At 46.2% G+C, this 69,469-nt stretch overlaps 6 protein-coding genes across 12 annotated transcripts; 1 reads left to right on the top strand and 5 right to left on the bottom strand.

The window, feature by feature from the left end:
* Positions 1-35,074: 35,074 nt before the first annotated feature.
* LOC131102001 (uncharacterized) lies at positions 35,075-36,274 on the bottom strand. Of its 2 annotated transcripts, none has more exons than XM_058047457.1 (5): positions 35,964-36,274; positions 35,700-35,825; positions 35,511-35,632; positions 35,340-35,414; positions 35,075-35,282 (listed from the first exon to the last, which is right to left on the bottom strand). In XM_058047457.1, the coding sequence occupies exons 2-5, from the start codon at positions 35,806-35,808 to the stop codon at positions 35,154-35,156; spliced, it is 435 nt and encodes a 144-aa protein (XP_057903440.1). In that variant the 5' UTR covers positions 35,809-35,825; positions 35,964-36,274; the 3' UTR covers positions 35,075-35,153. The 2 variants fall into 2 exon arrangements, with proteins under 2 accessions (XP_057903440.1, XP_057903441.1); XM_058047458.1 differs by having other exon boundaries at positions 35,700-35,822.
* A 289-nt stretch (positions 36,275-36,563) lies between these two features.
* LOC131101981 (cyclic AMP-dependent transcription factor ATF-6 beta-like) lies at positions 36,564-41,147 on the bottom strand. Its single transcript, XM_058047416.1, has 16 exons — positions 40,922-41,147; positions 39,794-39,870; positions 39,569-39,698; positions 39,430-39,509; positions 39,200-39,365; positions 38,957-39,127; positions 38,760-38,884; positions 38,507-38,686; positions 38,355-38,437; positions 38,087-38,272; positions 37,914-38,021; positions 37,728-37,818; positions 37,571-37,638; positions 37,411-37,510; positions 37,257-37,341; positions 36,564-37,189 (listed from the first exon to the last, which is right to left on the bottom strand). The coding sequence occupies exons 1-16, from the start codon at positions 41,022-41,024 to the stop codon at positions 36,921-36,923; spliced, it is 2,022 nt and encodes a 673-aa protein (XP_057903399.1). The 5' UTR covers positions 41,025-41,147; the 3' UTR covers positions 36,564-36,920.
* Positions 41,148-45,012: 3,865 nt separating this feature from the next.
* LOC131101987 (zinc finger protein 32-like) lies at positions 45,013-47,231 on the bottom strand. Of its 2 annotated transcripts, none has more exons than XM_058047424.1 (2): positions 46,862-47,231; positions 45,013-46,655 (listed from the first exon to the last, which is right to left on the bottom strand). In XM_058047424.1, the coding sequence occupies exons 1-2, from the start codon at positions 47,229-47,231 to the stop codon at positions 45,778-45,780; spliced, it is 1,248 nt and encodes a 415-aa protein (XP_057903407.1). In that variant the 3' UTR covers positions 45,013-45,777. The 2 variants fall into 2 exon arrangements, with proteins under 2 accessions (XP_057903407.1, XP_057903408.1); XM_058047425.1 differs by having other exon boundaries at positions 46,904-47,231.
* Positions 47,232-47,465: 234 nt separating this feature from the next.
* Positions 47,466-49,564, bottom strand: LOC131102004 (CBY1-interacting BAR domain-containing protein 1-like). Its single transcript, XM_058047459.1, is given in 8 exon segments — positions 47,466-47,703; positions 47,773-47,892; positions 47,968-48,081; positions 48,166-48,342; positions 48,517-48,618; positions 48,689-48,757; positions 48,812-49,046; positions 49,530-49,564. Coding segments are annotated over 8 exon segments (942 nt in total). The 5' UTR covers positions 49,559-49,564; the 3' UTR covers positions 47,466-47,607.
* A 4,271-nt stretch (positions 49,565-53,835) lies between these two features.
* On the top strand, positions 53,836-61,191 carry LOC131101975 (integrator complex subunit 3). The gene is made up of 29 exons (XM_058047409.1): positions 53,836-54,015; positions 54,216-54,299; positions 54,423-54,506; positions 54,594-54,707; positions 54,797-54,881; positions 54,945-55,011; positions 55,254-55,395; positions 55,481-55,610; positions 56,092-56,189; positions 56,259-56,450; positions 56,519-56,606; positions 56,682-56,761; positions 56,864-56,955; positions 57,180-57,286; positions 57,378-57,482; positions 57,541-57,670; positions 57,742-57,796; positions 57,885-57,988; positions 58,089-58,253; positions 58,337-58,490; positions 58,554-58,622; positions 58,686-58,761; positions 58,844-58,957; positions 59,049-59,097; positions 59,183-59,350; positions 60,081-60,181; positions 60,244-60,316; positions 60,383-60,539; positions 60,616-61,191. Exons 1-29 carry the CDS (start codon positions 53,932-53,934, stop codon positions 60,691-60,693), a joined length of 3,045 nt encoding a protein of 1,014 aa, XP_057903392.1. The 5' UTR covers positions 53,836-53,931; the 3' UTR covers positions 60,694-61,191.
* A 353-nt stretch (positions 61,192-61,544) lies between these two features.
* On the bottom strand, positions 61,545-68,967 carry LOC131101971 (GON-4-like protein). 5 transcript variants are annotated; one of them, XM_058047398.1, is made up of 22 exons: positions 68,837-68,967; positions 68,393-68,530; positions 68,133-68,323; positions 67,993-68,067; positions 67,875-67,925; positions 67,728-67,781; positions 67,564-67,659; positions 67,404-67,499; positions 67,181-67,342; positions 65,290-65,497; positions 65,127-65,228; positions 64,833-64,873; positions 64,266-64,556; positions 64,106-64,192; positions 63,864-64,041; positions 63,130-63,280; positions 62,900-63,047; positions 62,711-62,827; positions 62,238-62,615; positions 61,996-62,180; positions 61,829-61,931; positions 61,545-61,763 (listed from the first exon to the last, which is right to left on the bottom strand). In XM_058047398.1, exons 2-22 carry the CDS (start codon positions 68,505-68,507, stop codon positions 61,653-61,655), a joined length of 2,940 nt encoding a protein of 979 aa, XP_057903381.1. In that variant the 5' UTR covers positions 68,508-68,530; positions 68,837-68,967; the 3' UTR covers positions 61,545-61,652. The 5 variants fall into 5 exon arrangements, with proteins under 5 accessions (XP_057903381.1, XP_057903383.1, XP_057903382.1 ...); XM_058047400.1 differs by having other exon boundaries at positions 68,393-68,579; positions 68,837-68,920; XM_058047399.1 differs by having other exon boundaries at positions 68,769-68,887.
* Between the last annotated feature and the right edge of the window lie 502 nt (positions 68,968-69,469).

Raw genomic sequence — 69,469 nt, 5'->3', positions numbered from 1 at the left:
TGCTAGCATGTTAGCCGTTAGCATGTTAGCATTTAAGCTAATTTACTCATGTCTAAAGGCAAATACACACATGGCATGATGTAGGGAGGTTATAGGACAACCTTGGCACTTTCTAAACTTGAGGCTCTCTTGCTAGGTGCTAGCATGATAACTGTTAGCATGTTAGCCTTTAAGCTAATTTACTCACGTTTAAAGGCAAATACACACATGGCATGATATAGGGAGGTTATAGGACAACCTTGGCACTTTCTAAACTTGAAACCCTCTTGCTAGGTGCTAACATGGTAGCCGTTAGCATGTTAGCATTTAAGCTAATTTACTCATGTCTAAAGGCAAATACACACATGGCATGATGTAGGGATGTTATAGGACAACCTTGGCACTTTCTAAACTTGGGACTCTCTTGCTAGGTGCTAGCATGATGACTGTTAGCATGTTAGCATTTAAGCTAATTTGGTCATGTTTAAAGGCAAATACACACATGCATGACGCAGGGACGTTATAGGATATCCTTGGCACTTTCTAAACTTGAGGCTCTCTTGCTAGCTGCTAGCATAATGACTGTTAGCGTGTTAGCATATAAGCTAATTTACTCACGTTTAAAGGCAAATACACACATGGCATGATGTGGGGAGGTTATAGGACAACCTTGGCAGTTTCTAAACTTAAGGCCCTCTTGCTAGGTGCTAGCATGGTAGCCGTTAGCATGTTAGCATTTAAGCTAATTTACTCATGTCTACAGGCAAATGCACACATGGCATGATGTAGGGAGGTTATAGGACAACCTTGGCAGTTTCTGAACTTGAGGCCCTCTTGCTAGGTGCTAGCATGATATTTGTTAGCATGCTAGCATGTAAGCTAATTTACTCACATTTAAAGGCAAATACACACATGGCATGATGTAGGGAGGTTATTGGACAACCTTGGCACTTTCTAAACTTGAGGCTCTCTTGCTAGGTGCTAGCATGATGACTGTTAGCATGTTAGCATTTAAGCTAATTTACTCACGTTTAAAGGCAAATACACACATGGCATGATATAGGGAGGTTATAGGACAACCTTGGCACTTTCTAAACTTGAAACCCTCTTGCTAGGTGCTAACATGGTAGCCGTTAGCATGTTAGCATTTAAGCTAATTTACTCATGTCTAAAGGCAAATACACACATGGCATGATGTAGGGAGGTTATAGGACAACCTTGGCACTTTCTCAACTTGATGCTCTCTTGCTAGGTGCTAGCATGGTAGCCGTTAGCATGTTAGCATTTAAGCTAATTTACTCATGTCTTCAGGCAAATACACATATGGCATGGTATAGGGAGGTTATAGGACAACCTTGGCACTTTCTAAACTTGAGGCTCTCTTGCTAGGTGCTAGCATAATGATTGTTAGCATGTTAGCATTTAAGCTAATTTACTCACGTTTAAAGGCAAATACACACATGACATGATGTGGGGAGGCTATAGGACAACCTTGGTAGTTTCTAAACTTGAGGCTGTCTTGCTAGGTGCTAGCATGTTAGCCGTTAGCATGTTAGCATTTAAGCTAATTTACTCATGTCTAAAGGCAAATACACACATGGCATGATGTAGGGAGGTTACAGGACAACCTTGGCACTTTCTAAACTTGGGACTCTCTTGCTAGGTGCTAGCATGATGACTGTTAGCATGTTAGCATTTAAGCTAATTTGCTCATGTTTAAAGGCAAATTTACACATGCATGATGCAGGGACGTTATAGGACATCCTTGGCAGTTTCTAAACTTGAGGCTGTCTTGCTAGGTGCTAGTATGTTAGCCGTTAGCATGTTAGCATTTAAGCTAATTTACTCATGTCTAAAGCATGATGTAGGGAGGTTATAGGACAACCTTGGCACTTTCTAAACTTGAGGGTCTCTTGCTAGGTGCTAGCATGATAACTGTTAGCATGTTAGCATTGAAGCTAATTTACTCACGTTTAAAGGCAAATACACACATGGCATGATATAGGGAGGTTGAAGGACAACCTTGGCACTTTGTAAACTTGAAACTCTCTTGCTAGGTGCTAGCATGGTAGCCGTTAGCATGTTAGCATTTAAGCTAATTTACTCATGTCTTCAGGCAAATACACATATGGCATGGTGTAGGGAGGTTATAGGACAACCTTGGCACTTTCTAAACTTGGGACTCTCTTGCTAGGTGCTAGCATGATGACTGTTAGCATGTTAGCATTTAAGCTAATTTGCTCATGTTTAAAGGCAAATACACATATGCATGATGCAGGGACGTTATAGGACATCCTTGGCAGTTTCTAAACTTGAGGCTGTCTTGCTAGGTGCTAGCATGTTAGCCGTTAGCATGTTAGCATTTAAGCTAATTTACTCATGTCTAAAGGCAAATACACACATGGCATGATGTAGGGAGGTTATAGGACAACCTTGGCACTTTCTAAACTTGAGGGTCTCTTGCTAGGTGCTAGCATGATAACTGTTAGCATGTTAGCATTTAAGCTAATTTACTCATGTTTAAAGGCATATACACACATGGCATGATATAGGGAGGTTGAAGGACAACCTTGGCACTTTGTAAACTTGAAACTCTCTTGCTAGGTGATAGCATGTTAGCCGTTAGCATGTTAGCATTTAAGCTAATTTACTCATGTCTAAAGGCAAATACACACATGGCATGATGTAGGGAGGTTATAGGACACCCTTGGCACTTTCTAAACTTGGGACTCTCTTGCTAGGTGCTAGCATGATGACTGTTAGCATGTTAGCATTTAAGCTAATTTGCTCATGTTTAAAGGCAAATACACACATGCATGATGCAGGGACGTTATAGGACATCCTTGGCACTTTCTAAACTTGAGGCTCTCTTGCTAGGTGCTAGCATAATGACTGTTAGCGTGTTAGCATATAAGCTAATTTACTCACGTTTAAGGGCAAATACACACATGGCATGATGTGGGGAGGTTATAGGACAACCTTGGCAGTTTCTAAACTTAAGGCCCTCTTGCTAGGTGCTAGCATGGTAGCCGTTAGAATGTTAGCATTTAAGCTACTTTACTCATGTCTACAGGCAAATGCACACATGACATGATGTAGGGAGGTTATAGGACAACCTTGGCACTTTCTAAACTTGAGGCCCTCTTGCTAGGTGCTAGCATGGTAGCCGTTAGCACGTTAGCATTTAAGCTAATTTAATAATGTCTAAAGGCAAATACACACATGGCATGATGTAGGGAGGTTATAGGACAACCTTGGCACTTTCTAAACTTGAGGCTCTCTTGCTAGGTGCTAGCATAATGATTGTTAGCATGTTAGCATTTAAGCTAATTTATTCACATTTAAAGGCAAATACACACATGCATGATGCAGGGACGTCATAGGACATCCTTGGCAGTTTCTAAACTTAAGGCTGTCTTGCTAGGTGCTAGCATGTTAGCAATTAAGCTAATTTACTCATGTCTAAAGGCAAATACACAAATGGCATGATGTAGGGAGGTTATAGGACAACCTTGGCACTTTCTAAACTTGAGGCTCTCTTGCTAGGTGCTAGCATGATAACTGTTAGCATGTTAGCATTTAAGCTAATTTACTCATGTTTAAAGGCAAATACACACATGGCATGATGTAGGGAGGTTATAGGACAACCTTGGCACTTTCTAAACTTGAGGCTCTCTTGCTAGGTGCTAGCATAATGATTGTTAGCATGTTAGCATTTAAGCTAATTTACTCAAGTTTAAAGGCAATTACACACTTGGCATGATGTGGGGACAGTATGGGACTGCATCAACTTTTTCCGTACTTGAGGCTTTCTTGCTAGGTGCTACCGCGGTAGCCGTTGGCGCACCGGGCCCGAGGTTCACAGCACAGGTGGCCAGTCCATCAAAATTTCCGCGGGAATTTTCTAGTTATGGACTGGCCCAGTAGCCAGCCCATAGACTGCTACTGCAAGTAGCAGTCTATGGGCTGGCTACTGAGCCAGCCCATATTGTTATTCCTTGTGCGTTTAGTTATGGACTGGCTCAGTAGCCAGCCCATAGACTGCTACTTGCAGTAGCAGTCTATGGGCTGGCTACTGAGCCAGCCCATATTGTTATTGCTGTTTAGTTATTATTCCGTATATCTTAATCTTCCACTTTTTGCGCGCGTAATGCGGCCAAAACCGCAAGAAGGACCCCCACACATGTTACACCGCCGGAAACGTGGCGCTCGGGACTACAGCGGTATTTAATTTTTGGAAAGTTTTGTGTAACCATGGCGACGCTATTAACGAAAACGTTAAAAAATGGGCCACTTGATTAGGGAATCGCTGTTCTATTTTTAGAACAGCACATAGAAAACGAGAATTTACAGACTTTTCACAGCCTTTTAGCTCAGCCATACGGCCACGTAGAAACGTGATTGATGGCTCATTTTTGAGATAAACGTCTGAACTCTCTCTGTGGCTAAATGCTAATTGCTAGCATGTTAGCATGTTAGCATTTAAGCTAATTTACTCATGTCTAAAGGCAAATACACACATGGCATGATGTAGGGAGGTCATAGGACAACCTTGGCAGTTTCTAAACTTGAGGCTCTCTTGCTAGGTGCTAGCATGATAACTGTTAGCATGTTAGCCTTTAAGCTAATTTACTCACGTTTAAAGGCAAATACACACATGGCATGATATAGGGAGGTTATAGGACAACCTTGGCACTTTCTAAACTTGAAACCCTCTTGCTAGGTGCTAACATGGTAGCCGTTAGCATGTTAGCATTTAAGCTAATTTACTCATGTCTTCAGGCAAATACACATATGGCATGGTGTAGGGAGGTTATAGGACAACCTTGGCACTTTCTAAACTTGAGGCTGTCTTGCTAGGTGCTAGCATAATGATTGTTAGCATGTTAGCATTTAAGCTAATTTACTCACGTTTAAAGGCAAATATACACATGACATGATTTGGGGAGGTTATAGGACAACCTTGGTAGTTTCTAAACTTGAGGCTGTCTTGCTAGGTGCTAGCATGTTAGCCGTTAACATGTTAGCATTTAAGCTAATTTACTAATGTCTAAAGGCAAATACACACATGGCATGATGTAGGGATGTTATAGGACAACCTTGGCACTTTCTAAACTTGGGACTCTCTTGCTAGGTGCTAGCATGATGACTGTTAGCATGTTAGCATTTAAGCTAATTTGCTCATGTTTAAAGGCAAATACACATATGCATGATGCAGGGACATTATAGGACATCCTTGGCAGTTTCTAAACTTGAGGCTCTCTTGCTAGGTGCTAGCATGTTAGCCGTTAGCATGTTAACATTTAAGCTAATTTACTCTTGTCTAAAGGCAAATACACACATGGCATGATGTAGGGAGGTTATAGGACAACCTTGGCACTTTCTAAACTTGAGGGTCTGTTGCTAGGTGCTAGCATGATAACTGTTAGCATGTTAGCATTTAAGCTAATTTACTCACGTTTAAAGGCATATACACACATGGCATGATATAGGGAGGTTGAAGGACAACCTTGGCACTTTGTAAACTTGAAACTCTCTTGCTAGGTGCTAGCATGTTAGCCGTTAGCATGTTAGCATTTAAGCTAATTTACTCATGTCTAAAGGCAAATACACACATGGCATGATGTAGGGAGGTTATAGGACACCCTTGGCACTTTCTAAACTTGGGACTCTCTTGCTAGGTGCTAGCATGATGACTGTTAGCATGTTTGCATTTAAGCTAATTTGCTCATGTTTAAAGGCAAATACACACATGCATGATGCAGGGACGTTATAGGACATCCTTGGCACTTTCTAAACTTGAGGCCCTCTTGCTAGGTGCTAGCATGGTAGCCGTTAGCACGTTAGCATTTAAGCTAATTTACTCATGTCTAAAGGCAAATACACACATGGCATGATGTGGGGAGGTTATAGGACAACCTTGGCGCTTTCTAAACTTGAGGCTCTCTTGCTAGGTGCTAGCATAATGATTGTTAGCATGTTAGCATTTAAGCTAATTTATTCACGTTTAAAGGCAAATACACACATGCATGATACAGGGACGTCATAGGACATCCTTGGCAGTTTCTAAACTTAAGGCTGTCTTGCTAGGTGCTAGCATGTTAGCAATTAAGCTAATTTACTCATGTCTAAAGGCAAATACACAAATGGCATGATGTAGGGAGGTTATAGGACAACCTTGGCACTTTCTAAACTTGAGGCTCTCTTGCTAGGTGCTAGCATAATGATTGTTAGCATGTTAGCATTTAAGCTAATTTACTCATGTCTTCAGGCAAATACACATATGGCACGGTGTAGGGAGGTTATAGGACAACCTTGGCAATTTCTAAACTTGAGGCTGTCTTGCTAGGTGCTAGCATAATGATTGTTAGCATATTAGCATTTAAGCTAATTTACTCACATTTAAAGGCAAATATACACATGACATGATGTGGGGAGGTTATAGGACAACCTTGGTAGTTTCTAAACTTGAGGCTGTCTTGCTAGGTGCTAGCATGTTAGCCGTTAGCATGTTAGCATTTAAGCTAATTTACTCATGTCTAAAGGCAAATACACACATGGCATGATGTCGGGAGGTTATCGGACAACCTTGGCACTTTCTAAACTTGAGGGTCTCTTGCTAGGTGCTAGCATGATAACTGTTAGCATGTTAGGATTCAAGCTAATTTAATAACATTTAAAGGCAAATACACACATGGCATGATGTAGGGAGGTTATAGGACAACTTTGGCACTTTCTAAACTTGATGCTCTCTTGCTAGTTGCTAGCATGATGACTGTTAGCATGTTAGCATTTTACCTAATTTACTCATGTCTAAAGGAAAATACACACAGCATGATGTGGGGACACTGTAGGACTGCCCCAAACTTTTCAGGACCTGAGGCGTTTTTGCTACGTGTTAACACGGTAGCCGTTATCATGTTAGCATGTTAGCATTTTAGCTAATTTACTCACGTTTCAAGGCAAATACACACTTGGCATGATGTGGGGACACTATGGGACTGCATCAACCTTTTCCGTACTTGAGGCTTTCTTGCTAGGTGCTACCGCGGTAGCCGTTGGCACAATGGGCCCGAGGTTCACAGCACAGGTGGCCAGTCCATCAAAATTTCCGCGGGAATTTTCTAGTTATGGACTGGCCCAGTAGCCAGCCCATAGACTGCTACTTGCAGTAGCAGTCTATGGGCTGGCTACTGAGCCAGCCCATATTGTTATTGCTGTTTAGTTATTATTATTCCGTATATCTTAATCTTCCACTTTTTGCGCGCGTAATGCGGCCAAAACCGCAAGAAGGACCCCCACACATGTTACACCGCCGGAAACGTGGCGCTCGGGACTACAGCGGTATTTAATTTTTGGAAAGTTTTGTGTAACCATGGCGACGCTATTAACGAAAACGTTAAAAAATGGGCCACTTGATTAGGGAATCGCTGTTCTATTTTTAGAACAGCACATAGAAAACGAGAATTTACAGACTTTTCACAGCCTTGTAGCTCAGCCATACGGCCACGTAGAAACGTGATTGATGGCTCATTTTTGAGATAAACGTCTGAACTCTCTCTGTGGCTAAATGCTAATTGCTAGCATGTTAGCATGTTAGCATTTAAGCTAATTTACTCATGTCTAAAGGCAAATACACACATGGCATGATGTAGGGAGGTCATAGGACAACCTTGGCAGTTTCTAAACTTGAGGCTCTCTTGCTAGGTGCTAGCATGGACCCGTTAGCATGTTAGCATTTAAGCTAATTTTCTCACGTTTAAAGGCAATTGCACACATGGCATGATGTAGGGAGGTTATAGGACAACCTTAGCAGTTTCTAAACTTGAGGCTCTCTTGCTAGGTGCTAGCATGGTAGCCGTTAGCATGTTAGCATTTAAGCTAATTTACTCATGTCTAAAGGCAAATACACATATGGCATGGTGTAGGGAGGTTATAGGACAACCTTGGCACTTTCTAAACTTGAGGCTCTCTTGCTAGGTGCTAGCATAATGATTGTTAGCATGTTAGCATTTAAGCTAATTTACTTACGTTTAAAGGCAAATACACACATGACATGATGTGGGGAGGTTATAGGACAACCTTGGTAGTTTCTAAACTTGAGGCTGTCTTGCTAGGTGCTAGCATGTTAGCCGTTAGCATGTTAGCATTTAAGCTAATTGACTCATGTCTAAAGGCAAATACACACATGGCATGATGTAGGGAGGTTATAGGACAACCTTGGCACTTTCTAAACTTGAGGCTCTCTTGCTAGGTGCTAGCATGACGACTGTTAGCATGTTAACATTTTAGCTAATTTACTCACATTTAAAGGCAAATACACACATGGCATGATGTAGGGAGGTTATAGGACAACCTTGGCACTTTCTAAACTTGGGACTCTCTTGCTAGGTGCTAGCATGATGACTGTTAGCATGTTAGCATTTAAGCTAATTTGCTTATGTTTAAAGGCAAATACACACATGCATGATGCGGGGACGTTATAGGACAACCTTGGCAGTTTCTAAACTTGAGGCTGTCTTGCTAGGTGCTAGCATGTTAGCCGTTAGCATGTTAGCATTTAAGCTAATTTGCTCATGTCTAAAGGCAAATACACAGATGGCATGATGTAGGGAGGTTATAGGACAACCTTGGCACTTTCTAAAGTTGGGACACTCTTGCTAGGTGCTAGCATGATGACTGTTAGCATGTTAGCATTTAAGCTAATTTGCTCATGTTTAAAGGCAAATACACACATGCATGATGCAGGGACGTTATTGGACATCCTTTGCAGTTTCTAAACTTGAGGCTGTCTTGCTATGTGGTAGCATGTTAGCCGTTAGCATGTTAGCATTTAAGCTAATTTGCTCATGTCTAAAGGCAAATACACAGATGGCATGATGTAGGGAGTTTATAGGACAACCTTGGCACTTTCTAAAGTTGGGACTCTCTTGCTAGGTGCTAGCATAATGATTGTTAGCATGTTAGCATTTAAGCTAATTTACTCACGTTTAAAGGCAAATACACACATGGCATGATGTGGGGAGGTTATAGGACAACCTTGGCACTTTCTAAACTTGGGACTCTCTTGCTAGGTGCTAGCATGATGACTGTTAGCATGTTAGCATTTAAGCTAATTTGCTTATGTTTAAAGGCGAATACACACATGCATGATGCAGGGACGTTATAGGACAACCTTGGCAGTTTCTAAACTTGAGGCTGTCTTGCTAGGTGCTAGCATGTTAGCCGTTAGCATGTTAGCATTTAAGCTAATTTGCTCATGTCTAAAGGCAAATACACAGATGGCATGATGTAGGGAGGTTATAGGACAACCTTGGCACTTTCTAAAGTTGGGACTCTCTTGCTAGGTGCTAGCATGATGACTGTTAGCATGTTAGCATTTAAGCTAATTTGCTCATGTTTAAAGGCAAATACACACATGCATGATGCAGGGACGTTATTGGACATCCTTTGCAGTTTCTAAACTTGAGGCTGTCTTGCTATGTGGTAGCATGTTAGCCGTTAGCATGTTAGCATTTAAGCTAATTTGCTCATGTCTAAAGGCAAATACACACATGGCATGATATAGGGAGGTTATAGGACAACCTTGGCACTTTCTAAACTTAAGACTCTCTTGCTAGGTGCTAGCATGATGGCTGTTAGCATGTTAGCATTTAAGCTAATTTGCTAATGTTTAAAGGCAAATACACACATGCATGATGCAGGGACGTTATAGGACATCCTTGGCAGTTTCTAAACTTGAGGCTGTCTTGCTAGGTGCTAGCATGTTAGCCGTTAGCATGCTAGCATTTAAGCTAATTTACTCATGTCTAAAGTAAAATACACACATGGCATGATGTAGGGAGTTTATAGGACAACCTTGGCACTTTCTAAACTTGAGGCCCTCTTGCTAGTTGCTAGCATCGTAGCCGTTAGCATGTTAGCATTTAAGCTAATTTACTTATGTCTACAGGCAAATTCACACATGGCATGATGTAGGGAGGTTATAGGACAACCTTGGCACTTTCTAAACTTGAGGCCCTCTTGGTAGTTGCTAGCATGTTAGCCGTTAGCATGTTAGCATTTAAGCTAATTTACTCATGTCTAAAGGCAAATACACACATGGCATGATGTAGGGAGGTTATAGGACAACCTTGGCACTTTCTAAACTTGAGGCTCTCTTGCTAGGTGCTAGCATGATGACTGTTAGCATGTTAGCATTTAAGCTACTTTGCTCATGTTTAAAGGCAAATTAACACATGCATGATGCAGGGACGTTATAGGACATCCTTGGCAGTTTCTAAACTTAAGGCTGTCTTGCTAGGTGCTAGCATGTTAGCATTTAAGCTAATTTACTCATGTCTAAAGGCAAATACACACATGGCATGATGTAGGGAGGTTATAGGGCAACCTTGGCACTTTCTAAACTTGAGGCTCTCTTGCTAGGTGCTAGCATGATAACTGTTAGCATGTTAGCATTTAAGCTAATTTACTCACGTTTAAAGGCAAATACACACATGGCATGATATAGGGAGGTTATAGGACAACCTTGGCACTTTGTAAACTTGAAACCCTCTTGCTAGGTGCTAGCATGGTAGCCGTTAGCATGTTTGCATTTAAGCTAATTTACTCATGTCTAAAGGCAAATACACACATGGCATGATGTAGGGAGGTTATAGGACAACCTTGGCACTTTCTAAACTTGAGGCTCTCTTGCTAGGTGCTAGCATGGTAGCCGTTAGCATGTTAGCATTTAAGCTAATTTACTCACGTTTAAAGGCAAATACACACATGGCATGATATAGGGAGGTTATAGGACAACCTTGGCACTTTGTAAACTTGAAACCCTCTTGCTAGGTGCTAGCATGGTAGCCGTTAGCATGTTAGCATTTAAGCTAATTTACTCATGTATACAGGCAAATACACACATGGCATGGTGTAGGGATGTTACAGGACAACCTTGGCACTTTCTAAAGTTGAGGTTCTCTTGCTAGGTGCTAGCATGATAACTGTTAGCATGTTAGCATTTAAGCTAATTTACTCATGATTAAAGGCTACTAAGCACATGTCATGATGTGGGGAGGTTATAGGACAACCTTGGTACTTTCTAAACTTGAGGCTCTCTTGCTAGGTGCTAGCATGGTAGCCGTTAGCATGTTAGCATTTAAGCTAATTTACTCATGTCTACAGGCAAATAGACACATGGCATGATGTAGGGAGGTTATAGGACAACCTTGGCAGTTTCTAAACTTGAGGCCCTCTTGCTAGGTGCTAACATGGTAGCCGTTAGCATGTTAGCATTTAAGCTAACTTACTCATGTCTACAGGCAAATAGACTCATGGCATGATGTAGGGAGGTTATAGGACAACCTTGGCACTTTCTAAACTTGAGGGCCTCTTGCTAGTTGCTAGCATGGTAGCCGTTAGCATGTTAGCATTTAAGCTAATTTACTTATGTCTACAGGCAAATTCACACATGGCATGATGTAGGGAGGTTATAGGACAACCTTGGCACTTTCTAAACTTGAGGCTCTCTTGCTAGGTGCTAGCCTGATGACTGTTAGCATGTTAGCATTTAAGCTACTTTGCTCATGTTTAAAGGCAAATACACACATGCATGATGCGGGGACGTTATAGGACATCCTTGGCACTTTCTAAACTTGAGGCTCTCTTGCTAGGTGGTAGCATAATGACTGTTAGCATGTTAGCATTTAAGCTAATTTACTCACGTTTAAAGGCAAATACACACATGGCACGATGTAGGGAGGTTATAGGACAACCTTTGCAGTTTCTAAACTTGAAACTAGCTAGCATGGTAGCCGTTAGCATGTTAGCATTTAAGCTAATTTACTCATGTCTTCAGGCAAATACACATATGGCATGGTGTAGGGAGGTTATAGGACAACCTTGGCACTTTCTAAACTTGAGGCTCTCTTGCTAGGTGCTAGCATAATGATTGTTAGCATGTTAGCATTTAAGCTAACTTACTCACGTTTAAAGGCAAATACACACATGACATGATGTGGGGAGGCTATACGACAACCTTGGTAGTTTCTAAACTTGAGGCTGTCTTGCTAGGTGCTAGCATGTTAGCCGTTAGCATGTTAGCATTTAAGCTAATTTACTCATGTCTAAAGGCAAATACACACATGGCATGATGTAGGGAGGTTATAGGACAACCTTGGCACTTTCTAAACTTGGGACTCTCTTGCTAGGTGCTAGCATGATGACTGTTAGCATGTTAGCATTTAAGCTAATTTGCTCATGTTTGAAGGCAAATTAACACATGCATGATGCAGGGACGTTATAGGACATCCTTGGCAGTTTCTAAACTTGAGGCTGTCTTGCTAGGTGCTAGCATGTTAGCCGTTAGCATGTTAGCATTTAAGCTAATTTACTCATGTCTAAAGGCAAATACACACATGGCATGATGTAGGGAGGTTATAGGACAAGCTTGGCACTTTCTAAACTTGAGGGTCTGTTGCTATGTGCTAACATGATAACTGTTAGCATGTTAGCATTTAAGCTAATTTACTCACATTTAAAGGCAAATACACACATGGCATGATATAGGGAGGTTGAAGGACAACCTTGGCACTTTGTAAACTTGAAACTCTCTTGCTAGGTGCTAGCATGTTAGCCGTTAGCATGTTAGCATTTAAGCTAATTTACTCATGTCTAAAGGCAAATACACACATGCATGATGCAGGGACGTTATAGGACAACCTTGCCAGTTTCTAAAATAAGGCCCTCTTGCTAGGTGCTAGCATGGTAGCCGTTAGCATGTTAGCATTTAAGCTAATTTACTCATGTCTACAGGCAAATGCACACATGACATGATGTAGGGAGGTTATAGGACAACCTTGGCACTTTCTAAACTTGAGGCCCTCTTGCTAGGTGCTAGCATGGTAGCCGTTAGCACGTTAGCATTTAAGCTAATTTACTCATGTCTAAAGGCAAATACACACATGGCATGATGTAGGGAGGTTATAGGACAACCTTGGAACTTTCTAAACTTGAGGCTCTCTTGCTAGGTGCTAGCATGACGACTGTTAGCATGTTAGCATTTAAGCTAATTTACTCACATTTAAAGGCAAATACACACATGGCATGATGTAGGGAGGTTATCGGACAACCTTGGCACTTTCTAAACTTGAGGCTCTCTTGCAAGGTGCTAGCATAATGATTGTTAGCATGTTAGCATTTTAGCTAATTTACTCAAGTTTAAAGGCAAATACACACTTGGCATGATGTGGGGACACTATGGGACTGCATCAACCTTTTCCGCACTTGAGGCTTTCTTGCTAGGTGCTACCGCGGTAGCCGTTGGCACACCGGGCCCGAGGTTCACAGCACAGGTGGCCAGTCCATCAAAATTTCCGCGGGAATTTTCTAGTTATTATTATATCTTAATCTTCCCTTTTTTGCGCGCGTAATGCGGCCAAAACCGCAAGAAGGACCCCCACACATGTTACACCGTCGGAATCGTGATGCTCGGGACTACAGCGGTATTTATTTTTTGGAACGTTTTGTGTAACCATGGCGACGCTATTAACCGAAACGTTCAAAAATGGGCCAGTTGATTAGGTACAGAATTCTATTTTTAGAACAGCCGCATTCCAGAGAAAACGAGAATTTACAGACATTTCACAGCCTTGTAGCTCAGCCATACGGCCACGTAGAAACGTGGTTGATGGCTCATTTTTTAGATAAACTTCTGAACTCTCTCTGTGGCTAAATGCTAATTGTTAGCATGTTAGCATGTTAGCATTTAAGCTAATTTACTCATGTTTAAAGGCAAATACACCCATGGCATGATGCAGGGAGGTTCTAGGACAACCTTGGCAGTTTCTAAACTTGAGGCTCTCTTGCTAGGTGCTAGCATGGACCCGTTAGCATGTTAGCATTTAAGCTAATTTTCGCACGTTTAAAGGCAATTGCACACATGGCATGATGTAGGGAGGTTATAGGACAACCTTAGCAGTTTCTAAACTTGAGGCTCTCTTGGTAGGTGCTAGCATGGTAGCCGTTAGCATGTTAGCATTTAAGCTAATTTACTCATGTCTAAAGGCAAATACACATATGAAATGGTGTAGGGAGGTTATAGGACAACCTTGGCACTTTCTAAACTTGAGGCTCTCTTGCTAGGTGCTAGCATAATGATTGTTAGCATGTTAGCATTTAAGCTAATTTACTCACGTTTAAAGGCAAATACACACATGACATGATGTGGGGAGGTTATAGGACAACCTTGGTAGTTTCTAAACTTGAGGCTGTCTTGCTAGGTGCTAGCATGTTAGCCGTTAGCATGTTAGCATTTAAGCTAATTTACTCATGTCTAAAGGCAAATACACACATGGCATGATGTAGGGAGGTTATAGGACAACCTTGGCACTTTCTAAACTTGAGGGTCTCTTGCTAGGTGCTAGCATGATAACTGTTAGCATGTTAACATTTAAGCTAATTTACTCACGTTTAAAGGCAAATACACACATGGCATGATATAGGGAGGTTGAAGGACAACCTTGGCACTTTGTAAACCTGAAACTCTCTTGCTAGGTGCTAGCATGTTAGCCGTTAGCGTGTTAGCATTTAAGCTAATTTACTCATGTCTAAAGGCAAATACACACATGGCATGATGTCGGGAGGTTATAGGACAACCTTGGCACTTTCTAAACTTGAGGGTCTCTTGCTAGGTGCTAGCATGATGACTTTTAGCATGTTAGCATTTAAGCTAATTTGCTCATGTTTAAAGGCAAATACACACATGCATGATGCAGGGAAGTTATAGGACATCCTTGGCACTTTCTAAACTTGAGGCTCTCTTGCTAGGTGCTAGCATAATGACTGTTAGCGTGTTAGCATATAAGCTAATTTACTCACGTTTAAAGGCAAATACACAAATGGCATGATGTGGGGAGGTTATAGGACAACCTTGGCAGTTTCTAAACTTAAGGCCCTCTTGCTAGGTGCTAGCATGGTAGCCGTTAGCATGTTAGCATTTAAGCTAATTTACTCATGTCTACAGGCAAATGCACACATGACATGATGTAGGGAGGTTATAGGACAACCTTGGCACTTTCTAAACTTGAGGCTCTCTTGCTAGGTGCTAGCATAATGACTGTTAGCGTGTTAGCATTTATGCTAATTTACTCATGTCTAAAGGCAAATACACACATGGCATGATGTAGGGAGGTTATAGGACAACCTTGGCACTTTCTAAACTTGAGGCTCTCTTGCTAGGTGCTAGCATGACGACTGTTAGCATGTTAGCATTTAAGCTAGTTTACTCACATTTGAAGGCAAATACACACATGGCATGATATAGGGAGGTTATAGGACAACCTTGGCACTTTCTAAACTTGAGGCTCTCTTGCTAGGTGCTAGCATGATGACTGTTAGCATGTTAGCATTTAAGCTAATTTACTCACATTTAAAGGCAAATACACACATGGCATGATGTCGGGAGGTTATAGGACAACCTTGGCACTTTCTAAACTTGAGGCTCTCTTGCTAGGTGCTAGCATGATAACTGTTAGCATGTTAACATTTAAGCTAATTTACTCACGTTTAAAGGCAAATACACACATGGCATGATATAGAGAGGTTATAGGACAACCTTTGTAGTTTCTAAACTTGAGGCCATCTTGCTAGGTGCTAGCAGGGTAGCCGTTAGCATGTTAGCATTTAAGCTAATTTACTCAAGTTTAAAGGCAAATACACATATGGCATGATGTAGGGAGGTTATAGGACAACCTTGGCACTTTCTAAAGTTGAGGCCCTCTTGCTAGGTGCTAGCATGACGACTGTTAGCATGTTAGCATTTAAGCTAATTTACTCACATTTAAAGGCAAATACAAACATGGCATGATGTGGGGAGGTTATAGGACAACCTTGGCAGTTTCTAAACTTGAGGCCCTCTTGCTAGGTGCTAGCATGGTAGCCGTTAGCATGTTAGCATTTAGGCTAATTAACTCATATCTACAGGCAAATACACACATGGCATGGTGTAGGGATGTTACAGGACAACCTTGGCACTTTCTAAACTTGAGGCCCTCTTGCTAGGTGCTAGCATGGTAGCCGTTAGCACGTTAGCATTTAAGCTAATTTACTCATGTCTAAAGGCAAATACACACATGGCATGATGTAGGGAGGTTATAGGACAACCTTGGCACTTTTTAAACTTGAGGGTCTCTTGCTAGGTGCTAGCATGATAACTGTTAGCATGTTAGCATTTAAGCTAATTTACCCACGTTTAAAGGCAAATACACACATGGCATGATATAGGGAGGTTGAAGGACAACCTTGGCACTTTGTAAACTTGAAACTCTCTTGCTAGGTGCTAGCATGTTAGCCGTTAGCATGTTAGCATTTAAGCTAATTTACTCATGTTTAAAGGCAAATACACACATGCATGATGCAGGGACGTTATAGGACATCCTTGGCACTTTCTAAACTTGAGGCTCTCTTGCTAGGTGCTAGCATAATGACAGTTAGCGTGTTAGCATATAAGCTAATTTACTCACGTTTAAAGGCAAATACACACATGGCATGATGTGGGGAGGTTATAGGACAACCTTGGCAGTTTCTAAACTTCAGGCCCTCTTGCTAGGTGCTAGCATGGTAGCCGTTAGCATGTTAGCATTTAAGCTAATTTACTCAAATTTAAAGGCAAATACAAACATGGCATGATTTAGGGAGGTTATAGGACAACCTTGGCACTTTCTAAACTTAAGGGTCTCTTGCTAGGTGCTAGCATGGTAGCCGTTAGCATGTTAGCATTTAAGTTAATTTACTCATGTCTAAAGGCAAATACACACATGGCATGATGTCGGGAGGTTATAGGACAACCTTGGCACTTTCTAAACTTGAGGCTCTCTTGCTAGGTGCTAGCATAATGATTGTTAGCATGTTAGCATTTAAGCTAATTTACTCAAGTTTAAAGGCAATTACACACTTGGCATGATGTGGGGACACTATGGGACTGCATCAACTTTTTCCGTACTTGAGGCTTTCTTGCTAGGTGCTACCGCGGTAGCCGTTGGTGCACCGGGCCCGAGGTTCACAGCACAGGTGGCCAGTCCATCAAAATTTCCGCGGGAATTTTCTAGTTATGGACTGGCTCAGTAGCCAGCCCATAGACTGCTACTTGCAGTAGCAGTCTATGGGCTGGCTACTGAGCCAGCCCATATTGTTATTGCTGTTTAGTTATTATTATTCCGTATATCTTAATCTTCCACTTTTTGCGCGCGTAATGCGGCCAAAACCGCAAGAAGGACCCCCACACATGTTACACCGCCGGAAACGTGGCGCTCGGGACTACAGCGGTATTTAATTTTTGGAAAGTTTTGTGTAACCATGGCGACGCTATTAACGAAAACGTTAAAAAATGGGCCACTTGATTAGGGAATCGCTGTTCTATTTTTAGAACAGCTCATGCCAGTGAAAGAAACGAGAATTTACAGACTTTTCACAGCCTTGTAGCTCAGCCATACGGCCACATAGAAACGTGATTGATGGCTCATTTTTGAGATAAATGTCTGAACTCTCTCTGTGGCTAAATGCTAATTGCTAGCATGTTAGCATGTTAGCATTTAAGCTAATTTACTCATCTCTAAAGGCAAATACACACATGGCATGATGTAGGGAGGTTATAGGACAACCTTGGCAGTTTCTAAACTTGAGGCTCTCTTGCTAGGTGCTAGCATGTTAGCCGTTAGCATGTTAGCATTTAAGCTAATTTACTCATGTCTAAAGGCAAATACACACATGGCATGATGTAGGGAGGTTATAGGACAACCTTGGCACTTTCTAAACTTGAGGCTCTCTTGCTAGGTGCTAGCATGATAACTGTTAGCATGTTAGCCTTTAAGCTAATTTACTCACGTTTAAAGGCAAATACACACATGACATGATGTGGGGAGGCTATAGGACAACCTTGGTAGTTTCTAAACTTGAGGCTGTCTTGCTAGGTGCTAGCATGTTAGCCGTTAGCATGTTAGCATTGAAGCTAATTTACTCATGTCTAAAGGCAAATACACACATGGCATGATGTAGGGAGGTCATAGGACAACCTTGGCAGTTTCTAAACTTGAGGCTCTCTTGCTAGGTGCTAGCATGGTAGCCGTTAGCATGTTAGCATTTAAGCTAATTTACTCACGTTTAAAGGCAATTGCACACATGGCATGATGTAGGGAGGTTATAGGACAACCTTAGCAGTTTCTAAACTTGAGGCTCTCTTGCTAGGTGCTAGCATGGTAGCCGTTAGCATGTTAACATTTAAGCTAATTTACTCATGTCTAAAGGAGAATACACATATGGCATGGTGTAGGGAGGTTATAGGACAACCTTGGCACTTTCTAAACTTGAGGCTCTCTTGCTAGGTGCTAGCATAATGATTATTAGCATGTTAGCATTTAAGCTAATTTACTCACGTTTAAAGGCAAATACACACATGACATGATGTGGAAAGGTTATAGGACAACCTTGGTAGTCTCTAAACTTGAGGCTGTCTTGCTAGGTGCTAGCATGTTAGCCGTTAGCATGTTAGCATTTAAGCTAATTTACTCATGTCTAAAGGCAAATACACACATGGCATGATGTAGGGAGGTTATAGGACAACCTTGGCACTTTCTAAACTTGAGGCTCTCTTGCTAGGTGCTAGCATGACAACTGTTAGCATGTTAACATTTAAGCTAATTTACTCACATTTAAAGGCAAATACAAACATGGCATGATGTAGGGAGGTTATAGGACAACCTTGGCACTTTCTAAACTTGGGACTCTCTTGCTAGGTGCTAGCATGATGACTGTTAGCATGTTAGCATTTAAGCTAATTTGCTTATGTTTAAAGGCAAATACACACGTGCATGATGCAGGGACGTTATAGGACATCCTTGGCAGTTTCTAAACTTGAGGCTGTCTTGCTAAGTGCTAGCATGTTAGCCGTTAGCATGTTAGCATTTAAGCTAATTTACTCATGTCTAAAGGCAAATACACACATGGCATGATGTAGGGAGGTTATAGGACAACCTTGGCACTTTCTAAACTTGAGGCTCTCTTGCTAGGTGCTAGCATGACGACTGTTAGCATGTTAACATTTAAGCTAATTTACTCACATTTAAAGGCAAATACACACATGGCATGATGTAGGGAGGTTATAGGACAACCTTGGCACTTTCTAAACTTGAGGCTCTCTTGCTAGGTGCTAGCAAAATGATTGTTAGCATGTTAGCATTTAAGCTAATTTACTCAAGTTTAAAGGCAATTACACACTTGGCATGATGTGGGGACACTATGGGACTGCATCAACTTTTTCCGTACTTGAGGCTTTCTTGCTAGGTCTTACCGCGGTAGCCGTTGGCGCACCGGGCCCGAGGTTCACAGCACAGGTGGCCAGTCCATCAAAATTTCCGCGGGAATTTTCTAGTTATTTTTCTTCTTATTATATCTTAATCTTCCCATTTTTGCGCGCGTAATGCGGCCAAAACCGCAAGAAGGACCCCCACACATGTTACACCGTCGGAATCGTGACGCTCGGGACTACAGCGGTATTTATTTTTTGGAACGTTTCGTGTAACCATGGCGACGCTATTCGCGATAGAACAAAAAATCGGCCACTAGATTAGGTACACCATTCTATTTTTAGAACAGCCGCATTCCAGAGAAAACGAGAATTTACAGACTTTTCACAGCCTTGTAGCTCAGCCATACGGCAACGTAGAAACGTGATTGATGGCTCATTTTTTAGATAAACTTCTGAACTCTCTCTGTGGCTAAATGCTAATTGCTAGCATGTTAGCATGTTAGCATTTAAGCTAATTTACTCACGTTTAAAGGCAAATACACACATGGCATGATATAGGGAGGTTATAGGACAACCTTGGCACTTTCTAAACTTGAGGCTCTCTTGCTAGGTGCTAGCATGATAACTGTTAGCATGTTAGCATTTAAGCTAATTTACTCACGTTTAAAGGCAAATACACACATGCATGATATAGGGAGGTTATAGGACAACCTTGGAACTTTCTAAACTTGAAACCCCCTTGCTAGGTGCTAGCATGGTAGCCGTTAGCATGTTAGCATTTAAGCTAATTTACTCATGTCTAAAGGCAAATACACATATGGCATGGTGTAGGGAGGTTATAGGACAACCTTGGCACTTTCTAAACTTGAGGCTCTCTTGCTAGGTGCTAGCATGACGACTGTTAGCATGTTAGCATTTAAGCTAATTTACTCACATTTAAAGGCAAATACACACATGGCATGATGTAGGGAGGTTATAGGACAACCTTGGCACTTTCTAAACTTGAGGGTCTCTTGCTAGGTGCTAGCATGGTAGCCGTTAGCATGTTAGAATTTAAGCTAATTTACTCATGTCTAAAGGCAAATACACACATGGCATGATGTAGGGAGGTTATAGGACAACCTTGGCACTTTCTAAACTTGAAACCCCCTTGCTAGGTGCTAGCATGGTAGCCGTTAGCATGTTAGCATTTAAGCTAATTTACTCATGTCTAAAGGCAAATACACATATGGCATGGTGTAGGGAGGTTATAGGACAACCTTGGCACTTTCTAAACTTGAGGCTCTCTTGCTAGGTGCTAGCATGACGACTGTTAGCATGTTAGCATTTAAGCTAATTTACTCACGTTTAAAGGCAAATATACACATGACATGATGTGGGGAGGTTATAGGACAACCTTGGTAGTTTCTAAACTTGAGGCTGTCTTGCTAGGTGCTAGCATGTTAGTCGTTAGCATGTTAGCATTTAAGCTAATTTACTCATGTCTAAAGGCAAATACACACATGGCATGATGTAGGGATGTTATAGGACAACCTTGGCACTTTCTAAACTTGGGACTCTCTTGCTAGGTGCTAGCATGATGACTGCTAGCATGTTAGCATTTAAGCTACTTTGCTCATGTTTAAAGGCAAATACACACATGCATGATGCTGGGACGTTATAGGGCATCCTTGGCAGTTTCTAAACTTGAGGCTGTCTTGCTAGGTGCTAGCATGTTAGCCGTTAGCATGTTAGCATTTAAGCTAATTTACTCATGTCTAAAGGCAAATACACACATGGCATGATGTAGGGAGGTTATAGGACAACCTTGGCACTTTCTAAACTTGAGGCTCTCTTGCTAAGTGCTAGCATGACGACTGTTAGCATGTTAGCATTTAAGCTAATTTACTCACATTGAAGGCAAATACACACATGGCATGATATAGGGAGGTTATAGGACAACCTTGGCACTTTCTAAACTTGAGGCTCTCTTGCTAGGTGCTAGCATGATGACTGTTAGCATGTTAGCATTTAAGCTAATTTACTCACATTTAAAGGCAAATACACACATGGCATGATGTAGGGAGGTTATAGGACAACCTTGGCACTTTCTAAACTTGAGGCTCTCTTGCTAGGTGCTAGCATGGTAGCCGTTAGCATATTATCATTTAAGCTAATTTACTCATGTCTAAAGGCAAATACACACATGGCATGATGTCGGGGGGTTATAGGACAACCTTGGCACTTTCTAAACTTGAGGCGCTCTTGCTAGGTGCTAGCATGATAACTGTTAGCATGTTAACATTTAAGCTAATTTACTCACGTTTAAAGGCAAATACACACATGGCATGATATAGGGAGGTTATAGGACAACCTTGGCACTTTCTGAACTTGAAACCCTCTTGCTAGGTGCTAGCATGGCAGCCGTTAGCATGTTAGCATTTTAGCATTTAAGCTAATTTACTCATGTCTAAAGGCAAATACACACATGGCATGATGTCGGGAGGTTATAGGACAACCTTGGCGCTTTCTAAACTTGAGGCTCTCTTGCTAGGTGCTAGCATGATAACTGTTAGCATGTTAGCATCTAAGCTAATTTACTCACGTTTAAAGGCAAATACACACATGGCATGATGTAGGGAGGTTATAGGACAACCTTGGCACTTTGTAAACTTGAAACCCTCTTGCTAGGTGCTAGCATGGTAGCCGTTAGCATGTTTGCATTTAAGCTAATTTACTCATGTCTTCAGGCTAATACACACATGGCATGGTGTAGGGAGGTTATAGGACAACCTTGGCGCTTTCTAAACTTGAGGCTCTCTTGCTAGGTGCTAGCATGATAACTGTTAGCATGTTAGCATCTAAGCTAATTTACTCACGTTTAAAGGCAAATACACACATGGCATGATATAGGGAGGTTTTAGGACAACCTTGGCACTTTGTAAACTTGAAACCCTCTTGCTAGGTGCTAGCATGGTAGCCGTTCGCATGTTAGCATTTAAGCTAATTTATTCATGTCTAAAGGCAAATACACACATGGCATGATGTAGGGAGGTTATAGGACAACCTTGACACTTTCTCAACTTGATGCTCTCTTGCTAGGTGCTAGCATGCTAGCCGTTAGCATGTTAGCATTTAAGCTAATTTATTCATGTCTTCAGGCAAATACACATATGGCATGGTGTAAGGAGGTTATAGGACAACCTTGGCACTTTCTAAACTTGAGGCTCTCTTGCTAGGTGCTAGCATAATGATTGTTAGCATGTTAGCATTTAAGCTAATTTACTCACGTTTAAAGGCAAATACACACATGACATGATGTGGGGAGGTTATAGGACAACCTTGGCACTTTCTCAACTTGATGCTCTCTTGCTAGGTGCTAGCATGGTAGCCGTTAGCATGTTAGCATTTAAGCTAATTTACTCATGTCTAAAGGGAAATACACACATGGCATGATGTAGGGAGGTTATAGGACAACCTTGGCACTTTCTAAACTTGAGGCTCTCTTGCTAGGTGCTAGCATAATGATTGTTAGCATGTTAGCATTTCAGCTAATTTACTCACGTTTAAAGGCAAATACACACATGGCATGATGTAGGGAGGCGATAGGACAACCTTGGCACTTTCTAAACTTGGGACTCTCTTGCTAGGTGCTAGCATGATGACTGTTAGCATGTTAGCATTTAAGCTACTTTGCTCATGTTTAAAGGCAAATACACACATGCATGATGCAGGGACGTCATAGGACATCCTTGGGAGTTTCTAAATTTAAGGCTGTCTTGCTAGGTGCTAGCATGTTAGCAATTAAGCTAATTTACTCATGTCTAAAGGCAAATACACACATGGCATGATGTAGGGAGGTTATAGGACAACCTTGGCACTTTCTCAACTTGATGCTCTCTTGCTAGGTGCTAAAATGTTCGCCGTTAGCATGTTAGCATTTAAGCTAATTTACTCATGTCTTCAGGCAAATACACATATGGCATGGTGTAGGGAGGTTATAGGACAACCTTGGCACTTTCTAAACTTGAGGCTGTCTTGCTAGGTGCTAGCATAATGATTGTTAGCATGTTAGCATTTAAGCTAATTTACTCACGTTTAAAGGCAAATACACACTTGGCATGATGTGGGGACACTATGGGACTGCATCAACCTTTTCCGTACTTGAGGCTTTCTTGCTAGGTGCTACCGCGGTAGCCGTTGGCGCACCGGGCCCGAGGTTCACAGCACAGGTGGCCAGTCCATCAAAATTTCTGCGGGAATTTTCTAGGTTATTATTATTTTTTTTATTCTTATATCTTAATCTTCCACTTTTTGCGCGCGTAATGCGGCCAAAACCGCAAGAAGGACCCCCACACATGTTACACCGCCGAAAACGTGGCGCTCGGGACTACAGCGGTATTTAGTTTTTGGAAAGTTTTGTGTAACCATGGCGACGCTATTAACGAAAACGTTAAAAAATGGGCCACTTGATTAGGGAATCGCTGTTCTATTTTTAGAACAGCACATAGAAAACGAGAATTTACAGACTTTTCACAGCCTTTTAGCTCAGCCATACGGCCACGTAGAAACGTGATTGATGGCTCATTTTTGAGATAAACATCTGAACTCTCTCTGTGGCTAAATGCTAATCGCTAGCATGTTAGCATGTTAGCATTTAAGCTAATTTACTCATGTCTAAAGGCAAATACACACATGGCATGATGTAGGGAGGTCATAGGACAACCTTGGCAGTTTCTAAACTTGAGGCTCTCTTGCTAGGTGCTAGCATGTTAGCCGTTAGCATGTTAGCATTTTAGCTAATTTACTCATGACTGAAGGCAAATACACACATGGCATGATGTAGGGAGGTTATAGGACAACCTTGGCACTTTCTAAACTTGAGGCTCTCTTGCTAGGTGCTAGCATGATAACTGTTAGCATGTCAGCATTTAAGCTAATTTACTCACGTTTAAAGGCAAATACACACATGGCATGATATAGGGAGGTTATAGGACAACCTTGGCACTTTCTAAACTTGAAACGCTCTTGCTAGGTGCTAACATGGTAGCCGTTAGCATGTTAGCATTTAAGCTAATTTACTCATGTCTAAAGGTATATACACACATGGCATGATGTAGGGAGGTTATAGGACAACCTTGGCACTTTCTGAACTTGATGCTCTCTTGCTAGGTGCTACCATGGTAGCCGTTAGCATGTTAGCATTTAAGCTAATTTACTCATGTCTACAGGCAAATAGACACATGGCATGATGTAGGGAGGTTATAGGACAACCTTGGCAGTTTCTAAACTTGAGGCCCTCTTGCTAGGTGCTATCATGGTAGCCGTTAGCATGTTAGCATTTAAGCTAATTTACTCATGTCTACAGGCAAATAGACTCATGGCATGATGTAGGGAGGTTATAGGACAACCTTGGCACTTTCTAAACTTGAGGGCCTCTTGCTAGTTGCTAGCATGGTAGCCGTTAGCATGTTAGCATTTAAGCTAATTTACTTATGTCTACAGGCAAATTCACACATGGCATGATGTAGGGAGGTTATAGGACAACCTTGGCACTTTCTAAACTTGAGGCTCTCTTGCTAGGTGCTAGCCTGATGACTGTTAGCATGTTAGCATTTAAGCTACTTTGCTCATGTTTAAAGGCAAATACACACATGCATGATGCGGGGACGTTATAGGACATCCTTGGCACTTTCTAAACTTGAGGCTCTCTTGCTAGGTGCTAGCATGATAACTGTTAGCATGTTAGCCTTTAAGCTAATTTACTCACGTTTAAAGGCAAATACACACATGGCATGATATAGGGAGGTTATAGGACAACCTTGGCACTTTCTAAACTTGAAACCCTCTTGCTAGGTGCTAACATGGTAGCCGTTAGCATGTTAGCATTTAAGCTAATTTACTCATGTCTTCAGGCAAATACACATATGGCATGGTGTAGGGAGGTTATAGGACAACCTTGGCACTTTCTAAACTTGAGGCTGTCTTGCTAGGTGCTAGGATAATGATTGTTAGCATGTTAGCATTTAAGCTAATTTACTCACGTTTAAAGGCAAATATACACATGACATGATGTGGGGAGGTTATAGGACAACCTTGGTAGTTTCTAAACTTGAGGCTGTCTTGCTAGGTGCTAGCATGTTAGCCGTTAGCATGTTAGCATTTAAGCTAATTTACTCATTTCTAAAGGCAAATACACACATGGCATGATGTAGGGATGTTATAGGACAACCTTGGCACTTTCTAAACTTGGGACTCTCTTGCTAGGTGCTAGCATGATGACTGTTAGCATGTTAGCATTTAAGCTAATTTGCTCATGTTTAAAGGCAAATACACATATGCATGATGCAGGGACGTTATAGGACATCCTTGGCAGTTTCTAAACTTGAGGCTGTCTTGCTAGGTGCTAGCATGTTAGCCGTTAGCATGTTAGCATTTAAACTAATTTACTCATGTCTAAAGGCAAATACACACATGGCATGATGTAGGGAGGTTATAGGACAACCTTGGCACTTTCTAAACTTGAGGGTCTCTTGCTAGGTGCTAGCATGATAACTGTTAGCATGTTAGCATTTAAGCTAATTTACTCACGTTTAAAGGCATATACACACATGGCATGATATAGGGAGGTTGAAGGACAACCTTGGCACTTTGTAAACTTGAAACTCTCTTGCTAGGTGATAGCATGTTAGCCGTTAGCATGTTAGCATTTAAGCTAATTTACTCATGTCTTCAGACAAATACACACATGGCATGGTGTAGGGAGGTTATAGGACAACCTTGGCGCTTTCTAAACTTGAGGCTCTCTTGCTAGGTGCTAGCATGATAACTGTTAGCATGTTAGCATCTAAGCTAATTTACTCACGTTTAAAGGCAAATACACACATGGCATGATATAGGGAGGTTATAGGACAACCTTGGCACTTTGTAAACTTGAAACCCTCTTGCTAGGTGCTAGCATGGTAGCCGTTAGCATGTTAGCATTTAAGCTAATTTACTCATGTCTAAAGGCAAATACACACATGGCATGATGTAGGGAGGCTATAGGACAACCTTGGCACTTTCTCAACTTGATGCTCTCTTGCTAGGTGCTAGCGTGGTAGCCGTTAGCATGTTAACATTTAAGCTAATTTACTCATGTCTAAAGGCAAATACACACATGGCATGATGTAGGTAGGTTATAGGACAACCTTGGCACTTTCTAAACTTGAGGCTCTCTTGCTAGGTGCTAGCATAATGATTGTTAGCATGTTAGCATTTAAGCTAATTTACTCACGTTTAAAGGCAAATACACACATGGCATGATGTAGGGAGGTGATAGGACAACCTTGGCACTTTCTAAACTTGGGACTCTCTTGCTAGGTGCTAGCATGATGACTGTTAGCATGTTAGCATTTAAGCTAATTTGCTCACGTTTAAAGGCAAATACACACATGCATGATGCAGGGACGTCATAGGACATCCTTGGCAGTTTCTAAACTTAAGGCTGTCTTGCTAGGTGCTAGCATGTTAGCATTTAAGCTAATTTACTCATGTCTAAAGGCAAATACACACATGGCATTATGTAGGGAGGTTATAGGGCAACCTTGGCACTTTCTAAACTTGAGGCTCTCTTGCTAGGTGCTAGCATGATAACTGTTAGCATGTTAGCATTTAAGCTAATTTACTCACGTTTAAAGGCAAATACACACATGGCATGATATAGGGAGGTTATAGGACAACCTTGGCACTTTGTAAACTTGACACCCTCTTGCTAGGTGCTAGCATGGTAGCCGTTAGCATGTTTGCATTTAAGCTAATTTACTCATGTCTAAAGGCAAATACACACATGGCATGATGTAGGGAGGTTATAGGACAACCTTGGCACTTTCTAAACTTGAGGCTCTCTTGCTAGGTGCTAGCATGGTAGCCGTTAGCATGTTAGCATTTAAGCTAATTTACTCACGTTTAAAGGCAAATACACACATGGCATGATATAGGGAAGTTATAGGACAACCTTGGCACTTTGTAAACTTGAAACCCTCTTGCTAGGTGCTAGCATGGTAGCCGTTAGCCTGTTAGCATTTAAGCTAATTTACTCATGTATACAGGCAAATACACACATGGCATGGTGTAGGGATGTTACAGGACAACCTTGGCACTTTCTAAAGTTGAGGTTCTCTTGCTAGGTGCTAGCATGATAACTGTTAGCATGTTAGCATTTAAGCTAATTTACTCATGATTAAAGGCTACTAAGCACATGTCATGATGTGGGGAGGTTATAGGACAACCTTGGTACTTTCTAAACTTGAGGCCCTCTTGCTAGGTGCTAGCATGATGACTGTTAGCATGTTAGCGTTTTAGCTAATTTACTCATATCTAAAGGAAAATACACACATGGCATGATGTGGGGACACTGTAGGACTGCCCCAAACTTTTCAGGACCTGAGGCTGTTTTGCTACGTGTTAGCACGGTAGCCGTTATCATGTTAGCATTTTAGCATTTTAGCATTTTAGCTAATTTATTCAAGTTTAAAGGCAAATACACTCTTGGCATGATGTGGGGACACTATGGGACTGCATCAACCTTTTCCGTACTTGAGGCTTTCTTGCTAGGTGCTACCGCGGTAGCCGTTGGTGCACCGGGCCCGAGGTTCACAGCACAGGTGGCCAGTCCATCAAAATTTCCGCGGGAATTTTCTAGTATTATTATTATATTTGGTGCAATAGAGAATATTGTTTCTACTTTTGAAATGAAAATTCCAGTGGAGTAGTTTACACCGGAGGAATCGCTTTCAGCACTTTGTTTGATCAGGTCTGCCAGGTGGGCCAACTGAATGCTATTTTCCAGTGGGCAGTTCCGTGGGCCTGATGAAATTATATTGCGGGCTGCATTTGGCCCCCGGGCCTGAGGTTTACACGTAAACAAAACAAGCGACTCGTGTGTAGGGAAAGAGAGAAATGAGTCCACGGTGTCAAAAAGCTCGGACTGTACAGTCCTCATATTTGTGCCAATATCTGATTGCTGATACTTTTTATGGGACACCACAAAGTAGTCAGAGTACAGCCTGGACTCCAGCTGTGGACATACTGTAAAAGTGGCATCGCAACGCAACGCAACGCAACGCAACGCAACGCAACGCGCCCCTCTTGCGCTGCCCCCCACGACTCCCACGTCGAACCCGTTCTCAAATATTGAAATATTAGATATTATTTTCACCATGAACATACAGACAGGCATTGTCAAAATGAAGGTATAACAATATCAACAGATACGGGTGTAACCCCTCAAAAAAAATAATCGTCATAATAATAATGTCAAAATAAATAAAAATAACAAAACTATACAAATAATCAATAAAAGCGGGTTCCAAGGATTCCAAGTGGGTTCCAAGGATTCCAAGCGGGTATCAAAGCGGGTTCCAAGGATTCCAAGCGGGTTCCAAGGATTCCAAGCGGGTTCCAAGGATTCCAAGCAGGTTCCAAAGCGGGTTCCAAGGATTCCAAGCGGGTTCCAAGGGTTCCATGCAGTCCCTCCTGTTAGTCTACACTGAATGGGAGTCGTGCAAATAGGTGAAGAAGGGTTGCCAGGTCCTGTGGAATTTGCCCATTGAGCCTCTAAATACAAATCTTAACTTCTCCAAAGTAAGGCAGCGCATGATATCCCTGAGCCACTGGATGCTTGTCGGCGGGGACGGCGCCCTCCATCTAAGCAGAATGTCCCGCCTGGCCACATGGTCATGATCCCCAAAAACACCGAGCAGGGCAATCGTACGGTTTGGATCTTGGATCTTACCTTTCAAAATGATTGATAGAGGATCAAAACTTTGTTCCAAAGAGGTTGCAGTCGGGGGCACAGCCAGTACCTATGATAAATGGTGGCGTCCCCTGATTTACATCCGTCACAGGTGGGGGAGACGTCTGAGTGCATTCTGGCCAATTTAGCCTTTGACATGTGAGCCACATAAATCAAATCAAAATCCAATCAACTTTATTTGTATAGCACTTTTCCTGCAAAGACATGCAACACAAAGTGCTTTACAGAATTAAAAACAATTACCCCAATTAAAAGGAAAAACAAATACTAAAGCCCCTCCCTCCCACCCTCCATACTAGACACACACACAGACACACACAATCACACAATCACACACAGTAGGGAGACATGGCATGGCACTGAGGATCAAGGAAACGCCACCTTTGGGGCCGTCCACACTGGGAGGAGCTGCAGGCCGTGCCATTGGGGGACCAGCCCTGGGCCCCCCGACTCCGACAGACGGGCGACCCCCACATTAAAGGGAGGAACCCCCAGCCGGCCGGGTCCAAGGGACCCAGGGATGGCACCCCCTCAGCAGACCCGCCACAGCCCCCAGTGTGGAGGACCCCCCCTGAGGAAATACTGGAGTTAAAAGCTGAAAACTAAAAGCATAAAATAGGACTAAAAAGATAAAAACATAAGAAGAGTTTAAAAATATGAGTTAAAAGCCTGATTAAAAAGGTGTGTCTTTAATCTTTTTTAAAAATATCAACAGTCTCTGCAGTCCTGAGGCTCTAAAGCAGGCTGTTCCACAGGTGGGGGCCATAGTGGCTAAATGCTGCCTCACCATGGGTTTTCGCCCTGGGTTTTGGTATTGTTAAAAGGCCAGTGCCGGAGGACCGCAGGGTCCGCGGGGGTTGATATGGTAAAAGCAGATCAGATAAATAAGAAGGGGCAAGGCCGTTAAGACATTTAAAAACCAGTAAGAGAATCTTAAAATCGATCCTGAAGCGGACGGGGAGCCAATGTAGCGACTTTAAAACCAGTGTAATGTGCTCCCGCCCTCTGGTCCTCGCCAGCACACGTGCGGCTGAGTTCTGTAATAATTGGAGATTTAAAATAACATGAATAACATGAACCACTTTGAATTATATGAGGCAATGTCTTGCACAAAGTGATGAAATGTTGTGAGTGTGGTGGGAATGGTTGTTTGTCTATATGTGCCCTGTGATTGGCTGGCCACCAGTCCAGGGTGTACCCCGCCTCTCGCCCAAAGACAGCTGGGATAGGCTCCAGCACCCCCATGACCCTTGTGAGGATAAGCGGTAGAAAATGAATGAATGAATGAGCTCTGGGGTCGGGTGTCTGTCAGACTGTGAGAGCTGACATGTGGAAATGTGTTTCTCCATAAACTTAATCAAAGTGTTGAGTTGAATCGCCAGTGGCTTTTGGGTGTCGGAATCCCAGCCAGCCAGTTCTTAAAGGGGACACCATTTCCCAATGCTCAGTGAAAGAGCGGAGCTTTCAAAGCCCGTTTGCAGATGTAAGTCTGCACGTGTTGATGGGATTGAAGAGGTATTCCTTCCACCAATCCACAACATCTCAAATTGAGGTGAGCAGCACGCAATCGCCACCATACACAGTATTGACTGTGCACTGCTTTCCTCTCCTGAGACGCCGGATGGTGGTCCAGAATCTCTTTGAAGCCGTCCGGAAGTCATTCTCCATGGCTTCTCCAAACCTCCCATGTCAGAGATTTGCATCAGTGACTGCCAAAGCCGGGGACTGCTTGGCCGGCCGGTACCTGTCAGCTGCCTCCGAAGTCCCATGAGCCAAAGGCCTGATAGGACTCCTTCTTCAGCTTGACGGCCTCCCTCGCCAATGGTGTCCACCAACGGGTTCTGGGATTACCGCCACGACAGGCACCGACCACCTTACGGCCACAGCTCCCATCTGCCGCCTCAACAATGGAGGCACGGAACATGGCCCATTCGGACTCAATGTCCCCCTTCTCCGTCGGAACATGGTCGAAGCTCTCCCAGAGGTGGGAGTTGAAACTCCTTCTGACAGGAGACTCCGCCATTCCCTACAGACCCTCACAATACGTTTGGGCCTGCCAGGTCTGACCGGCATCCTCTCCTGTCATAGGAGCCAATTGACCACCAGGGGGTGATCGGTTGACAGTTCCCCCTTCTCTTCACCCAAGTGTCCATTACATATGGCCGCAAGTCCAATGACACGACCACAAAGTCAATCATCAAACTCCGGTCCAGGGTGTCCTGGTGCCAAGTGCACACGTGGACACCCTTATGCTTGAACGTCGTGTTTGTTATCGACAAACTGTGACGGCCACAGAAGTCCAACAACATAACACCACTCGGGTTCAGATCGGGGGGGGGGGGCAGTCCTCCCAATCATGCCTCTCCAGGTCTCACTGTCGTTGCCAACATGAGCGTTGAAGTCCCCCAGTAGAATAAGGGAATCCCCCAAGGGAGCACTCTCCAGTACTCCCTCAAGGGTCTCCAAAAAGGGTGGATATTCTGAACTGCTGTTTGGCGTATAAGCGCAAATAAGAGTCAGGATCCGTCCCCCACCCGAAAGCAGAGGGAAACTAGCCTCTTGTTCACCGGGTTAAACTACAAAATACAAAATACAGGCCAAGAATTGCCACCCATGCCAATCGCCTCTCACTGCTGGCAACGCCAGAGTGCGACTATAAGTCGCCGGAACTTCTCAACCTCGCGCACCAGCTCAGGCGACTTCCCGACCAGCGGGGTGACATTCCACGTTCAAAGAGCTAGCTTCTGTAGCCAAGGATCGGACCGCCAAGGTCTCCCCTCCGGCCGCTACCCAACTCACTATATATATTTATATTTATATTTATATTTATATTTATATTTATATTTATATTTATATTTATATTTATATTTATATTTATATTTATATTTATATTTATATTTATATTTATATTTATATTTATATTTATATTTATATTTATATTTATATTTATATTTATATTTATATTTATATTTATATTTATATTTATATTTATATCTTGGGGGTTGGCTCTCCTCCAGCCTGCTGACTCCCTGTTTCTGGTAGGGGTTGCCTCTCTGCAGCCCCTTGCTGGTCTCTTCAGGGGGTGGTCTGCCTTGGCTTTGCCCACACCCGTGGGGCCGGTGGTTCTCTGGCGGTGGGAGTTTGGCCTTGCTGCACAGGGTGGTTTACTGGGTTTACTGGGTGGGAGGAGGCAGTACACATATGCTCACATTTACGTACGCACATGTATACGTATGCGTATATAAACACCAACAAAAGTACACACCTCCATATGCGCCCTCACAGCACATGGGTGCTTCTCTACACAATCTACCATCTTATCCCTGATGTTTATATGCTATTGGTATGCTATTATTACAGTCATATTGATGTCAAGCAGATTAGGTAATTGTGTTTACTATCATGGTTCATGTCTTCATTATTACTATTGTTACTGGTAAGTTGGACTGATATCATCTCCATGGTGACCCTTAGCCATCATTGACATTGAACTCATGCAGTCCTGTTTGTCACTCTTGTTCTTATGGGAATTGTTGTTGTTGTTTTGGTCTCTCCCTCCCGTTTTTCCTTCTTCTTCTTCTTCTTTTCTGTCCCCTCCTGCTCCAGACCGGAGGCTGAATGGCTGAGAAGATGATACCTCTCTTCTGTGTTCATTTCATATTGAGCCAATGCACACGGACACATGCAGAGGGAGCCCTCTTGTCATCCAGCCTGTGTAGTACTGAGAGACTAACAGACACGTATATGTCCATTTATCATAAAGACCCACCTGCTTTCATCATAGGATCAATTCATATATCCATTATGGTAACAGTGCAGTAGTCAGATAGCAGCTAGTACTGCAGTAGTGTGTTGAGTAAGTGTGATATAAGCGAGTACTTTATTGTAGTAATATATAGTAGTATATAGCGCAGTTCCTATGAAGCACACATGCTTTCCTGCCCACTGATTGGACAAATGAAGAGCAGAGAAGAAAAAGACAAAGATGTTTAGTCCATTATTTTAACCCACTTTAAGCCCCTCCCCCTCCACGCCCCATTGGTCCATCTCTTCCTCCCGAAGCGGAAGCCAAAGCCTCCTTTCTCTCTGCTCACGCTTTGGAGCCCTCCCACAATGGACGTCAGGGGCTCCTTCAGCCTCTGGCCCTCCCCTTCCTCTCCTGCCTGACGCTCGTGCACGGCCCGGAGGCGGGTCCGTGGTGAGCGGGGCATAGCTTCAGCTCTGCAGGCACGCAGCAGCTCCTCCTCATCCTCGCCCGGCCACACCTCCCACTCCCGACGATCCCTTTGGGCCTTGGCGGGAACGTGGAACCGCTCCAAGGCCGAGCGCAACCTCAACGACTCCTCGGTGGGCGGCCGCGAGTACGGCGTGACGCTGGGCGGGACTGGGAAGAGGAGGCTGAGAGAGAGCAGGGTGAACTGCGAGCCGCCATGATGGCGGCAACTTCTCATCTGCTCAAAAAAAACAAGAACACCAAACACTCGTCACAAACACGCCTTCTTCCTCCCGCCATCTTGCTATGTGGGCGGACCCTCATACCACCCAACATGCAGCTCATGTAGACATACACCACACAGACATACATCACGTAGAATCAGGTCACAGCCAGACAACACATAGGAGCAGACCGCATAGAGTGATCTTACATAAAGACCCGCCACATAGAGTTAGGTTACATAGAGACACGCGACATAGAATGAGGTTACATAGAAACACGCCACGTAGAATGAGGTTACATAAAGACACGCCACATAGAGTGAGGTTACATAGAGACACGCCACATAGAGTGAGGTTACATTGAGACACGTCACGTAGAGTGAGGTTACATAGAGACACGCCACATAGAGTGAGGTTACATTGAGACACGTCACGTAGAGTGAGGTTACATAGAGACACGCCACATAGAGTGAGGTTACATAGAGACACGCCACGTAGAGTTAGGTTACATAGAGACACGCGATGTAGAATGAGGTTACATAGAAACACGCCACGTAGAATGAGGTGAGGTAGAGACACGCCACGTAGAATGAGGTGAGGTAGAGACACGCCACATAGAGTGAGGTGAGGTAGAGACACGCCACATAGAATGAGGTTACATAGAAACACGGCACGTAGAGTGAGGTTACATGGAGACACGCCACGTAGAATGAGGTGAGGTAGAGACACGCCACATAGAGTGAGGTTACATAGCGTAATGCCATGTAGAATGAGGTTACACAGAGACACGCCGCGTAGAGGGAGGTTACATAGAAACACGCCACGTAGAGTGAGGTTACATAGAAACGTGCCACGTAGAATGAGGTTACATAGAGTAATGCCATGTAGAATGAGGTGAGGTAGAGACACGCCACATAGAATGAGGTTACACAGAGACACGCCGCGTAGAGTGAGGTTACGTAGAAACACGCCGCGTAGAGTGAGGTTACATAGAGACACGCCACATAGAATGAGGTGAGGTAGAGACACGCCACATAGAATGAGGTTACACAGAGACATTCCACAATAGAGACATTCCGCATAGAAAGAGTTGAGCTAGATAAAGATGTCTAACCTCGAGGGAGTTGGATGTGGTCTGTGGTCCAACATTGGTTGACCTTTTTAAAAGGAGCCCCCCCCCCCTCCCCCACATGATGTCGTCCCTCCAATGGCGTGGCCATTGGCGGGAGTGTGACGCACACCAACAGGCTCTCGTGTGGCCTTCATTAGCAGTGCCTGATTGCTCCGCAGGAAGCACGCGCTCGTTAAGATGTTTGTCTCCAGGAGACCACCGTGTCACCTCTCAAGGTCATCCCATCCATGTCCCCCTCGGCCCCGCCCCTTCTGCCAGAAGCTGTAAAGGGGGTGTGCCCAGCAAATGGGTCATTTGAGTGATTGACATGTCAGGTTGTCATGGCAATGTGTCATCCGTTGGTCGACGGCCGAACGCTGACCTGGCTGACCTTAACACATCCTGACACCCCCCCTGAGCCTCAGCCAAGGTCGTTGTGGGACAATAGGTCCTCCACTGATTGGAGGAAGTGGGCGGAGTCAGTGTAAAAATAGACGCCAAGATGTCACCTTGACAACGAGACTTTTATTTCTACCAAAAAGCAAACATTTCTACAAATGGGAAAGTCAGAGATGTTCCGCTCCTCGGATACGGCGGGCCAGCTGCACGTCGCGAGGGAACAAGGTGACGCGTTTGGCGTGGATGGCGCACAAGTTGGCGTCGGAAAACAACATGACCAGGAAGGCCTCTGCCGCCTGGAAGGAACACCTGGTCAACAAGAACCTTCAAACCTTCACACCGATCACCTTTACCTCCTGCAGGGCCAGCAGAGCAAACACCTGCCACCTGAGAGCACCTCCGCTGAAGTTTTGACACACCTCACGGACCTGGGTGGGGGTGGGGTGGGGTGGGGAAGGGAGGGGAGGAGCCGGTTTATGCTTCACGTGACTTTAGAACAGCAACACAACAGGCTAACGTCTCACCAGGCGGGAGAACGGAACCTTCCTGAGGAGAAGATCGGTGCTCTTCTGGTACTTCCGGATCTCCATCAGGGCCTTCGTCCCCGGACGAAACCGTCGCTTCTTCGGAGACTTCGGCGGCCTCCCTGAGAACATGTTTGTTTTGACCAAGCAAAATCAAGATGGCGTCCCCCCCGGAGCGCATCAGCTCACCAGGCCGAGGCGTGCGCGACGTGGAGGCGACCGACTGGGGCGGCGGCACCGGCGGGCGATGTCTCGGGGTGGCGCCTTTCCTCCGGCTGGATGACGTGTCATGGTGCATGGCGCGTCGGAGAACTGCTGCCGGAGAGGAAGAGATCAAGTGACCGTTTCAACGACGCAAGCCATTCGAAGTTAGACATCATCACTTTCCCCGTCATTCCGTCCACATGAAATCACCCGTTTCTTCAATCCACCTGCGTGTGGCGTCTTTCTCACCTTCGTTCTGTCCTGGTCCCTTGAATTTGTAGGAAGTAAAACCAAAGTAAACCGTCTGCTGCTCCTCTTTGCTAGCACATTTTTTTTTACACCAGCCCCATTCGAACTACGTTCGATTATTAAATTTCTGTTGGAATGAATGTAAACGCGACCGCGGGCGTCAAATGTACCAAATCCAGTACGGATGTTTGGAAAAATGAACTTTGCAGGAAGAAGCGCAGCCTCGACAACACAACAGCATCAGATTCAAACAAGCCCTCGCTGAGCGTTCAACCAATCGGCTGGCGCCAGTGGGCGGGACATCTGTAGCGCTTTAAAAGCCTACAGACATCATTCGAAGGGGCGGGCAGTAACGAAATGGCTTTAGTTTTTCATTGAAGACATCGCTCACCTCACGATGGACATCAAGCGCACCCTGGAGCACACGCGCAAGAATGTTTTAATCGATGAGAAAATAACGCGGGACTGCATGTTGCCATGGCAACCTGATCAGGTTTCACTAGATTGTTGGAAAGATGTCACGTCTTATTTCTTTGCAGTTCGTCTACTGAGTTTGTAGAGTTTGCGAAGTTCATCACAAGACGGTAGAGATTGTATATTTAACAGAAGGAATTCATGTCCATGATGTTCAGGTGAAAAAGGTTAGTGGGTGTCCAAGATGAAGAAAGCGTGCCATCTAGTGGAGCTTGAGGGAATAAAACACTTCTTTTGTTTTGAATCTTTCATTTTTCATACAGACAGCTCTGACAGGGGACAAGGTGAAGTAGAAGGGAAGAGAAGGAAGGAAGGAAGGAAACGTTGGTGATCAGACAGCTAAGGTCAACATGGCCGACGTGGATGTGTTTCTTCTAGATACAATAAAAAAGCAAAGTGAATATTTACATGTCGCTATTTACAACATTAAATAAAAGGAGACCAAAAAAAGTCAGGTGCTGGGATGACCACGCCGACGCCTCTTCAGACACCCTCTGATTGGCTGAGGAGATATTTGTCCTCACGGCTGCGACGCGCCGAGGAAGGTGAAGATGAGGGGTGGCGCTGGTGATGCCCACGGAGGACGGTGTGGTTGCCGTGGTGATGGTGGGCGTGTGAGCGGGCTGGAGGGGGCGGGTCACGCAGGGACCGGGGGACGGCAGAGGACTTGATGTGGACGGTCCGCGTGTCCATGACCTCGCAGTCCACCTGCATCATCATCTCGTAGCCACGGGAGGCGTTGTACAGGCTCTCTGATGGACAGACAACAACATCAGTCGGGCGGAGGAGGACGCCGAGCGACACCATCGCCGTGCTCACCGTTGACTGACATGGCGGGCATGACCAGCGACATCTTGGGCCGGCGGGTCTTGTTGTGGCTGATGGCGGGAAGCAGCAGGTGGTCCTGCGGGGACAAGCAATGTCAGACAGGTCGGCAGCTCGCTGCGAGATGCTGACGACACGAGTCTCTGACCCGTCTGAAGGACACCACGTAGAAGGTGTCCTCGCGGCGGTCAATGGCGTCCAGGAAGTCGCTGTAGGTCACCTCAGGCCCGGGAACAACCTGCAGCTGACTGCACAGAAGACCTGTCAGTGGGGGCCATCCTCTAGCAGGAAGAAAGCAGCACTCCCACCTTTCAATGGAGCCATGGGTCTGGATGGGAAGATACCTCGACACGTTGGTCTTCCTGAGCTGGGCCCGCTGCACGCACACACGCACACACGCACACACAAACACACAAACGTCACACTTGACTCAAGGAAAGAGGCGCCTGTGGTTCAAGAACCCACCTGAGCCATTTTGGCCTTCTTGGCTTTCCCACCAGACTTCTTATGGTTGATCTGATGACGCTGAACCCAACCTCGCAACTCAGCCGCCAGCCTGGAACCACATGGAGCAGAGGAGGAGCATTTGGAAGAATGAAGGAGCAGCATGAAGGAAGAGCGTGAAGGAGGCGCCTGAAGGAGCAGGCTGACCTGAGTGACTCTGAGCGGTTGAACTGCGGACAGTGGGCGGAGTTAAAGTAGCGTTCCAGATCATGAAGGAGGAGTTCCTTGGTGTCGGTGAAGATGCTGCTGGAGTTCCTGAGGACGAAGATCCTGGGTGATGACTCACATCAGGTTAAAGGTCACAGGGCTCTGAAAATAACCTGAATTGAAAGGATTCCGCCGCAAACGTTTTCGCCTCGCCGTCGTCCTCCGCAGGCATTTTGTCTTCCTGTCTGCCAGAAGGTCGGCGGCTCGGTCGGGGCGGTGGCCGCATCTCCAGCAGCCGGCGACTTGTGAAGGACTCGCCGCCATCTCGGAGGCCTGGTGCCAACTTCCTGTCCATGATGCTGCAGGACAGCAAGGAAGAGAATGCTCCTGAGCCCCGCCCACTTCCATCTCTGCTCCTCCAATGGTGATGGCCGTCCTTACCTGACGGGTCCCAAGCTGAAGGTGATGAAAAGAAGAAGAGCCATGACGCACACGGCTCGCCTGCTGCTCGGAGACTCCCCACCCTACATGACACAGAGAGGAGTTAAGGACATGTTAAGGTGTTCCTGAGACAGTCCAGATGTTCTGTGGACCTTCTTCCCAGCCAGTCTCTCCTTCAGCGCCTGGTTCTCCTTCCGGAGTTGCTCATTCTCCTGCTGCGCCCTCCTCAGCTGGACCTCCAGGTTCTGAACGTACTCCTTCTTCTTCTTCCTGGACTGGCATGCTGACTCCCGGTTCTTGATCATCCTCTGCTGACGCTTGAGAACTTTCATCTGAGGTGGGGAGGAGGGGGGGTGGGGGGTGACGGAGGGCGGAGGGCAAGAGGAGACGTGCTGGAATACTCACGTCTACGTCATTGCAGGCTTTGCCGAGCAACGGCGTCGCCGGGATGATAGCTTTGCCAGGGGGCGGGGCCGTGGGTGAGACGGGCTCCACTTTGACGATGGCGGGGGCGGAGGCGAGACAGACCACTGGAGCGATGACCAGGGGACATAATCAGATCACGGCCATGTTGATGGCGTGCATGCGTGCGTGCGTCTCACCAGGTCGCGCATGCTCCATGGCGGGAACGCCCGGCAGGAGAAGCGTCTTGGCGGCCGTCGGTGCCTGGGGGGCGGGCAGAGTGGCCACGCACAGGGGGCGAGGCTGTATGGCAGGTTTGGCACCAACGATGGCGTTGGTCTTCAGCGAGGTCAAGGCAGGAAGTACTGCAGGTCACAGGAAAGGATGCGCCTTCATGTCTATGACATCATCAAGGGGGGCGGAGCATACCGTCCCACCTGCAGCCTGTGTCTGGATGGCGGCCACAATGGCGGGCAGCCGCGTGGTAAACGATGTATGCGTCTCTGCGGCAGTGGTCGCCACGGTGACCTCCATGGCGCCCAGCGGGGGTGACATCACATCTCCAAACATGCAGGGAGGCGTGGGGGGATTTTCGCCTTTCAGCGGGACCTGTGAGACAAACCAGCACGCCGCAGGTGGACGTGGACAAACATGGCCGACTGTCAGTACATACCTGAGGATCGGCCAATGATGGCGAGCAGTCAGCCTCCGGCGATGACGCAGGGGACGGCGGCTCAGCTTTGACCTGGAACACTAAGCACATGACGTGTTGCCATGACAACACCCACACACCAACCCACACCATCACTCACTCATCTCCATTGGCGCCGCCGTGCTTCCCTCACTCCCGGCGCCATCGCCTGGGAGCAGATTATTGGGTGTGTGTTGCCATGGAGATAGGGGGTCCTCGCCATCCAGCGTGAGCACGAGGTCATTGTCGAACTGACAGAAGGAAAAGACGGGACAGGAGGTCACATGATTAGGAACAAGAACACATGACTGCAAAGGTCAAAGGGCAAGCAGCAGCGTCTACGTACGGATGTGTCGTACTTGGACGCCAGGCAAAGGCGGTCATGGTCGTCCTCCAAGCTGTCACAGTGGAACAAGCAAGCATCTGCGGGACATCATGCAGCCAATTGATTAGGTACAGCATATCTGATGTCTGCTCGTGGTATTGACTAGATTAATTAATCTTGAATCAAAGATCACTGCATCTCTGCTACCAGGAGGAGCAGAGTATCGAGGGGGAGGTGCCACCCCCTTAGTCACATGCTCCGAGCAAACCTTCTGTACTTTCCAAACGCCACGGCGTTGGCGATTTAGGTGGCTGGTAAGGTTTTTGATGTGCTCAGCGGCGTTCTCATGGTAGGGCAAAATGTCTTCCTCTTAGAGTGAGCTCAATGGACGCTAGGACAGGCCTCGAACAACACAGGGGAAAGGGGCGCTTGATTTGCTCACCCACACAGCACAGGTATTCGCTCCTCAAGGGAGCAATTTACAATCAGAGCTACTTCTAATGTTATCAGATTTATCTGCATGACGTTATAAATCCAGGCTGCACGGTGGACCAGTGGTTAATGTGCAGCGAGGAGAACCGGGTTCGATTCCCCGCTCGGCCCTCTCTGTGTGGAGTTTGCATGTTCTTCCCTTTTCCTCCACATTCCAACATGTTGGCTTCATTGGCGACTCCAAATTGTCCATAGGTATGAATGTGGGCGGGAATGGTTGTTTGTCTATATGTGCCCTGTGATTGGCTGGCCACCAGTCCAGGGTGGAACCCGCCTCTCGCCCGAAGACAGCTGGGATAGGCTCCAGCATACCCGCGACCCTCGTGAGGATAAACGGTCCAGAAAATGGATGAACATATAATTCCCCGTATGCACCCCTACACACCAGCATACAAACTCTCAGTATTTGGAGTATTTCTAGTACTACTAGTACTCAAAGCCTCCCTACAAGTGGCCATATCCGGGTTTGCAGTGAGGAAGCACGATGTGGACGAAGAAGATCAGCTTTCTGTGACGTCATAATAGAGAGGAACAAGGCCGAGGCTAAACGTCAGATGACGTCACAGTAAAATGAATGTTTCACGTTTCTTGGCTCTTCACAACGTCACAACACATGCGATGCAAGGTGTTTTTGCAAGGTGCTTCTGCTGTACTCACCCCAGTCCTCGCTGGTCAGGAGGTTATCCTCGAAGAACCGACTGTCCAAGTCCGACATTAGATCCGTACTCATCGTCTCGAACGGCTTTGGCGCAGCGTACATATGACTCTTTCATCTCAATTTATTTCAATCTCTCATCCACTTTCATTTCAGCTCTAAAAACGACGTTTTCTGTGCTAGCTCTTAGCTGTGCGTGGAACAAACCAGGAAATGTCGTCTTTTAGCGTATACGCCCCTTTGGCACAAAATAGCCAATGGCAGGCTAAGTAGGCGTGATTCTCGCCTACCAAAACACCAATGGGACGATTTAAACTTGAGGGCGGTGCTTTACGGTATTAATATGGGGTTACGGATGATTTGAGCCAATAGAATCGCTGTCTATGTGATTGACAACAGCAAAACACCAATCATGTTCAACTTGTTGTTTTGGTTTTAATGAATTCGTTAATTCGTGAACATGTACTACATATACAAATTACACCAGAGCACATCACATCACAATACAGTTCACAGTTCCACGTGTCCGAAAGGGATTAGGAAGAAGCCCTCATTCATACCACATTTGTCACTCCCTTTGCGAAGTGTGAGCACATCGGAAAGTGGCCTTAACTATATCGTACGTGAGGGTTCATTTCCATGCAATACCATGTATATGAGTGGAAAGCAGTGAGGACACGGAGCCTCAACTTTTCGTCCAGATTGCGTCTGTATTGAAACTTCATACATTTCAAGAATTACATTCTTCTACAATCAATTGTCACAAATACGTACAAATAACATTCATTCATTCAATACCGTCATTACCTTTCCCAAATTGCATCCACTGTTTTGGTTTAACATTGGTAACATAAACATGTTAATACCATCACTTGACATAAGTGCATAGAATCAGCAATTTGTTAATTTGCTACGACACTGGACATACATATAGAAACAAATAAATCTCACACAAAGTGTGATGTCAACATGTGAACCCCTTTTTCTTCAGCATAGCAATTACAATAAATGGTCGAGAGTGTGTCTGTGTGTGCGCAGGAGCTCAATAAGTATATTCAACGAGCTTGCCTGTAAGACAAGGGTGAGGGCCATCTGAACCCAAAATACCCACGAGACGGCACTAACTAATGTGGCCGGACGCTACTAATAATCTTACCCTATTTCGAAAGTGCTTAACAATACGATATGTTTAAATTACTTCCCTTCACGTATTATGAGTTTACGGAGATTGTATTTGTTACTTTTAACAACAACTGACCTGTAAGGACAGATATGAGTGGACAGCAGTGAGGACACGCAGCAGCAACTTCTTCGTCCAGAAAATGGAAATGGTCTTGTTTCTGCAATGTAACCTTCACAAAGATTTACAGAATGCTGTGAAATTTCTGTGTTTATCAGGAAAATTCCATATTCACAAATCCAGAGTGATGTTATGCAAGCCAAATATTCACCAGTTTTCTTCTGAACTGAAGATATTATGTGAATCACTGAAGCTGATAATCAAAAACAGAAAAACAGTGAAAACCTTCATACATTGGAGAACGTTCTAAAAACAATTCACATGAAGAACAAGCTTAAGTGACATGTTTTCTATTGTTTTTATTTTTGTTGTTCTTATTTTCAAGCAATATCCCTCACACATTCCTTTCTTTGTTATTTACTTTTTCTTATTATGTTATTGTTCTGTAGAATTGTTTTATACTGTTTTGTAATTGAAGTTTGTAATAAAATAAAATAATAAAAAAAAAAAACAATGCAATCTTGGCACAACAGCTCCCGAGACAAAGGTTCCACCTGAGTACTGCCCCCACTGTATAATACTATTAGTTTTCCATTTTCTACCGTATTAAAGTCATCAAAAAAATATATGCGTATATTTGCTTTTTGGGTGTATGACACAAGCAGCAGGTTATGTTTTTAACTTTATGCATACTTTTAGCCATTTGAAAATGGAGCAAGTCGGCCACAACCATAACAACAAATTCCAACGTCTCCATATCTTGTCAGGTGCCCTTGAGCATCAATTACAGCTTGACAACAACATTTCATGCCGTTGATTGGATTTCATCATCCGGTTGCTCAGGGCGGTGTTCACAATGTAGCGGTCATCGGCACGGAATGTGGCGAACAGCATGCCGAGGACGACTGTTTAAACACCAACTCTACTTGAACCACGACTTTTATTGGTCGATTCAAGGACCAAACAAATGCTGGGATTTTTGCCGTTAAGCTCTTCGTTAGAGAACAGCAACTTGTGCAAAAATGACTGAAACATTGAAGAGTTGGACATGTGCATTCAAAAGCTTAGAGAAGGTCACATTAAGGTCGCCTGTGAAGGTTTGAATGCCCTTTAGGCTGCTCCTGAAATTCACCCAAAAGCCGAATATCCCTAACCTTTTGTGAGTAGTGAGTGGGCGAACATGCAAACTCCACACAGATACCCAAGCGGAGATTCCAACCCGGGTGTTCCCATCTCCTGACTGTGTGGCATGCTAACCACTCACCCGCCGTGCGGCCCGGTGTTAGTCATTTCCTCTGTAATTTCTATTAGTGCCATGAAATGTTGGCTGCAAGTTATTTGTATTGATAAATGTGTCCAACCTGTTATTGAAGAGCTTGTAGATCATCATCGACTTCAGGCGATCCAGACCCAGCCACACTCGGCTCCGCACCAACACAACCATGGAAGTCGTGACTTTCTTACTCACTCTCAAAGTGTATGGTTAAGTTATTTTTATGTTTTCTACATCATTTCCGCTTCTGTAGGTTTTTTTTATTATAAATCTCTTTATAATGTGTTTTTTTTGCAGACATTTCACAATCCTTTTGTCATTCATGGCGGATTCTTTTTTCGTATAGATTCTATATAGATATATAGTCTTTCAGTGGCCAATGATTGTAGCACTTCATGTAAGCATTGGTATGCTTCATCCACGTCATGTTCCCTGTACACGCTCCCATCCCTGACATCATGAAGTAGTTGTGCTAATCATGAGCGAATATATTATCAAGTGACGTAGCAAGTGACAATGCTCTGTAATTCTGCTCGGTTTGGTTATTTTAGAATGTGAACTCAAACTGTAGACTGCATCTCTAAAGTCTCATAAACCTTTGCTTTATTGGATTCAGCAGGTCAAAAGTGAAACCTCCACAAAGATGTTTTTTGTCTGACGTCCGTGCAGGTTGTTTTGATCCATCAGGAATAACTCCATGCTTGACTTGGGTGTTCTGCTTATTCAACTTATCAATACATTCTGCTTTCTTCTTGACTGATTCCAATGGTCATACTTTGTAAAATAGCAGCGCCAGTGAAGGACTGTTTTTTTTTACCACAATTGAAATATCCGTATACAGCCGCTCCTCCTCCACCTTTATTCTTCCTGTTTGTGCAACATATCATAACCTGGCAGTTCCAAGTCCACGCCCGGGTCGGAGTTTATCCATGTTCCTGAATGACTTTGAAAGCTTCCTTAAAATGACGTCATTATAATTTGCATCCATACTGTTGATATGGATAATTGATAACTTGTTGCCAATATGAAGGATATTATTGTATTGTTCCGTGTAGTAAAAGAAGTTGATGTCCGGATCAACCTCTTCCTCCAGTTCTAGTTATTCCTGTTTGGGGATCAATGAATTGCGTGTTATCTATTATTCCCCTCCCAATAACACTCTGGCTTCTTCTGGATTGCCATTTCATTTTCTTTACAACTGGATTGGATTTTCTTGACGTAGGTATCTGGCTCTCTCTGCAATGTCAGCGCTAATCTGGGTTAAGTGTTTGTTGAGATATGCATTTGTTCCTTTAAGCATCTTTCCTCGTGGCAATAAGCTGTTGGCAAATCTCTAATCATTGCTGCTGGTTTCCTTTGTCTTTCTGGGTAGAGGGTGACAGGCGCTATGTTTTATTTCTGTGTATTAATACCTTTGTCCTGCAAAAGCTTTACTACTTGCTGCTCAAGTCCTGGACTCCTGGAGTCCCGGTCTTGGTTCCTAAGGCCCGATCCCACCACCCTGGGCATCACTCTTTCTAAACTGGCGAGACAGCCAGTCACCAGGAAAGAAATGTCACAACTGAGAAGAGAACTGACAATTTGGTACAAAGCGCCTGTTTTATGATGACTCCATGGAATAGGACCAAAATACATTTGTGACAGAAGGCAGTGTGGCTGAAGGGCCGAACGTCTGCAGGCAACTCTGGCACATCCAGAAGGTTCCTCCCAAGTTTGGGCTGTAATTCTGCAAACGGACTTGAAGATGTGGTCGGGGTTAAGGGTGTCCTCCAAATACAAGCAGATGTTTATCCATCTGGGAGGTGTATGATTGGCCACACATGCATCTGGACCAGGAAGGACAATGAGTCCAAGCATACAGCCATGGTCACAGAGCGCTATCTTCAGCGTGAAGAGGAAGAAGAAGTCCTAGAAGTGATGACATGCCCCCCCCCCAGAGCCCTGATCTCAACATGGAGTGTGTCCGGGACCAAGAAACAGAAGATTTAAGGAGGCCTGCGTCTACAGAAGATGTGTGCTTAGCTCTCCAAGATGTTTGGAACAACCTACCACCAGAGTCCCTTCAGGAAGCGTGTGCACGAGTACGTGGAAGAAGGTAACGGGTGGTCAATTGATGGCAATGTCTCGTCTGTTCATTCAATGCCTTCTGGCAACTGATGAAAATAAACTATTGACACGTCTTCTTCTCACCTGGCTACAACTGTACCGTCTATGTACACACGGAAGATCATTCCCTTTTCCGGAATGGAATGCATCGTCTTCCTGCCTGCCAGGCCTAGAGTGCCGCCATCATTCATTTGACGGCCTTCATCTGTGTCGTGTCATAGCAGGCCAGAGGTCCTGGCTCACAGCTGCAGCAAGTCCGCGTCACCTTCACAGGTGACAACCGGACGTTTGGTGGCAGCGTGCACCTTCATGTGCGCGTCCAGCGAGCGTTTCTCCTGGTACCGCTTGCCGCATGCGGCGCAGACGTGCGGCTTCTCGCCCGAGTGCGTCAGCATGTGCCGCTTCAGGTCCACCTTCTGCACGAAGCTCTTGGTGCACACGTGGCAGTTGTAGACTTTGTCCTTCCTGTGGAACCTCTCGTGTGTCTCCAATGAGATCTTCTGGCGGAAGCTCTTCCCGCAGAGGCTGCAGATGAACGCCTTTTCTCCCGTGTGGATCTTCATGTGCGAGTCCAAGTTGCCCACCTGCCGAAAGTTCTTACCGCACACCTGGCAGGTGTACGGCTTCTCGCCGGTGTGGATCCTCTTGTGCACGTGCAGATGTTGACTCATGGTGAACTTCTTACCGCACACGTCACACGTGTGGATGCGAGGCCTTCCGCCAGTGTGCTTCTTCAGGTGCCGCTTGAGGACCGCCTTCTCCATGAAGGTCTTGCCACAGTACTCGCAGATGAACGGCCTGTCTCCGGCGTGCACTCGCACGTGGCGCTCCAGCGAGCTCTTCCTGGGAAAGTCTTTGCCGCACTCCTTGCACACCAACGCCTGTTGCGTCCTCGCCTGCACCGCCTCCACCCGGAGGTCACGCTTATGCGGCTTTGCTCCTTTTTGTTCCACGTGGGGTCGAACAGAGGCACGCTTATTCCCGCACAGGTCGCACAAAGGCTCCAGCTCCTCGGAAGGCTTGTCTGTACGCTTCCCACACTCTTGGCAGCGGTGCACCACGTCTTCATGACCTTCTGGAGCATGATGATCAGGCAGAGGTGTCCTGGGTGGAGCCTCTGCAATGGAGGAGAACACCTGCACTGTGATTGGCTACCAACAGTAAATCTAATCAATGAACGAGAAAGAAATAAAGTGGCATTGCTGGGAAGCAGCTTCCCCAACAACAACCAACATGGCTGACCTTTGCAAATAAACTATTGTTACTTGCTAGGAAAGAACACATAATAATACCCCGTCAACGTGTAAGCTAATATTCCTTCACCTGGTCTAGTAGTAGAAACGTAACTGATGTTTTCCTGCTGACCTGCGGCCGCTCCATCAGCCTCGTACTCGGTGAAAATGTGCTCCACGACAGCGGTGAGCCGCTCCAGGACCATCCGCTTCAGCTGCGGCACTTCCAGGTCTCTTCGCTCCTCCAGCAGCCGGACGACGTGCTGCTCGACCACAGAACGCAGAGTCCGCCACTCTTCCGTCGACATTTGCCCGCTGGATTCATCAAACGTTCTCACACAAAAAGCGGAACGTAAACACTCCAGCTTCCGGGGTAGCAGCGTGTCACGTGGTGTCGCGCATGCGCAGCAGTTGACCTGCGACTCCAGAGGCGTGACCGTATTTTCACGACTGAAAGCCATATTCCATGTAAAAGTATTCCTCCTCCGTCTGGATCCAACATGTATGTTACTAAGCACCCGGATATCCCAACATGTTGGATGGCGTATTTTGGGCCGGGCAATGACATTTGGACATTTTTATATTGCTAAACACTCTGTATAACCAAAGACACGGATTGCAGAGGAAGGATGTTGAAAAAGTGTCACAAAATGGATTCCAAAAAACAGAAGACAGACAGGTATGGTAGTTCCATGATGAAGTAGGAAGGTACCTGATGTCTAAAGTATTGTATTACTGCTGCTGAGGCAGAAAAAGCGAAACAGAAGACAGTGAAAAACTACAATAGGAGAAACTACAATACTGCTACACCACCCCAAATGGGCGGAGCTTTCTTCATCAAGGTTCAGAGTCGTCGTCCTCATCTTCCTCGGATTCTTCATCATCCACCTCTTCTTCCTCTCTGCTCACAGGGCGTCCGGCAGCTCTCTGTTGCTATGGCGACCAGCAGAAGGGGTCAGAGGGCAGGAGGTGAGAGTGGGACAGCCAAAGAGTGAGACCTACCAGGAAAGGTCCCGATGCAGACAGGAAGGAGGCAGTCCCGTCCAGCGAAGTCCTAGAATTGGCTCGCACGATGTCAAAGCGTGTCGGGTAATCGGGGGGGTGCAGCGAACTCCTGAACACCTAACACAGTCCACAGGGGGCGGCGTTTTGGGTCTCCTGAGGAGCATCATAAGAGGGTTGGTGGGCGGGACCTACCTTCAGGTCCTCCTCCTCGTCCACAATCTGGATGCTCTGATAGGCCAGCGTGTAGAACTCTAAGGCCTTGGCGTGGAAGGACATCTCCACGGTGACAAAGTCACACAGGATCTTCTGAGGGTCAAAGGACATGTCAGACACGTCATCACGGAGATGATGATGATGATGGAGCGCCATCTCCGGCCCGCCCTCGCGCACCTTGATGTCCCGGATCTTTTGCTTCTCAAACTCGTCCATGGTCTCCTCCAGTTGGCGTGTAGTGCGCGTGGCGTCCATGGTGGCTCGCTGCAACTCGCTCTCAGCCTGACGCGCACAAGAGGAACATCAACACAAGCGCCGCTCACACGTCATCAGAAACACGCAACGCACCTGAGACTGAAGGCGGGGTCAAGGAAGCCTGACTTCATTCACGCCTTGACCAAGGACTACTACTACATACAGAGTACTCTTTACTCTATGTGGTCTACATAATACTCCATACATCTACGTACTGTACATCGTAGGCTATACAATCTTTGAAGTGAAGCCCCTCCCCCTGGAGAAGGATACGATGATTTGACGGTTGGACGGGTTCCGCTGGCGAGTCCTTTCCAGCTGATCCAGTTGTTTGGATTCTCGGGTTCTGGCGCTCTGAGTGGCCTTCACGTCCTCCTGTGGTGGCACGGGGCGTTGCCATGACGACGCAGTGCTCGCCATGCTATTTGGAAAGCGGCGCACTCACCCTTTTACGTCTCACCACGGCGCCGTATCCTTTCAACGGCTCGATAACTTTGGCTTCCAGGCGTGACACCTGAAAGGTCAACACGTCAACACGAGACCACGTCGCCACGCACACAACACTTACCTCCGCCTGCCGGTAGTCCTGAATCTTGGCCAGGTGGTCTGCAAACAGCTTCAGGCCGCTCTTGAGGCTCGGCGTCTCGGTGTCAGCGTACGCTCCGATCTCCCGCACCAGGAGGTCGGCCTTGTCACGAAGCCGTGCGGCTTTGCGACCGTAGGCGGCGAACATCTGGCACATCTCCCCAAAATGTTTCTCCACATTGCTGATCCTTTCCTGGATCGTCTTGGTCTGATTGTCCCTATAGGAAACACCTCTTAGTCTTTACAGCACCATACCACAGCTAATGCAGAACACGACATTATGTCTTTATGTTCCTGTTGGAAACTCATATAAAACATGACTTTAATGTCCCTGTGGGAAACTCGTATATAACATGTCTTTATGTCCCTGTGGGAAACTCGTATATAACATGTCTTTATGTCCCTGTGAGAAACTCGTAAATAACATGTGTTTTATGTGTCTGTAGAAAACGCAATATGAAAAACTTTTTAAAAAGATGAAGGTCACTGAAATGAAAGATGGTCACTTGATGCAAGACGGCTAGCATTAGCAGCAGAGCGAGCGTTAGCAACACGGCTAAGCTTGGCAACAAGGCTAACGTTAGCAACACGGCTGAGGTTAGCAACACGGTTAAGGTTAGCAACACGGCGAGCGTGTGCCGGGTAACACCAGCCTTCCCATAAGACCTGGACAGCAACATGTCAACATGAATAAACGATACCTAGCTCGGGCGTCGGGGGTTCGACTCATCCCTGCTGAGAAGACTCACCAACCAAATGTAACGTCGCCGCGACACCACCCGAAGCTAACCGAGGTTAGCAAATAGGAAACTAGCAAACTACTCCGTGGTTTCCATGGATTTGGTTGCGTTTAGGTACAAAGATAAAGTAGGATTTCTCAGCTGTTCTTCGCGAAACTGAAGTAGCTACCTAAAGCGTTGTGAAGTCGCAAGAACGAGTGATAAACCAAAACTGATTGGTAGACATATTATTGGTCTATACTGAGGAATTCCTTATTTAGAAACATAGCTGTGATATTGAGCTATAATCACAATCAGGTTTATTCTGTTGCATTAAACCTCGACTGAGACTTCCTTTATAGTCATTTTACAAAAACACAGCAGTGAAATTGCCAACGAAATGTCTTTGCCAGGCTCCCGGACATCAGAGACTAAAAAAGAAAGAATGAAAAACAAAGAAACTTAATTAAGAGCTAAAAAACGGGTGCAGTCGAGATTAAAGACAATAAATAGATGACACCGAATGTAAACAACATCTATTCCTCCAGAAAATATTGTAATATAAGAATATGACCAGGCTCAGGTCTCATGCAAGGACTACTGTGACATGTAGGCCTGTGTGGTGTCCTTTTTAGGACATAAGAGATTCTATTTTTCTATTTCTTTCTATTTTTACTTATATTATAATCTTTTATGTGACAAGATGTAATCGTATATGTAAAAAAAATTGATTCCAGTAGAAACAACTGAACTAGTAACATTTATGTGTGGAGAGCTGTCCTTAAAGGGGTCCTTTGGAAATTAAATTTAAATCAGTATTCTTTTATGTCCACCAGAGGCCGCCAGAGTCGCGAGGGGTAGAAAAAAGGTTTTATGCTGCGACAACATTATTGCTGACTCAGCGGTTCTCGGTCTCACTGGAAATAACCCACATTTGGCTCAAAATGGCTTCAACCTTTTAGGGTTTGAGCATGAATAAAATATGAGCTTTAAGACAACACCAAAATACTATAGCCAATCACTATAGCCAAGACGACGGCCACGCCCCACTAAAGATTATATAAGTTGATGTCCAGCTCTGTGGAGCTCAGATGTTCTCTTGGCTGCAGCAGCTCAGCTCGATCAACCTTTTGGACTCTACCTGGAACCTGCCTCCAGTGCCTCATTTGGACTTTTATTTGGCTTGCAACACTTTCACCTCCTGAAAAACGTTCTGAGGTTCTGAGGGAGCTCTCTGGACTTTCTGGACTCTCACTCGGAACTGTTAGTTTCTACTAGAAGAAACTTTAACCCGGACTTTATGTTGTGAATTTACTGCTATTTTTTACTGCTAGTTTTTTACAAAAAGAACAACAAAAAGGACTGAAAAATAAAGACATGTGGGCTCATCCAGGGGCGGGCTTAGGACGCTATTAGCTGGCCCCACGTATCACATCAGGCCGCCCGGATCTGATGCACCGTCACCTGCAAAAATCGGTCCAGTTCATATTTCATGTTGCATGTTATTCCTGATTCCTGATGTTATTCCTGACGTCTACATGTGTGACAGAGAATGTGGTGAGGGAACACTAGTGAATGAGTTTGATGCCCATGTAGCCAGGCCTGTGGCTTCTGCCCCCACGGAGGAATGAAGATTAGCCGCACCAAGACGGACTATATGTGTGTGAATGAGAGGGACCCAAGTGGAAGAGTGAGGTTACAGGGAGAAGAGATACAGAAGGGGGATAATTTTAAGGGGACCAGCCATGTTGTTTGGTCTAGAGACAGTGCCACTGAGGAAAAGACAGGAACCAGAACTGGAGCTAGCAGAGATGAGGATGCTGAGGTTCTCAATGGGAGTGACCAGGATGGATAGGATCAGGAAGGAGTACATCAGAGGGACATTACATGTTATAGATGCCTTGTAGATAAAGTCAGAGAGGCCAGACTGAGATGGTTGGGATGTCCAGAGGAGAGATAGTGAATATATTGGTAGAAGGATGCTGCCGGGTAGGAGGTGGAGAGGAAGACCAAAGAGGAGGTTTATGGATGTAGTGAAGGAGGACATGAGGGTAGTTGGTGAGAGAGAGAGACAGATGCAGAAGACAGGGTTGGATGGAGGAGATCGGTTTGCTGTGGCGACCCAAGAGAAAAGCCCAAAGAGAAAGAGGAAGAAGAAGAATGCCAGAGTTTAAAACTTTACAGTATAAAGCATGTGTGCTCTATTATTTATACTTTATACCTTAAAAGTCATACAAAAACGTTTGACTTGACTTTACTGATCAAGTTAGTCCCTTCATAAGGTTTGCTAAAGGTGTTTCACTGAGCTTGTATGAGCTAGCTAAGCGTCTCAGCTGTTCAAGCTCTTGCTGCGATGTCGCCTTCTCACTGGATGCTATGCCTTGCACTTCTGGCCATGGTCCGCCCCCTACTTGGCAGCCAATGGGAGTTGGCCAATTTTAAATTAGAGCTCGCCGCGCCAATTCACCCCTGCCCCCTTCAAAAAAAGGTGCGTTGCCAAGCTCTCAAAATGGAAGGAGGAGACAGAGACTAGCTAACAAATATATTTCGGCATTACGATGCCACAATGGCACTTGTCATGTGTTAATGTCATGTATTATTTCAAGGACAATGCTCTGGAAGTTGGGAAAATTTCTACTGACAACCAGAGTACTGACAACCAGCAACAATGTACAACATGCAGCTAAACGAGAAGATGGATGATGGATGAATGATGCATGGACGATGAATGGAGAATGGATGGATGATGGATGAATGCATGGATGGATGATGGATAATGGATGGATGATAGATGGTTGATGGATGAATGGATGGATAATGAATGGATGATGGATAATGAATGGATGATGGCTGGATGGGTAATGGATGATGGAGGGATGATGGATGGATGGATGGATGAATGGATGGATGGATGATGGCTGGATGGATGCATACACAGTAGAGGTCTACACGGAGCGGCTGGCCCCACGGCTGGCCGGACTCCTCGGCTAACGGGGCGGGGCGGGCTGAAGAAATGTCAAGAACATGGCCAATATAAAAAATATTGATAGCCTCATTTGTTTCTTGAAAGGTCACCTATATTGTCCATAATCCTTCCTTATATCATCTTTTTCACACAATTTATACTATCTTGAGCTGAAAAGAGGTAATTTAATTTTTGCGCTTGTTCGGCCGGCCGATGGCTCGCCACATCCGGTCGTATGCCCACGCTATATGTCACCGCCATATTGGATGTGGCAAATGAATACAAGTACTGCAAATGTACTTACTTTATAAAAGCATCCTTCTACAAATAATTGGCCTTGTTTGTACATCCACACACCCACAAATATACCTGGGAAATAGCCAGGCACCCAAAACAATATATTGGCTCTTCTAATAATACAGACAACTTTATTGATCCCACACAGGAGTCATTCACATTACATCAGCAATAGTTTCTCACTACTTTTCACCAAATACTTTCTTACTCTTTATTATTTGTATGACTGACTAATTACTGTGTGATATTGTTGGAAAACAGTGCTACTGAAATAGTTTGGGGTGGGGGTCGTGTGTGTGTGATCCCTTTAGAATTGTTTTTTTTTTTTTTTGCTGATTGCATTTAAGTCGAGAAGTGTACTTGTGGTATACTTTAGGTATATTAGAGTGTACTTAGAGTGTAGTTTTATTAACTTAAAATGTTCTAATTTAGTTTGAGGAAGTATTGAGTTAGTATACTTTCTACTACACTAAATGTACATGGTCTTTAGTACACTTATTATACTTATATTATACTTACAATTATTATACTTATACTCGTACTTATACTGAAGTATACTTCTCAAGGTATGTCTTATCACTGAAAACGTTGAAATGACATTAATTGTAATATTTCAATGAAAAATGAATATTAAGTTTGGTGTTATTGGTTATATGTCTAGTTTCTTATTTGCACCATCTCATGTAGCTAAAACTCATCTGAGAATAAGAAATGAAAGAAAAATATTAAACTCACGTTAACACACGAACAAACTTCGGGGGTCCAGTCCATCCCGGGGCCCTGATTGGCTACAGCTGGGCGAGGATGTTTCTCTTTCCATTGGTCGGGCATCACGTCACTCACATATGTTAGGGCAACGATTGGTCGGAAGACCGGTAGTGATGTCCGTTGTCTTCCTGAAGTCGAACAGTCGAACACAGCCAGACTGAGAGTCAAGCTCCTTGACTGCAACTTTTATAAACAATTCATTCCCCATCACAACAAAAATATTCCCACGAGGTGACCCAATCTGACAGCCATCAATAAACCCGTGTTCCGCCCAAAGGCGGCTTCACTGGCCTTGTGATCGCACAGTTCCGGCGCCTTCAGGTCGGCGGGGAAGGCGAGGCGAAGCGGCTGCAGATGGAAGCTGCTCCGACGAAGGCGAAGCTGCAGGGCCGCCTTCTGGTGTCCAGCCAACTGGACGCCAAAGACGAGCTGGAGGAGGTAGGTTCACCACGACCTCCCCGGGGTGATCCGTGGCTCTTTGGGATAAACAGCCAGCGTGCCAGTTAGCATTGCTAGCACCGTCATTAGCCTAGCCCGGTCGCTGTGGCTGATTCCTTCACGCATGAAGTTAGCCTGGCATGCTAATGCAGGTAAACATAAGGACCGCTTGAGCTACAGCAGCGTGTGTGTGCTTGCAGAAACTGGAGCGGTGTGTGGGAGTGGTTCATGCCTTGTCCAATGGACTTTCAGAAAGGGAAGCTAACGATGCCCTGACCGCCAACGTAAGACATCATTACCACACACACACACACACACACACACACACACACACACACACACACACACACACACACACGCGCGCGCGCGCGCACACGTTGTAGTGATGGTGTTACCATGGCAACCAGGTGTGCAAAGGCCAGCAGCAACATGAAGAGGTGTGTCTCGGTCTCTTTGCTCTGCTCCTCACTGAACCGGCTCAGGCCCAGAGGGTAAGTCTGCCACCAGGCCAAGGCAGACATTGACATTGACACTGTGGCAACAAGTGCGTGTGCGTGTGCGTGTGCGTGTGCTTGCAGTGTTACAGAGACCTGACACTCATGAACAGAGATGGAATGAACGTGATCCTGGTGAAGATCAACCAGATCCTAATGGAGAAGTTCCTCAAGTTGCAGGATGTTCCTAGGAAGCAGGTGGGCACACATGCAAGTGCACGTGCACCTACATGAGCACGGCGGTCTATACAGTGTGTGTGTGTGTGTGTGTGTGTGTATGTGTGCAGCTGGTGTGGCTGGTCAGAGAGCTGGTGAAGAGCAGTGTGATGGGAGCTGATGGGGTCGTCATGACACTGCTCAAACAGATCGCAGGTTAGCCACACACACACACACACACACACAGCGTGCACGGTGATGTCACCACTCTGTGTGCAGGAGGAGATGTTTCCACAAAGAACCTTTGGTTGGCTGAAAGCGTCCTTGACATCCTGCTGGAACAAAAGTATGACACACTCATGTTGAGAAAAAACAGCTGTTCCACCTAACGGTGGTGTGTGTCTCTGTGCGTGTGTGTCTCTGTGCGTGTGTGTCTCTGTGCGTGTGTGTCACTGTGCGTGTGTGTCACTGTGCGTGTGTGTCACTGTGCGTGTGTGTCTCTGTGCGTGTGTGTCTCTGTGCGTGTGTGTCTCTGTGCGTGTGTGTCTCTGTGCGTGTGTGTCTCTGTGCGTGTGTGTGTGTCTGCAGGGAGTGGGTTGTGAAGAGCGGGATGCTGATCGCCATGTCCGTGTACACATACCTACGCCTGATCGTTGACCATGGCGCGCCGAGCCTGCTTCCTCTACGTCAGAAGGAAGTAGACTTCTGCATCAGCATGCTGCGGGACAAGGTAAGGAGGCAAGGAAGTGAGGAGGAAAGAGTCACAGTTAGCCCGCTTTAATCGCACGTGTCGGTGCCGCTTGTGCTCCGAGCAGTTCTTGGAGTGCGTGATCATCGGGAGAGATCTGGTGCGCTTGCTTCAGAACGTGGCTCGTATCGCTGAGATGGAGCTCCTGTGGAGAGACCTTCTCCACAACCCTCAAGTCCTCAGTCCCCAGTTCACCGGTGAGAAGATCCTGATCTGATCCTGATCTGATCCTGATCCCCGTGACCACATTCTTGGGCCACGTGGGGCCGCTCCTGGGATTTTTAATGTATTTATTCCCTTGGAAGGAAGGTCTGGAAGAAAAACCTCCATGTGGCTCTGTGAACACACCCTGAGATACAACCATAGAAGCAGAAAGAACGTCTGGTCATGTGACACATTGTATACGTGCAGGCCATGGGAGACATGAGCGTGATATCTCTAAGATAAGACCTGCTCACATGGGTAGAAAACCACGCTGGAGCTTTTGGAGCTCTTAGCCTGGGTGTGGCCCATTCATTGGCTGCCTCGTTCAGCACACAAAAGGATTGTGGATGATGGGTGCACTTTTCCTTTCATGGCATCCAGAACGGATGAAAGGCTGCAGCCATCAAATACTTGACCTTTTCCACCTGAAACCATGGCGACCAGGCCCTCATAGCCTGTGTGTGTGTGTGTCAGGTATTCTCCAGCTGCTCACGGCTCGGACTTCCAGAAAGTTCCTGGCGTGCCGTCTGACCCCTGACATGGAGACCAAGCTCCTCTTCATGACGTCCAGGGTGAGAGGAGGCTTCCTGCCGGCACGGAGAAGAACGTGTCTTCACAGGTGTCCCGTGTCCCATGTCTAGGTGCGCTTCGGGCAGCAGAAGCGCTACCAGGACTGGTTCCAGAGGCAGTACCTGTCCACGGCCGAGAGCCAGTCTCTGCGCTGTGACCTGATCCGCTACATCTGCGGCGTGGTGCACCCGTCCAACGAGGTCCTGAGTTCTGACATCCTGCCGCGCTGGGCCATCATCGGCTGGCTACTCACCACCTGCACGGTAAGCTCACTTGGGGGGTGCTGAGAGGTCATGACCTTTCACCTTTCAACATGTGTGCGTGTGCCCAGTCCAACGTGGCCGCCTCCAACGCCAAGTTGGCGCTTTTCTACGATTGGCTCTTCTTCAACCCTGACAAAGACAGCATCATGAACATAGGTGACACACACACACACACACACACACACACACACACCTAGAAGGCGTCACAGTAATCAAGGTCATGTGACACAGAGCCCGCCATCTTGGTGATGCATCATTCCATGAAGCCTCATCCCGCAATCACCGCCACGCTGCTTGACTTCATGTGTCGGGTGAGACTCCACCTCCTCCTGGTCATGTGACATGCCGGCCAATAGGAAGCATGCTTTTTGTCCTAATTCCCCGCCACCTTGCTTCCTACCCTGTCTCCTCAGATCATTCCTCATTTCTTTCCTCCGTTGGAAGTTCAAGTTCGTCAAGGCGTCTTTAACTCTCTCAACTTCATCATGGAGAAGAGAGTGTTGGCGTAAGACACACACACACACACACCGAAAAGGGACTGGTCAGGGACTGGTCAGGGATTGGCCAGTGACTGACCAGTCCCTGACCTTTCACCTGGTCAGTCACTGGCCAATCCCTGACCAGTCCCTGACCAGTCCCTGACCAGTCCCTGACCAGTGACTGACCAGTGACTGACCAGTGACTGACCAGTGACTGACCAGTGACTGACCAGTGACTGTGTTGTTGTAGTCACTTGGCGCCATTGTTTGACAATCCAAAGTTGGACAGAGAGCTTCGCTCAATGCTCAGAGAAAGATTCCCTGAGTTCTGCAGTGCTCCTTCACCACCTATGGAAGGTACACACACACACACACACACACACACACACACACACACACACACACCCTTGGATGTGATGTAAGTGTGTGTGTGTGTGTGTGTGTGTAGTGAAAATGGAGGAGATGGACAACCACATGATGGACAAGGATGAAGGTTGCTATGACAACACAGAAGCTGCCTTCAGTGATGATGAGGAGGAGATGAACAACAAAGGTTAGATCATCATCATCATCATCAGAATACTTCATCTTCATCAGTGTGTGTGTGACAGGAAAGAAACGGGAGTTCAGGTTTCATCCAATCAGAGAGGCAGTGAGGGAGGAGCCTGCTGACATCTCACCCTGGCTCGACCAATTAGAAGACACCATGAAGGACAAGGTGACCCAGCTGCAGAAGTCAAGGTCAGACTCACCTGAAGGTCAACAGCTTTACTTTCTTCATGTTTGCTGATCCATCTTCATCACGTCTTCAGTGACACGGAGACGCAGTGTGAGGTCATGCAGGACATTGTGGACCTCATCCTGGAGGTCTGTCTCTCTTGCTCTCTCTCGCTCTCTCACACACACACACACACACACACGGTGGCACAGAGCAATGAGTGTGTGTGTTTTCCAGGAGGACTTTGACACAGAGCAGATGTCTGCTTTAGCTTCATGTCTTGCTGAAGTCTTTAAAGAGCATTTCCGAGGAGACGTTCTACCAGAAGACATCACAGAAGAGTAAGACTGCTGACACCACTACTACACACTTTGTGCGTATGTGTGTGTGTGTGAGAGAGAGAGGATTCCTCTAACCTGCATGTGTGTGCGTGTGCGTCAGGTCCCTGGAGGAGTCTGTGTGCAAGCCAGTGTGTCTGGTCTTCAGGAACCTGGTCACCATGCAGGAGGACAACAGTGGCTTCTCAGTTCTTCTTGACATGCTGGCTGAACTTTACCAGAAGCAACCTAAAATTGGCTACCATCTCCTCTACTACCTCAAAGCCAGGTGACACCCCCACCATCATCACATGTCATGTGACATGTCCAGCATATTCATGTGTGTGTGTGTGTGTGTGTGTGTGTGTGCAGCAAAGCAGCTAACGGGAAGATGATGTTGTACGAGTCGTTTGCTCAGGCCACGGCTTTAGGTGACCTTCACACGTGTCTCATGATGGACATGAAGGCGTGTCAGGAAGATGACGTCCGATTACTTTGCTACCTGACACCCTCCATCTACTCTGAGGTACACACACACACACACACACACACACACAGGCACACTCAACGTGTGAACGTCTTGCTCCAGTTTCCTGATGAGACGTTGCGAAGTGGAGAGCTGCTCAACATGATCGTAGCCGTCATTGATTCCACACAGGTAACAGTTAGCTTAGCTTGGCACCAGGACCGCCAACGGATGCTAACGCTGATTGTAATAAAGTTGCAGGAGCTGATGTGTCACGTGATGATGGGCAACCTGGTGATGTTCCGCAAAGACTCGGTTCTCAACATCCTCAGTGAGCATGTGCAGCATCTTGACTGACTGCAGGGGGCGCCATCTTCACCAGCTTGCCTTCTTCCTCTCCTTCCTCTTGACAGTCCAGTCATTGGACTGGGAGACCTTTGAGCAGTACAGCACCTGGCAACTCTTTCTGGCCCACAGCATCCCCCTGGAGACCATCATCGCCATCCTGCAACACCTCAAGTACAAAGGTACTTAGCATCTTCGCCGCCCACCATCATGATGCTTTCATCGCATAACCCGCGTGTGTGTGTGTGTGTGTGTGTGTGTGTGTGTGTGTAGAACATCCAGAGGCCTTGTCCTGTCTGCTGCTGCAGCTACGTCGAGAAAAGTAACACACCACATGACGACCGCACTCCTATACATCAACTACACACAGTCATTAGCTGTCCACTGAGTCTGCCTGTGTGTCTCAGGCCCAGTGAGGAGATGGTGAAGATGGTTCTGAGTAGACCATGTCACAGTGAGGACCAGTTCACCACCAGTCTTCTGAGACACTGGGCATCCAAACACGACGACACTCTGGCAGAACACATCAAAGCTCAACTCATCAAGAACAACAACCAACCCCGAAAGAGACAAAGGTTCTGACTTGGAGCCCCTAGGACTCACTTGGGACTTAATAAGACTCATTAGGACTCATTAGGACTTACTGAGGACTTAATAAGACTCATTAGGACTCACTCAGGACTCACTCAGGACTCATTAGGACTCATTCAGGACTTATTAGGACTCATTAGGACTCATTCAGGACTCATTAGGACTCATTCGGGACTCACTGAGGACTCACTGAGGACTCACTGAGGACTCACTCAGGACTCACTCAGGACTCACTCAGGACTCATTAGGACTCACTGAGGACTCATTCAGGACTTATTAGGACTCATTAGGACTCATTCAGGACTTATTAGGACTCACTGAGGACTCGTTAGGACTCACTGAGGACTCCTTAGGACTCACTCAGGACTCATTCAGGACTCATTAGGACTCACTGAGGACTCATTAGGAATCATTCAGGACTTATTAGGACTCATTTGGGACTCGTTAGGACTCACTGAGGACTCGTTAGGACTCACTGAGGACTCGTTAGGACTCACTGAGGACATATTAGGACTCACTGGGGACATATTAGGACTCACTGGGGACATATTAGGACTCATTCGGGACCCATTAGGACTCATTCGGGACTCATTAAGGACTCACTCGGGACCTCTTAGGACTCATTCAGGACCCATTAGGACTCACTGAGGACTCACTAGGACTCACTCAGGACTTATTAGGACTAAATCAATGGATTTGTATGTCTGTCTCCAGTCTTCGTAGTTCCAGCAGCAAACTGGCTCAGCTTACTCTGGAGCAAATCTTGGAACACCTGGACAACCTGAGACTTAGTCTTAGCAACACTAAGAACACCTGTGAGTATCGATCATCCAGCGTGTTGATAAATGGCTGTATTGATGATTGATTGTGTGGCCAGTCTTCAGCCAGACTCCGATCCTTCAGGCTCTGCAGCACGTTCAGGCCAGTTGTGATGAAGTGCACAAGATGAGGTACACATACATACACACACGTACGCTGGGGCGTTGGCATGGTGACGGCGTGACTGCCTCCCCCAGGTTCAGTGACCTGTTTGCGTTGGCCGAGGAGTACGAGGACTCGCAGTCAAAGCCTTTGAAGTCTCGTCGTAAAGCAGCCGCCACGTCGCCTCGCTCCAGGAAGGGCGTGGCTCCGCCCACCAACAACGAGGAGGAGAGCGCCTCCAGCAGCGCCTCGGTATGAAGGGCACCCGAGAACAGTGTTATGTAACAGGCCGGCTGGCTGCTGATGTCACTTCCTGTTTGTGTCTCAGGAGGAGGAAGACTCCAAGCCCAAAGCGCCAAAGAGGAAGAGGAAAGGCTCGTCAGCCGTTGGCTCTGACAGCGACTGACCAGACTCCGCTGCCTTTTTTTTCCCCCCCTGTGAACACTGGCTGCCAACAGGCCCCGCCCCCTCCCCACCCTCCGCCACTCTGACAGGAAGTGTCTGGGTCGGCCTTTTCCCACAATGCACTGTGATTTTAGCAGGATGTTGTCACTTTGGCTTGTGTTTTTTTGGAACTCTTATTGTGGAGGTTTGTGACTTCCTGCTGTTTTTTAGCAGTTTCTTCCTGTTTGTCACGCTGCAGTAAAATACTTTGTATAAAACCTGCTGCTGTTACACTTATTTTGAAAGCTAATGCTAACATCACAGCCTGCTTCTGCCCACATGGAGGCGGCAAGTGTGCTCATCATGCGTGAGCCGCTTCTGCTGTGCTGTTCCTTCAAGAGTGGACAAGACCTTTTCAGGTGACGCTTTCATCTGGGACTAGTACAGGTACTTGTACAGGTACTGGGAGTGTATGTCTTACGGGTAAGATACAGGTGCTAAGAGTTGTGTTGACGTGATTGACACCTGCTTTGTTTGGGCTTTCAGTGGTTGCAATCATGTCAGAAGTCAAGTCGTGATCATCTCTGCGGACTTTGGTTCTGACTCCAGAACGGATTCCGGCCTTTTTTTATCCCGTCCCGTCGTCCACGTCCCCTGTTGTCCCCGCAATGGTGCCGCAGCACCTCGCCGGACCGGAGCAGGCTGCTGACCAGGATGACAACCACCCCAGTACAGACGGCCGGGCGGGATGGGCGTCTCCTCCTGGCATTTTACTGCGCCTGCCTCAGGTTGCACTTCCCGCCAAGGACACTTTTAATTTCCTGTTTGCAATAAAATGCTTTGTGACCTCTATAACAAGCTTCTTTGAGCCCGCCCACTTCCCAAATTGAAGGGTGGGCGTGGTCTTTATTTTCAGGACAAACATGACAACATGTTGAACATCATTCAATGTGAATTTGAGTCTTCAATGACATCTCAAGGTCACAGGTCATCGCTTTGTTCCGGGGCCGAGCTGCCGTCTGAGGACCAGGATTTGTCTTTCTGGGTGGCCAGGTGGAAAAGATGAGCAAGGTCGTGGAAACGAAGACGCACCTGCAAGGAAGCGACCCTTCTTAGCATGGGACCAAACCTTGGTGGCAGAAGCCCCGCCCCCTCACCTGGTCAGTCGTCTTGTTTCCCAGCTGGGCGGAGACTTGTCTGAATGTTTTCTGGTTGGCTCCTCGCTGCTGACAGGCGGTCAAGATGGCGCGGTCCGCTTCCCTAAAACAGGAAGTCAAACTTCTACTTCCTGCATGGGGACAGGTGTGGGTGGGTGTGGCCTCACCTGGTCCAGATGACGAGTCTTTCTCCGTTTACGCCCATGGAGACATTTTTGGCAAACACTGGAAGCCTTGGCGCTTTGTGGGCAGGTGCGTGGCTCCCTGCTTTGGCCCGCCCATCATCCTCATGCTGGTTGTCCCCAAGATGGCGGCCTGTCGTCAAGTGAGAAGATGCCCTGAAGATGTCCTGCTGAGACAAAACCTGCTGAATATTTATCTTCCGTCTTCCACCTCTATGTGGGTCTACCTCGGATGGCGGACAGGAAGTTGAAGATTCAGGTGAGGACATTCCTCTGTCTTCTGCTGGGGCCGAAGCCACACCCAGATCACTTTCGGACTCCGCCTCCTCAGCCACAAACACGTCAGAGGCGGAGCATGTTGAGGATTCTGACAGATGCCAGACAGGAAGCACCGCCTCTTCGCTATCCCGCCCATCCATGTGGGTGGGAAGGGGAGGAGTAATGGGGGGGGGCGGATGCTGGACAAATCCTGTGCGGCGGAAGCTGAGGTCCGGTGGGGGGCGGGGCGGATAGCACATTGGGGTCGGGAAGCTGGTGGTGGTGGGGGCGGAGCCAGATAGACTGTTGGATCGTTGGATCGCTGCCAAGATGACAGGAATACTCCGCTTTGGGGGAGGTGGGGAGGGGGGGTGAGGAAATACGGTACGTATGAGTATGAGTATGTGTGTGCATGCGTGTGTGCGCGCATGTGTGCACTCACCAGCAACCACAGAGGCATGATGCTCAAGGGTCTTTCCACTGGGGGGCGCTGCTCTGATGCAGCAACCTGACTGCAGGCTAGCGGCATGGACCACAACACCTGCTGGTACCTGTAGGCCTACACACACATACACGCTTACAATCAGGCAGGCGCGCACGTGTGTGTGTGTGTGTGTGTGTGTGTGTGTACCTTGACCATGTTGTCGGGGGTGCCAGGTCTGCAACACTGCAGGATCCTACGTCGCACCTGAAGATGACTTTTGCCCAACAGAAACTCAGACACCAGCTTGGTCGGGTCACATGACCCCTTCATGTTCCTCAGACCCATAACCAACAGACTAACACAAACACACACACACACACGTCTCCATTGCTGTGCTTTTATTTTCACACCTGATAGTGTGTGTGTGTGTGTGTTACCAGTCTTCTGCTGCAGTGAAAGCAGCTGTCCTGCGGGGGCAGTAGAGAGCAGGGTCCAGACTGACACATGGCAGAAGTTCTGGGTAGAGGAAGACTGCACGAGTGGCAAAGATCCACGCCAGTTCAGCTGGCATGATGGGAAAACCACGCACTGGAAACACACACGCGCACACACACACTAAGTGTGTTGGCTTTAAAGCAGTGCTTCTCAGTTTTTCTGCTCCTCCCCCCCAGGACAGAAATGCTTCCCCCTGATTGGCAGAGCTAGAGAGAGAGGGATTTATTGATGTGCACTGTATAGACTGAACATTGTTCCCTGACCCCCAGGGGTGGTGTTAAAGGGGACCTCTGTCCGTCCATTCATTTCTATGCTGCTTATCCTCACTAGGGTGGGGGTGCTGGAGCCTATCCCAGCTGGACTGGTGGCCAGCCAATCACAGGGCACATAAAGACAAACAACCATTCACACCCACATTCATACCTATGGGCAATTAGGTCAATGGGAGTGGCCAATTAACCTAGCATGTTTTTGGAATGGGGGAGGAAACCTGAGTACCTGGAGAAAAGCCACGCATGCACGGGGAGAACATGCTATTGACATGCTATTCCATGTCCATCATGTCCCCTAGGGGCCACACCACGCCAGCTCGCTACTAGCAGGCTCGCTAGCCAGAGTTAAGGCTACAGACTTTGGGAAAGTCAAGGCTAGCTGTGCGGGGGTGGGGGTTGCTCACTTTGTCCGCGTGCGTCAGGGGTGTGTCTGCGTCTCACGTAGCTGATGGGGTGATGTTGCAGCTCGTCCAGCAGCTGCAGCGCCCCCCGCAGGTTGGATGCTCTGAAAGCGCTGACGTCACCACGCCGCCATGATGACATCATCAGCTCGCCTCTTTGTGCCAACACATCTAACTCAAACTGAGAGACGTTGTCATAGTAACAGAATGATGCCATCAGGGGTGTGTGTGTGTGTGTGTGTTACCAGAAAGTGTCTGGTGCTTTCAGCTTCATTGTGAAGTTCTTCCACAGGTGAGGTCAGCAGGTGAAGCTCCACCAACAGTTGGACATGCTATAAACACACACACATACACACACACAGTCAGACAGTGCATGTGTGTGTGTGTGTGTGTGTGTGTGCATACCTGCTGCAGCTGCTGCTCGAGTGTGTTGCGTTGTTGTGCATCCAGCATCAGTGTGTGTGTGTGTGTGTGAGTAGAGGGTGTGTGTTGTGTGCTTCTGATCAAAGCCAGCTGCTGCTTGACAGTACGACGCTCTCTGATTGGTCCGTCCTCTGCCTCACCACTATGACCGTATTTGGACACGTCACATGCCTGTGTGTCCATGTGCTTGTCCGGTGTGGGCGTGTCCTCCTGTGGCTCCTCCTCCTCGTGTCCTTCCTCATCCACCTCCTGCCCCCCCAGGTCACCTTTAAGCTGGCAGCAGAGTGCACGTCACACCGTGCACGTTAGCCAACTCACACTCACTTTGCTGTGTGTGTGTGTGTGTGTGTATACAGGTAGTAGCCAAAAATCAGAATACCAAGTAAAAAGTGTTTTATTTAGCCAAAGTACCAAAAGTGCGAGAGATACGTCCATTGGCATGTCATGGATCAATACAATTGGTTGGTTCATCTATTATGGTACATTGGCTAAATAAAACACCTTTTACTTGGTATTCTCATTTTTGGCTACTACCTGTTTGTCTGTTACCGTGTCAAACAGCTCCTCCATCAGTTCATTCACTTCCTTTTCTGGAAAACATAGCATAACATCACATTCATATCTCTCATATCATACTCATACCTCTCATATCATATTCATATCATACCTCATATTCATACCTCTCATATCATATTCATACCTCTCATATCATATTCATCTCTCATATCATATTCATATCTCTCATATCATACCTCATGTTCACATCTCTCACATCATATTCATACGATAGTGATACTGATATGTATTGTTCTATACAGTGATATCGATATGATGTATACTGACTAGTGATGCGGACTGCCTTGTCATCACGGTAATCCTCCTGGTCTGGTTCATCAAGGTCAGCCAGGAAGTTGTACTCTGGGTCATCTTCATCATCACACTCCTCTGACAGAGACAGGAGAGGCGTTACGTCGGCAGGCAGGACATCCAGCGTGAGTCTACTCACCGTCGTCCATGTCGGAGTTCATCAGGCCTCTCAGCCAAACGGTCCACTCTCTGTCCTCCGGGGCGGAGCCACAGTCGTACATGTCAGGGGTAATGTCCGGCGCCCTGAGCTCTGCCTCCAGTTGGCCCAGGGGGACGTCACGTAGAGGACGCTTGGACCGTGTCCGGTACGCCATCAGCCCCACTTCGTCATCTGACACTGGCTGACACTGCATGCACGAGCACACATGACATCACAACAACCATCGTCATCTCAATCTGTCTCACACAACTATGGTGCATTCAAGTACCACCAAACATATGGCCAAAAAGGCTACATACTATATATTCTATTTCTTTCCAATGACAATATGGTGAGGATAAGCAGTATAGAATATGGAGGATGGATGTATGATACCCCCGCCACGCTGTTTATGTCTTTATGTCACAGCCTTATTCCAAAACGGATCCAATTCATACTTTTCTCAAAAAGTCTACACACAACACCCCATAATGAAAAACATTTTTTTTAATTGTTGCAAATGTATTATAAATTAAAAAGTGAATAATCACATTTCCATAAGTATTCACAGCCTTTGGTGTGAAGCTCCAAAGGCTCCAGCTCAAGTGCATTCAGTTTCCACTGATCATCCTTGAGATGTTTCAGTAGCTTCATTGGAGTCCACCTGTGGTAAACAGTTGGTTGGACACGATGTGGGAAGGTCCTCGTCTCCAAGGCTGGTGGGGTGGGGGGGTTACAAAAACATTTCTGCTGCTTTGAAGGCTCCAATGAGCACAGTGGCCTCCATCATCCCTAAGTGGAAGAAGTTTGGAACCACCAGGACTCTTCCTAGAGCTGGCCAGCCAGCTAAGCTGAGGGATCGAGGGAGAAGGGTCCTAAGTCAGGGACGGACCAATAACCCCATGGTCCCTCTGTCAGTGTTCTTCTGTGGAGAGAGGAGAACCTTCCAGTAGTTTTTACCAACCTTCCTTGGTAAAAGACACATGGCAGCCTGCCTGGAGTTTGCCAAAAGGCACCTGAAGGGCTCTCAGACCATGAGAAACTAAATTCTCTGGTCTAATGAGACAAAAATGGAACTCTTTGGAGTGAATGCCAGGCGTTACGTTTGGGGAAAACAGGAATTGCTCATTAGCAGGCCATCAACATCCCTCCAGTGACGCATGATGGTGGCAGCATCATTCTTGGGGTTGTTTTTCAGCAGAAGTGGAAGACCAGTCAGGATGGAGGGAACGATGACTGCAGCAATGTAGAGAGACATCCTGGATGAAAACCTGCTCTGGAAGCCGGGGCCACGGGTCATCTTTCAGCAGGACAACAACCCCAAGCACAGCCAAGATATCAAAGGAGTGGCTTCAGAACAACTGGGTGAATGTCCTGGAGTGGCCCAGCCAGAGCCCAGACCTGAATCCAATGGAACATCTCTGGAGCGATGGCTGTGCCAAAAGAGGAACGGGCTAGACTGGCCCAAGACAGGCGTGCCAATCAGGGGCGTCATATTCCAAGCTTCCAACTTGAGGCCGGAATTGGCCAAAGGGGCATCAACAACGTATTGGGCAAAGGCTGTGGATACTTATGGTCATGTCATTGTTCACTTCTTCACTTGTAATAAATTGGCAACAATTTTCCCTCCAAAAATTCACATTGCCGTTAGGGGTGTTGTGTGTAGCATCTTGGAGAAAAATAATCATTTCATCCATTTTGGAATAAAGCTGCTACATCTAATGTGGTAAAGGTGAAGCCCGGTAGATATAAGTGTTGGGATGGAAATGGGAATATGGAGGGCAGCTATCATGGCCGTGTAAGTGTCCCAAGGATGCCGAATAGAAATGTGTGCGCTAGAGCCCCCGTCTATCCTATACTAACTATTGTATTGTAAATAAAGAAGTGTGACCTGGTAGGGTTCCATACACACGGCCAGTTCCTCCTCCACGGCGTGAAGCTTCTCCAAGAAAGTGCTGTCTGTCACTGCTTTGGGAGGTGGGGCTTTGGGAAGGGGGGGGGGGGCCATCGGTCCGGACCCCACCCTGAAATGGCAGGGTGGCGCGCGAGAGGTCTGAAGGAGAAGAAGACGTGCTGAGCGTGCGGTCACTGTGTCTCAGGCGTCCCACTGGTACCTTCCAGGGGGGGCGGCGGGGGTCCCGGTCCGGCCTCTGCACCGCGCTTCCTCTGGGGGGCGACGCCGCACTCTCAAAGTCGCTCTCCTGCAACGTCTGGCACACAACCACGGAGCTTCAGCAGAGGTTGTGAAGGCAGCCAATCAGCTGTCAGCCTCACGTCTTCAGCAGTCTCGTCCTCCTCCTCCTCATCAGGACGATACTCTTCATCAGAGGAGTCTTCCTCAGCCAGAGGGATGTCAACGAACTGGGGAACCTGAGCCAACACACACACCTTCCCTCACGTCTGTCCCATAGCTTGTCTGGCTCACCTTCACCTTCTACCTTGGAAACGGGAGCACTCTTCTTGATGGGAGAGATGTTCCATGCTGGGATTACCTGCCAGGAAGTGAGCAGGGCGGGCGGACAGGAAGTGAGCAGGCAGACAGGCAGAAAAATATGCAGGCCCCCAAAAGCCAAAAGAAGTCTCACCACGCCTTTTTCCACAACTTCTTTCAGCTTGGAACGAGTCATCTTGGGCTCCTGAGCAGCACGAGAGGTTTCAGGAAGCAAAGAATAAAACATGAGCAACATCAGCATCGCAACTCACAAATGGCGGCACGGCGTCCGTCTGGTTGATGGCGGCTTTCATCATGGCCACCACGTGTTCATTGGTGATGACTTCCTGGAGGTCAAAGGTAAATGTCATGATCCACACAACTCACATCAGCCAATTGGACACACACTCACGTGGATGATGTTGCGCACGTTCACGCTGGTCAGGTTGTGCTGTTTGGACTTGTTCTCCAGTGACTGGTCCAGCTGACTGTCAATCATCTCTCCGCCCGCCCCCTCGTCTTCTCTCTCATCCTCTTCCCCTGCTTGAATTTTCCTCTTCCTCCTTGCTGCTCTCCTCCTGGCGCTCTTAGCGTGTTGGTCATCTAGGACGCCAAGACGGGCCAATCAGAATTGTGGGTGGAGTTGTCATGACGACCGTTTGTGCGCGTTACCCGTGGTGATGACCAGGCTGGATTCTGTGGCGTCGTCTTCAACTGGCGAGCATGCCTCCTCGCCAGGCCAGCGTTGATGGGTCGTTCCCAGTTTCAGACGTGAGGCGTAGTTCATGGTGGATCACCGTGACCTGTGACCTTTGGGAAATAAGGCCAGCAGCGGGTCACCAGGCGTGTGAATTGAACTCTGACATTACACAGTAAAGAATAGTCACACATTAACGACTAGTTTGTTTTCGTGTTAACACATCGTCACTCGACAATCGATATGTTACAAGTGTTTCCGTTGATGTAGCATTAGCAAACGTTTAGCACAAGGAGCTAACAGCTAACATTTGCGACTACCACGTCCGTGCACGCTAGCAAGCTTGCTTACTCGCAAGCGGCCATTAGTCGTTACATCAAAGAGCAAAGTGTGTACTTGTGCACAAGAACGATCACCACCTTTGTCGCCATCTACACTTTCATCAACACTGCTTTCCTTTCCTTCCTGAAGCTTCTTCTTCTGCCTTCTTCAGCCCTTTCAGTTGACTGCCCCCTTCCGGAATGACGGCAGATGACACTTTCGATGTCCACTGTCTTCCATCGGTTCATGTCCTGTTCAATAAATGTTAAATAAGCCTTCATCGGCTTCAGCGTACATGTGAACAACGTTAAGTACATTCTTTGTGTTGACATGTACTGTGACAGTAAATGAGAGCGTCATTAAAAGGAGACGTGTGATTTCAGGCTGTGTTTGAATCCGAGGTCTGCATCCTCCTCGGCCAGTAGACCGTCTTGTTCTATTTATCTTCATAATATGAAGTGTTAGGTATTTACAAAAGTCAAATCTATCCACGTTGTAGAAACTTTGAAGAATGACTTTAGATTCAAAGTTGCACACATCAAACTGCCTACATAAATAAGTCACTTCATATTACGAAAATAAATAGAACAAGATATGTCATTATTTGTGTACATCGCGTACATGTTTTATTGTGTTAACTTTTATGAATGTAAAACTTAAAACTTAAAAACTTAAAAAGGATCTATGAATATTACTACTGTTTAATATATCAGGTTTAGATGTGAGCTGGA

Source organism: Doryrhamphus excisus, chromosome 14 (genome assembly GCF_030265055.1).
Source record: "Doryrhamphus excisus isolate RoL2022-K1 chromosome 14, RoL_Dexc_1.0, whole genome shotgun sequence".
NCBI lineage: Eukaryota > Metazoa > Chordata > Actinopteri > Syngnathiformes > Syngnathidae > Doryrhamphus > Doryrhamphus excisus.
Note: the sequence above shows the minus strand (reverse complement) of the source record. Positions and strands in the feature narration are given on the sequence as shown.

What these genes read in the sequence shown, in the direction of transcription:
- LOC131102001 (XM_058047457.1), bottom strand. Translation starts at nt 35,808, where the DNA reads ATGCACCATGACACGTCATCCAGCCGGAGGAAAGGCGCCACCCCGAGA. An exon ending in GTCGCGCACGCCTCGGCCTG is followed by an intron (nt 35,633 to 35,699) that starts GTGAGCTGATGC and finishes ACATGTTCTCAG; the next exon opens with GGAGGCCGCCGAAGTCTCCG. An exon ending in AGGTTCCGTTCTCCCGCCTG is followed by an intron (nt 35,415 to 35,510) that starts GTGAGACGTTAG and finishes ACCCCCACCCAG; the next exon opens with GTCCGTGAGGTGTGTCAAAA.
- LOC131101981 (XM_058047416.1), bottom strand. Translation starts at nt 41,024, where the DNA reads ATGTACGCTGCGCCAAAGCCGTTCGAGACGATGAGTACGGATCTAATG. An exon ending in GCGGAATCCTTTCAATTCAG is followed by an intron (nt 38,022 to 38,086) that starts GTTATTTTCAGA and finishes CTTCGTCCTCAG; the next exon opens with GAACTCCAGCAGCATCTTCA. An exon ending in GCCCGCCATGTCAGTCAACG is followed by an intron (nt 37,190 to 37,256) that starts GTGAGCACGGCG and finishes TCTGTCCATCAG; the next exon opens with AGAGCCTGTACAACGCCTCC.
- LOC131101987 (XM_058047424.1), bottom strand. Translation starts at nt 47,231, where the DNA reads ATGGCTTTCAGTCGTGAAAATACGGTCACGCCTCTGGAGTCGCAGGTC. An exon ending in CGTTTCTACTACTAGACCAG is followed by an intron (nt 46,656 to 46,861) that starts GTGAAGGAATAT and finishes CCTCCATTGCAG; the next exon opens with AGGCTCCACCCAGGACACCT.
- LOC131101975 (XM_058047409.1), top strand. Translation starts at nt 53,932, where the DNA reads ATGGAAGCTGCTCCGACGAAGGCGAAGCTGCAGGGCCGCCTTCTGGTG. An exon ending in CCTCAGTCCCCAGTTCACCG is followed by an intron (nt 55,611 to 56,091) that starts GTGAGAAGATCC and finishes TGTGTGTGTCAG; the next exon opens with GTATTCTCCAGCTGCTCACG. An exon ending in ATGGAGAAGAGAGTGTTGGC is followed by an intron (nt 56,956 to 57,179) that starts GTAAGACACACA and finishes GTGTTGTTGTAG; the next exon opens with TCACTTGGCGCCATTGTTTG.
- LOC131101971 (XM_058047398.1), bottom strand. Translation starts at nt 68,507, where the DNA reads ATGAACTACGCCTCACGTCTGAAACTGGGAACGACCCATCAACGCTGG. An exon ending in TGGAGGAGCTGTTTGACACG is followed by an intron (nt 64,557 to 64,832) that starts GTAACAGACAAA and finishes CTCTGCTGCCAG; the next exon opens with CTTAAAGGTGACCTGGGGGG. An exon ending in TTCACTGCAGCAGAAGACTG is followed by an intron (nt 63,048 to 63,129) that starts GTAACACACACA and finishes TGTTTGTGTTAG; the next exon opens with TCTGTTGGTTATGGGTCTGA.